Source organism: Anser anser (assembly GCF_964211835.1).
Source record: "Anser anser genome assembly, chromosome: 22".
Classification (NCBI taxonomy): Eukaryota; Metazoa; Chordata; class Aves; order Anseriformes; family Anatidae; genus Anser; species Anser anser.
The window spans coordinates 9,759,531-9,816,775 of record NC_139743.1 but is presented as its reverse complement, the minus strand read 5'-3'; the positions used below and the strand labels follow the sequence as shown (position 1 = coordinate 9,816,775).

Genomic DNA, 57,245 nt, shown 5'->3' with positions numbered 1-57,245 from the left:
AGGCACGCCAGAATCTTCCCACAAAGCATCCCGGCAGCAGCCTACAAAGCATCCCAGTGTGCTCACTGAAATCATCCCAGCATCATCCCCTAAAACATCCTGGTATCCTCCCTTGGTGTATCATAGCATCATCTCCTAAAGCAGCTCAGTGTCAGCTTCTAAAGTACTCCCCTAAAGCATCCCAGTGTGCTCACTGAAAGCATCCTAGCATCACCCCCTAAAGCATCTGGCTCCCCTCCTCTAAAACATCCCAGTATCATCTCCTAAAACATCCTGGTATCATCCCTTGGTGCATCCCAGCATAATTTCCTGGAGTATCTCAGTGTCTTCCCCTAAAGCATCCCAGTGTGCTCAACTAAATCATCCCAGCAGTGTCTTCTAAAGCTTCCTCGCATCGTCCCCTAAAACATCACACCATCCTCCCCTAAAGCATACTGGCATCATCACCTTATGCACACCAGTTTGCCCTCCAAAAACATTCCAGCTTCATGGCCTAAAGCACCCTGGCATCGTCTTCTAAAGCATCTCGGTGTCGCCACCTGAAACATCCCAGTACACTCCTCTAAAGCAACCTACGTCAACCCTAAAGTAACCCCTGAAGTGTTATCCCATAAAGCATCCCTCCAACACTCCTCTAAAGCATCATCTCCTAAAGCCTCCGGGCATTATCCCCTAAAACATGCCATTATCGCCCCTGCAGCATCCCACCGCACTCCCCAGCATCACCCTAAAGCATCCCACCACCATCCCCTAAGACACCCCGCTTTGCTCCTCTCCAGCACCCCGGTGTCACCACCTAAAGCGCCCCGTCCCTTCCCCCTTGCTGCGCCCGGGGCCCTCCTCCCCGGTACGCCGTCCCGTGCCCTGTATAAATATTCAACGCGCCGCATTTCCAGGCAGCCGCGGACACAGGCGATAGCGGGGAACTCCCCGGGGGTATGCTAATAGCCGGGCTGTGAGGGATTTACATCCCCCGCATCGGCATGGGGGCTCCTAGCCGCTCATTTGCCCGTACAAATGCCTCGCCGCTTGTCATCACCCCGCTCCCGCCCGCCCGGCTCCCGCCTTGCGGCTCCGTGCCTCAGTTTCCCCACCCCGATGCCACCCGGCGACGCCGCAGAGGGTTGGGAAAGGCGGGGACGGATACTGCTGAGATAAAGAGGGACGCGGAGGGCGAAGCCTGGGGAGAGCCTCGCCCTTGCCCTAACCTGACGCAAAAATGCCGAGGAGCGATTTTTGGCCACGCCGAACGGCGCCCAAGCCCTGCGCAAACAGCCACTAATCGCCGAATTAAAGGGCAATTAGGCAGCGCGGCGGCGGTGATAAATCTGCTAAGGAGGAGGCGATGCCCCCAGCACCACCCCGCGCTCGCTGTTTGCCCAGCTGATTAACAGGGACAAATCGGGGGATTAGCTGCCGGGACGAGGTGGTTCCTTTGTCTGCTTTCCCCGTCCCAAGAGGAGGTTTTGGGGGCTGGATCTGCGTGTGCCGCCCTCAGGAGCCTCTCTCGCCTGTCTTAGGCCTTGGGTGACCCAGAGCAGGGTTAATGTAGAGGATTTCCAACAAGCCAGGGCTGGGTGCTTTAATCCCCAGGGCTCCCAAAACCCTCGGATTCACATTAAAAACTCTCCTCTCTACAGAGCACTCCATTAAAAGAGGCCCAAAAGCTCTCTGGGGACAGGTAGCTGTGGGATCCCCGGTGCACGGCTTGTCACCGCCTTAGAGGGGTTAACATCCTCCTCTACTCCCTTTCCTGGCCAAGGAGATGCTGGAGGTGCCCTGTCCTCGCTGCTTGGCTTTCGGGGGCACACAGAAACCCGAGGCTTGGGGGGTGGAAGATGCCATGGCATTAAATATGCCAGCACCACTTTCAATTACCAATGCAGAGAATTGTTTGTATAGTAGTTGGATAAACCTGTTATTCTGCAGGTAATTTATTTCCACTTTTTCCTACCGGGAGTCCCTGGACTGCTGAAAGCCCAGCAGGAGAAATGGAAAAGCTTTGTGTTACTATTAAATTAATATTTATTTGCTTTCTCTTCTTGCCCATGAACAAGAGGAGGCATGAATAATGCATGCCCTGCAGATGCCCAGATAGGAGCTCTGTGGTCGCGGCGGTGACTTTCCTGGCTGGGGCTGAAAGAGGCGGAGTGGCTCCCAGGTGTTCACAGATGTGCCAGAGGGCCTCAGGAATCCAGATGTGCACCCAACACACATGCCAGCATGCCACCAGATGTGTGCATGGCCCGTGCCCCTCCAGTTGTGCACGCCTGCACATCTCTGCACCCCTCTAGATGTACACCTGTGGCCCCCAGCACAGCTCCATGTGTGTGCCCGCTCTCCAGAGCCCTCCAGACGTATGGCCAGATGTGAACTCACCCAGATCCTATTCGCACGTCCAGTTGAAAGCACGCTAAACATTGGCATGGCTCCAGGTGCACACAGATTCAAAGTATGCAGCTCTCCAATTGTGTGTGCACTTCAGCACAAAGGTGCCTGCATCTATGTGCACAGCTGTGGCACCAGGGACCCGTCCAGCTGTGGGCACGCACAACGCCCAAGCCTCCCAGCTGTGCACACCAGCTGCACCCCACTTCTGCATCATAAAAGCCTGCTGTCTCCCAGCTGTGCACAAACAATGACCCAAAAAAAGCCTCCAGAGTTGAACCTGTGTTGGAGCACATTCGTACCACAGATGAGCTGAGCCGCACAGGCCCCCTCTCATCTGCAGGTGTGCATCCAGATGTGTGTGCCCGGTGGCTGCTTCTTCCAGCTTTGTGGCAAGGGGGGGTCATAGGCACCTCCAGATGTGCACACAGCTGTCACCCCGCTGTCTCTCCATCACCCGTTCCCCTTCCCAGCCACCTCTTCCCATCCGCCCCGCACACCCCGAGCCCCCTCGCTGCCCCCACCCCGTTGCCAGCCGCAGCTTTGTGCTTTTCCAGCCTGGTCATTAGTGCCACCCTAACGAGCCCCTTATCAGGCCGGGGGGATGCAGCTGGGGGGCCACGCTCAGGCTCCAATTAGCGCCGGGAGCAGCCAGCTCCGAAAAGGTGCATTGCTTCACACGGTAGCCCGTCGCATTAATAAAGCCGCTAATTGCCAGTTATGAATTCGGGAGGCGTTTTGCAAAGGCAGAGCAGGGGGTGATGGCAGAGCTGGGACCCGACATATTGTGGGATCGTCCTGGGCTCCCCAGCAGCCTCTTCCTCCCCTTCATCCTCCTCCTCCTTCCACCCCCCTCGGCTGTGGGGAGTAGCTCAGGACCCTCTGCCCCCCCCCCCGAGTCCCCCCCTTTTCTCTCCGCCCCCCACCTCTGAGCCCCCCCCCCCCGCTTCTCGCTGGCCTCGCCCCCGCTCCCCGCCGGGACCGGGGGGCGGTGCCGTGCCGCGCCGAGCCGTGCCGAGTCCTGCCGTGCCGTTCTGGGTCTGGCAGTGCCGAGCCGAGCCGAGCCGTGCCGTGCCGGATCCGGCCAGGCCGTGCCGGGTCCGGCCGTGCCGAGCCGTGCCAGCATGCTGCGGTACCTGCTGAAGACGCTGCTGCAGATGAACCTGTTCGCGGACTCGCTGGCGGCCGAGATGTCCAACTCCTCCGAGCTGCTGCTCGGCCTCAACGGCAGCATCACCGCGCTCGACCTCCGCAACCTCACCGCCGGCAACGGTACGCGCCCGGCCCCGCCGTCCCGGCCCCGCGGCCCCGCAGCCCCGACCCGGGACCCGAACGGGGACCGGCCCCGCGCCCCCACACGCAGATCCGTCCCGCGTCCCCAGGGCAGCCCCATTTTCCAAAACCTGCTCCTTGTCCTGCGACTGGGGGCGGCTTCACATCCCCCGAGCAAGATCCGTGTTTCCCAAACCGACCCTGCGACCCCGAGCCGGGGGCACCGCATGTTCCCAAATCGTCCCTGTGCCCCAAACCGAGGCCGCTCTCGTGTCCCCAAAGCCACCGCGCTCCCCGAGCCGGGAGGGTCTGCGGGGCAGAGGCGGTACCAGAGGGACGGGGGCGTCCGGCTGCGTTAGGGCACTTCTGGAGCTCTTCCCCTCTCTTTGAGCCCCAAATTTTTGCTCCGTTTGGGTCAGGGCGGGCCGATCAGGGAGGGGGAGCCTTGCTGCAGGAGCCCCCCTGCGGGACCCCCTTGTCCCATCGCAGCCGGCTGGGCTCGGGAAGGGGCCCGGCTCGGACCCCCCGGCTCGTCCCAATTAGCCCCGCGCCCAGCAGCGCCCCCCGGGGTGCCTGGATCCCCGCAGCATCCCGTCCCCACGGCAGCACGTCCCTCTCGCCCGGGGCTCCCCTGTGTCCCGCAGGGGTGACCCCCCCGGCTCCCGGTGCCACTTGCCCGCACGCACCCCCCCCGCCCCATCTGCGTGTGACAGCAGTGACCCTCCGTGCCCGAAGCTCCACCTGCAGCGCCGGCGCTGGGGCACGCCGAAATGGCACTGGGGGACCCGTCGGGACACACCGTTGGTGGCCCTGGGGACACAGCGGGCCGTGCCGCTCGGTCACAGCCTGGAGGAAGCCGGGGCTGGGGCGTCATTAAAGTCTCGCTCTTTAATTAACTCCCGAAGGGCTCACCGAGGGGCTGGGATTTCTTGGCCCGCCCCAGTTTGGGGGGTCTCTGCGTGGCAAACGCTGCTCTGAACTCTGGCTTGGCACAAATACAATGCAGGCACCAGCATTAATGAGCGTTAATTAATTCTCCTGCCTTAACGATAGGGATTTCCCTGGATCCATTGAGAAACAGCCACACAGACTTGATGGGGAGGGGAGGCATTTTATTTTTTTTTTTTAATTAAAACCAAACATTTTCTGCACCTTGATGTCACCAACTCCTGGCGTGCCACATCCCAGGGGAAGCAGGCAACAAAAGTACCAAACGGGGACAAACTGTGCTGCACTGAGCCGTTCCGTACAGCACCGGGCCAGGCCCCTTAATTACTGAGCCCCCCGGCTGCAGCCACCGCCCTGCCCTGCCGGCCCACCATTCCTGGGACAGTGCCTGCACACTGTGGGCCCTGACTACCCTTCTCCTCTCCTCCACTGCCCAGGCTTCCTGGTCCAGCACCCTCCCCAGGCCAGGACACGTGTCCCCCTCCCTGTCCTTGTCCCCATCCCTGTCCTTGTTCCCACCTCCATTCCCATGCCCATCCCCACCCATGTCCCCGTCCTCATCCCTGTCCTAGGCTGCATCCCCCTCCCCATCCTTGCTCCCATTCCCATCCTTGTCCCCATCCTCATCCCTGTTCTTGTCCTTGTCCCCATTCTAGTCCCCATTCCCATGCCCAACCCTGTCCTTGTCCCCGTCCCCATTCCAATCCCTGTCCTGACTCTCCCTCTCTCCCCCTCTCCCTCCTCCTTCTCCCATTTCCATCCTGTCCCTATCCCTATCCGTGTCCCCATCCCCACATCTCCTGCCCTGCACCCTCCTGGCCTTGCTCCCAGCCCACACAGGGGGACCAGGGAGGGGGACGCACAGGAGCGACATGGGGGGGAAGGATGCATGGGAGCCCTCCCCACTGCCAGCTGAGCCCTGGCCACACTTCATCTCACCTCCTGGGGGCTGAGCATCCTCAGGGTATGCAACACACTTCCTCAGGGTCCCACCCACAGCTGGAGGACTCGGCACCCCGCATCGTGGAGCACCCCTCGGACCTGCTGGTGTCCAAGGGTGAGCCGGCCACGCTGAGCTGCAAGGCGGAGGGACGCCCCCCGCCCGCCGTCGAGTGGTACAAGGACGGTGAGCGGGTGGAGACGGACCGTGAAGACCCCCGCTCCCACCGCACGCTGCTGCCCGGCGGCTCCCTCTTCTTCCTCCGCATCATCCATGGTCGCCGTGGCAAACCTGACGAGGGCGTCTATGTCTGTGTGGCCAGGAACTACCTGGGTGAAGCCACCAGCAGGAACGCCTCGCTGGAGGTGGCTGGTGAGCACCCTCCATACTGCCACCCCCCTTTTCCCAGCTGCTGGCTTGGGGCAGAGCTGCTGCCCCGGTCAGCGCTGGAAAACGTCACAGGGAATGGCTCATTTGGAGGGGCATCGGGGGATATCAGGGGTCTTCCAGTCCACCTCTGTTTCCCTGTTGTCACCTCCGATCTGCGCTGCTGCCACCCTATGGGGAAGAGGGGGTGAAACCCCCCCCCTCCCCCAGCCCTGGTGCTGCTAAATGAAAACAAGTGAAAATATTATCCCTGGTGGCATCCCCTGTCTTCCCTTGCTTTGTTGGGTGGCTCGGTGGCACCCTGGGGTCCTGTGGGGCTGAGTGTCAGCCCTGGGAATAAGCCAGGGTTTCGGGGTGATGGGGGACACGAGAGGGGTGGGGGTGGATGCACAATGGGGGGCAGTCTGCACTGGGCTTGGATTAAGCACCAGAATCGCTCCTCGGTCATGCAAACATTAATTGCAGCATCACCGGGTTTTATTGCTGTCCCCTGGGAAATCATTTCCATGCTGGGAAAGGGTGTTTTTTGCCCACAAAAGGGGTTCCCGCTGCAGAAGGAGCATACAGATGGGGAAACTGAGGCAGGGCTGACACCGTGGCATCCCTCCCCTCCCAGTGCTGCGGGATGATTTCCGGCAGCCCCCCGGGGATGTGGTGGTGGCAGTGGGTGAGCCGGCTGTCCTTGAGTGCGTTCCACCCCGTGGCCACCCCGAGCCCACTGTCTCATGGAAGAAGAACGGTGCCCAGCTCAATGACAAGGACGAGCGCATCACGGTGAGGGACAGGGTGGTCCCCAAAAACCAGGGTTGGTGTTTGGGCCCTGGCTGAGCTTGGCTTCCTGGCAGATCCGTGGTGGGAAGCTGATGATGGCCACCACACGCAAGAGTGACGCTGGCATCTACGTCTGCGTGGCCACCAACATGGTGGGGAAGCGGGACAGCGAGCCGGCTGAGCTGGTGGTCTTCGGTGCGTGGGGGCGAGGATGTGCTTTTGGGGGGGCTGGGGGTGGCAGGGCTGTGACAGACAGCAGCTGCCCCACAGAACGCCCCGCGTTCAGCAAGCGGCCACTAAACCAAGCGGTCCTGGTGGATGAGACGGCCGAGTTCCCCTGTGAGGCGCTGGGGGACCCCCGGCCCACAGCCCGCTGGCGCAAGGAGGATGGTGAGCTGCCACCGGGAAGGTAAGTGGTGGGCGAGGGGCTGGCACAGAGGTTGCCACGGCCGGTGCTGGGGTGGGCATCTGTAATGGGGCTGGGTGTGCTGGTACCTCATCCCATGTCCTCACTGCATCCCACATCCCCACCGCATCCTTGTATCCTGTATCTCCACCACACCTACATCCTCATCACATGGTGCCTCCCCTTCACATTCCACGTCCCCAACACAATGGTTCCATACTGCAACCACATCCCTGCTTGCATCCTGCATCTCCCTCCATGTCCCCATCACACCCCACGTCCCCATGGCACCCTCGTGGCACCCCGCTGCCCCGCCGGTGCCGTGGGCTCGGGGGTTCCTCCCCAGGTGGGAGCTGCTGGCTGACAACACCCTGAGGATCAGCCAGGTGCGCGTGGAAGATGAGGGCACCTACACCTGTGTGGCCGAGAATAGCGTGGGCAAGTCGGAGGCCTCAGGCACCCTCATTGTGCGCGGTAAGGGGGGACCCCTAAGGAGCACCCCAGCGTACTTGCAAGTATGCAACCCCCCCTTTTCTTTCTGTCTCCCCCCTGCACCAGTGCCCCCCCAGCTTGTCACCTGGCCCCATGACCAGAGCGTCCCCCCTGGCCGCAGCGTGACCTTCCAGTGTGAGACCACGGGCAATCCACCGCCGGCCGTGTTTTGGCAGAAGGAAGGCAGCCAGGTCTGTCCCCAGCACTGTCCCCAGCCCTCCGACACCCCTGCCCCCACCATACAGCAGAGCCTTGCCTCCCTTCCTCCCCCAGACGCTGCTGTTCCCGGGCCAGCCCCCCCAGACGGCCAGCCGCTTTTCGGTAGCCCCCGGTGGCGCCATGACCATCGCCGCCGTCCAGCCGACCGACGCAGGCTATTACCTGTGCCAGGCCATCAGTGTGGCCGGCAGCGTCCTGGCCAAGGCACTGCTGGAGGTGGAGGCGGGTAGGTGGGCGCCAAGTCAGGCAGAAAATGTGCATTTTCAGCTCACGTGCTGAACCGTGGCAGGGAAGGGGGGGATTCATTTGGATATTTCCCCCACCCTGCAGCGCCCGCCGAGCATGGGCCACCTGTCATCCACTGGGGCCCCGCCAACCGCACGGTGCTGCCAGTGGGGGCCACGGTGTGGCTGCCCTGCTGGGTGGCCGGTGACCCCCAGCCCCACGTGGGGTGGCTGAAGGACGGCCGGGCCATGCCGGGCCCCGAGACCCGCGCCAGCCTGCTGGAGAATGGCACCCTGCAGATCACCAGCCTGCGGGTGAGCTGTCCCGCTGGGGGGAGCCCTGAAGGGCTGGGGGGGGCTGAGATGGGGGCTTGGCTGCAAGGGGTGCTGGGTGCCCAAGGTGCCGGGTGCCCAGGGTGATGGCTGCGCAGGGCAATGGGGCAGGAGCTCTTCCCTTTGCAGGTGACAGACTCGGGGCAGTACGAGTGTGTGGCCACCAGCTCAATGGGTGAGACGCGCTGGAGTGGGACCCTGCAGGTGCAAGGTGAGTCGTGGGGGTGCTGTGGGACCAGGGAAGCCACGGGACTGGGGAAGCAGCTGCCATGAGTCTCGGCGCCTCTCCCCACAGGTGATGGATCTGGACTTTCCCCACTACCCCCGGCACCTGCCATCATCCCTCGGCCACCCTCCACCCCCCTGGTCACCAACGTCACCAAAAGCAGTGTCACCCTGAGCTGGAAAGGGAACGAGCAAAGCGGCGGCACTACTGTCACCTACGTTGTGGAAGCTTTCAGGTATCCCACAGCTGCCCTCTCCAGGTTCAACGGGGACCTGGTGGCCCGGTGCCACCCTGCCATGGGTCACCCCTGTCCCCTGGCAGCGAGGCAGCAGGTGGCCCGTGGCAGACAGTGGCAGCCAACGTGGAGGGCGAGACACACACAGTGAGCGGCCTCGTCCCTGACACCGTCTACCTCTTCCTGGTGCGGGCAGTCAGCGCCCATGGGCTCAGCGACCCCAGCGGAGTCTCGGAGCCCATCCGCACCCAAGGTGAGACCCAGAAGAGGTGCAAAGGGACCCAGAACCCTTTGGTGCATCCCTGTGGCCGTGCACCCAACACCGTCTTGCTTTTTGGCAGATGCCAGCCCCACGCAGCCAGGCCTGAACCCTCAGCAGGTGCCAACGGAGCTGGCGCAAGTGGCCGTGCACCTGCAGGAGCCAGTGGTGCTGCCGCCAGGTGCCGTCCGCCTCTCCTGGACCGTGAGTGCAGGGACACAGCGGGAGGGGAGGGGGACATGATGCTGCACCTCCCACGGCCCCCCCACCCCGCCCCATCCCTTGTGTCCTCAGGTGGAGCCCCCGTCACCCTTTGTGCAGGGCTACCAGGTGCTGTACCGGCGGCGTGGTGGGCGCTGGGAGGCACGGGACGTGCGGGCACCGGGCGAGCGGGGTGCCCTGCTCACTGGGCTGCGCCGCGGCCAGGACTACGAGGTGAAGGTGCGGCCCTACTTCCACCATCTCCACGGTCCCGACAGTGCTGTGCGTGCCCTGCGCACCCCCGAGGCGGGTGAGTGTGGGGACAGGATGCGGGGATGTGGGGCAGCATGGCCATGACACCCCGTGTCGCCCTGCAGCCCCCAGTGCCCCACCACGGGCCGTCAGTGTGGTGGGGAACGGCACCAGCGTCCGCATCTCGTGGCAGCCGCCACCGCTGGCTGAGCAGAATGGTGTCATTCGTGATTACCGGGTAAGTGGGGCCAGCAGGGGCCCACATCCCCATCACATCCCGCATTCTCATCGCATTCTCATTGCATCCCACATCCCCATTGCATCCTACATCTCCAGCCCATCCCACGTCCCCACTGAATCCTGTATCCCCATCACATCCCACATCTCCATCTCGTTCCACATCCTTATCACGCACATTATTCCCATCGCCTCCCAAGCCCCCATTGCATCCCACGTCCCCATCACACCCCACGTTCCCCTCCGGCCCCCTGCCATGAAGATGCATCCCCCCACCAGATCTGGTGCCTGGGCAACGAGAGCCGATTCCACATCAACCAGAGCGTGGAGGGGACGGTGCTGGCAACGGTGCTGCAGGGGCTGGTGCCTGGTGTCCCCTATCGCGCTGAGGTGGCAGCAGCCACCGGGGCGGGTGTGGGTGCTCGCAGTGCACCTGTCCCCATCCGTATCGGTGAGTGCCCCCGCTGCTGTGCAGCACCCATGGGTGGAGGCTACAGGGGTCCTCCCTGGGGTGGGTGCCATGGATGGCTCCTTGGAACCCGCCGGTGTCCCCATCCCCCTCTGCTTGCAGCACCTCCTGTGGAGCAGGAAGCGGGGCCAGTAGGCCGGGGCGGTGTGGCTGAGCACTTGGCGGAGATGGCGAGACGGCCGGCCTTCATCGCTGGCATTGGCGGTGCCTGCTGGCTCGTCCTCGCCGGCTTTGGCGCCTGGCTCTACGGCCGCCGCCGGAGGAGGAAGGAACTGAGCCACTTCACGGGTATGGGTACAGGCACGGCCCTGGGCGCCCCAGATCCACTTGCCCCCAGCGCCCACACAGGGTTCCTCTCCTTGCAGCCTCCTTTGCCTACACGCCCACGGGTGCACCCATGGGTGCTGCAGGGACCTGCCGCGGCCCCACTGCACCCTCGGCCCAGCATCCATCTCTCTCTGCGCTCGCCTTTCTGCACACCCCGGCTCCGGCGCGAGGCAGCCCCAGGTAACAGCACGGCCCCCTGGGACCTGCAGCCCACCCGGGGATGCGCCCTCAGCCTGTGTCCTCACAGGGCTGCTGCTGGCGGTCACCCATGGCTGGTGGACACGTGGTGTGGCGGTGGCACCAGCAGCCTGGACACCGCTGAGAGATACTACAACGGTGAGGGGTCAGCTTGGGGTTGGGGGCTGGCAAGGGGCTGGGGATGGCAGCCAGCTCTGACAGGGCTGGCCGTGCTCTGCAGAGGCCGGCATCTCCCGCTACATCGCCCAGACGGAGCCATTCGGGGCAGGGGCTGCCGAGGGACCCATCTACAGCAGCATCGAGGCGGGCGGCGAGGAGCTGCGCACCTTCCACCGCCCCTGCTCGCAGCACGGCCTCGAGCCGCCGGCCACCCTGTACGCCCACCTGGCCCCCGGCCGCCCCGAGCACGGTAGGGCCATGGCAGTGCCGGGGGGATGCGGGGACGTTGTGGGGCATCCCTGTCTCTGCAGCCCCGCGTCCCTAACCCCAAAGGGAAAAACCTGGGGAAAGCAGTGCAAACGCCCGTGCTGAGCTGGACAGAGCTGCTGCCCCCACCACCCTCGGCCAGCGAGCTCAGCCAATATGCTGAGGAGGAGGAGGGGAAGGAGGAGGAAGGGGAGGAGGAGGAGGTGGAGGAAGGAGAAGAGGAGGGCAGGTAAGTGCATGTGGCCAGGGGGGCTGTGGCACGCTGGCCCCAGTGCCCACCCTGTGCTCCCTGCAGCTTGGGGCTGGAGGACCGGTGTCCCCTCGGGGAGGGCGTCCTTCAGCCCGCCACCTCCTCACCCACCACCCCTGCCGGCTGCTGGTCCCCTGCCGTGCTGGCACCCACACCCCGCGAGGACATCTGCAGCCCCCACCGCTTCGACAGCCCCCGCCTGCCCCGGTAGGAGATGCCGCTTGCTCAGGCTGCCAGGCCCGCCTCAGCCCATGTCCTGCCGTGACACAGCACAGTGGGGACATGGCACCGCGGCCCGGGCGTAACACTGAGGTCCCGCCAGGGCAGCGCCACCCGGCTGTGCTGCCACTGCGCAAGCTGGCTGGGGCTTTGCAACCCAGCTGTGCCGCCAGGACACCAGCACAGCACGGGGGGGCCCACTATGCTCCCCCCACTTCCCCACCCCTTTCAGGCAGCGGCGGTGACCCCCAGCCCCACGTCACCCCCCCCTCTTTCCCAGGAGGCCCCCCCGTGGCACAGGACCGCCACCAAGCCCCCCGCTGAGCCCCCGCAGCCCAGACACAAGCGAGGGCCGCGTGCCCCGAGCCCACCGCCCCCATGGCACAGGTGAGCCCCGGGGTGCCAGTGCAGGGGCTGGGGATGTCTCACCATCGGGGGGGGGTCTGATGCTCCATCACTCCCAGGGAAAACCCGCTCAGAGACCCTGAAAAGTCGCCCGAAGCCCAAAGGAAGCCGCTACCGCCGGGAGCAGCATCTGGGAGGTGAGTGGGTGCCCGGGGGGCGGCGGGGGCCGCCCGTGGCGCTCAGCCCCCGCTCCCTCCCTGCAACAGACCTGCCGCCGCCCCCGCTGCCACCCCCAGGTGAGACCCCCAGCCCCTTGCCCAGCCAGGAGCCGAGCGGTGCCGAGCGCAAGGCTGCCCATCGCCCACCCCGCCAGGGTAAGCCCTCCCAGGGAGCCGATCGCGACGACAAGCGTCAGGGTGGGGGCCGCCACCAGCTGTGTCCCTTCCCCTGCAGGTGACATCGTCCCCTACAGCAAGCCCTCCTTCCTGGCCCGCGGCTGCTCCACCACTGGCAGCGCCTCGTCCCGTGGCTCCACCAGCTCCCGTGGCCACGGCTCGGGGCGCAGCCGCCACCCGGACCCGCTGTCACCCTGCCCGCCGCATGAGGAGCGATGAGGCTGCGTGGGGACAGTGACACAGGGACGGGGACGTTGGGGTAGAAATGGGATGCTCGTTAATTTTTGTCTGAGATGCATAAATAGGTGTGCACAGAGCCAGCGGGGTGGGCAGCAGCTTGAGGGAGGGACAAGGATACTCTGGGTGGGGAAAAGGATGCTAAGGATGCCTGAGGATGCTCGGAAGGGACAAGGATGCTTGGGAGGGATGAGGAGGTTTGGGACAGCCCAGGACAGTCACAGGGGATGAGGGTACCCCAGAAGGATGAGGACCCTGAGGCCAAGGCTTGTTGGGAGGGACGAAGGGAGGAAGAGCAGGAGGGGCACCTGCTGCCCCGGTGCTGCCCATCCTTTGCATGTAGCTTTTTCTAGCAGAGAGCCCCTTTTGGGGGAATCAATGAATAAAGCTGGATTTTAGCCAAGCCAGGCGGGCTCTGGCCTTCCCACCTTCTATACCCTGGGGACCGCTGCGTTCCTGTCCCTCCTGTCCCCGGCAAGGAGCCCGCCCTGCTTGCTGGCCACCCTGGCCCAGGGGCTGCCCGTCCCTGTCCCCAGGGCCACCTCCCCACAGAGAGGGAACGATGCCTGGTGACTCAGGGGGGCAAGGGCTCCATCGGCATCCTCAAGGCTGAAGCAGAGGCTGTCAACAGCCACAGCCAGAGCCCGGGCAAAGCTGGCATCGAGCAGGAAGGAGCCGTCGGAGGAGCTCGCCAGGCTGCAGCGGGTGCTGGGGACGTTTCCCTCCGAGACGGAGCCCCAGCCGTTCAGCAGAGACCCCCCCGGGGAGCCTCCCTGGTCCCACGTGTCTGTCCTCTCTTCCTCCTCATCATCCTCCTCTTCTTCCTCCTCCCCCTCGCCCAGCTCTGAGGCAGGAGGTCCGCAGATGTACCCGTAGGTGTGTGGAGGGGAGAGGGGCCGGGGCACAGGGACACACCGGGGACGTGTTGGGGACACCGCTTGCATCAGGGGATGCTCCATCCCTGGGGTGTCCATGGGGTGGGCGGCCTCCCGTGCCTGCTCCAGGTCCTCGGCCACCTGCTGTGGCGTGAGGACCCCATCGCTGAGCGCCAGTGAAAGGCGGGCAGGGTCTGGGGACACGTCTTCAGGGTGCCTGGTGGCCAGGAGCATGTTCTTGGGGCGTCCAGTGACTGTGGCCGCATCCCTGGGGTGCCTGGTGACCACGGATGTATCCTCAGGGTGCCTGGTGTCTGGGAACACATCCCTGGGATGTCTGGTGACCAGGAACATGTCCCTCGGTCGCTTGGTGTCTGGTGATGTGTCCCTGGGGTGCCCAGCAACTGGGGACTTGTTCTCATGATATGTAGTGAGCAGGGAGTGCCCAGTGGCTGGGGACATGTCCCTGGGGCACTTGGTGACTGGGGACATTTCCTTAGAGTGCCTAATGACTGGGGACATGTCCTCGGGGCACCTGCTGACAGGGGACATATCCCTGGGGCACCCCCTGGCTGGTGACATATCTTTGCCGTGCCTGGTGGCCAGAAACATGTCCCTGCAGCTCCCTGCGACTGGGGACATGTCTGTGGGGCTCCTGGTGACTGGGGACATGTCCCAGGGGTTCCTGGTGACCAGAGATGTATCCTTGGGGTGCCTCATGACCAGGGACACATCCCTGGGGCTCCTCGTGACTGGCGACATGTCCCTGGGCCTCCTGGGGACTGGGGACGTGTCCCTGGGGCTCCTAGTGTCTGAGGACATGTCCCTGGGTCTCCTGGGGCCTGGGGACGTGTCCCTGGGGCTCCCAGTGTCTGGGGACATGTCCCTGGGTTGTCTGCTGACCAGCAAGATGTCCCTCGGTCTCCTGGTGACCGGAGACATGTTCCTGGGACTCCTGGTGACTGGGGACGAGTCTCTTGGGTTTCCAGTAACTGGGGACATGTCCCTTGAGCACCCAGTGGCCGGGAACCTGCAGGCACAAGGGACATGCTGGCTTTTGCCACTGGTCCATCTTGCAGCATGTGGCTGGGGTGCAGGAAGGGGCCACCCCATATCACCCAGGGTATCCGCAGGAGATGCGTAGACTCACCGAGTCCCTGCAGGGTGCCAGGCGCGGGGCTGCCCTAGGGGTGCCACCAGTGTCTCAGTGCCGATGGATGCCAGCAAGGCACTGCCCCGCCGTGCTTTCGGGGAGATGACGGCTGGCAGCCACCATAGGTCCCCTCCTGCCAGCATGGCGTCACTGTCCTGTCCCTTCTGCTGAAGCCACCCAGCCTCCAGGCCAAAACGTGTCCCCCACTCACCACCACTCGCGGGGATGGGGATGGTCCCGAGTCCAGCTGCCTGCACCGGGGTGCTGTGCACTCGGTCCAGCTCTGCGTGGGGACACAGCCACCGTGAACAACCTCCAGGTGTCCCTGCGGCGCACTCCCCCCATCCCGACGCTCTGTCCCCACCTCTCTTGTGGATGTGCTCCCAGGCTGCTGGGCTCAGGGTGCTGAGTTTGGGGTGTCCCCTGCGAAGGTCGCTGCAGTTGGGGGATGTTGCTGGACTGAGGCTTGGAGGCTCCGAGGACAGGGCTGTCAGGGCAAGAGCTGTCAGGGCTGGGCACCCACAGGTGCTGAGCCCCTTGCCCCCTGCACCCCAGGCTCTGTCTGTCCCCGGGTTCCTGCTGCCTGCGGAGAGGGTCTGGTGGCACTGAGGGGGACCAAGGAGGGGGGGTCCTGTGGCATCAGGGGGTCCCATGCATGAAGTGGGGATCTCAGGCACCCTTTGAAGGTCCCTTAACACCCTGTGGGGGTCCCAGGTACTGTTTGAGGGGTCCCATGGCATCACTGGGGGTTCCCGTTGGGCATGGTAGGGTCCCAGGTACCAGATGGGGGATCCATAGCACCTTAGGGGGGGGTGGTGCCAGGTGCTGGGTGGGCATCCCCTGGCACTGGGTGAGGAGTCCCAGGTACTCTATGGGGGTCCTCTAGCACCCGGGGCGGGGGGGGGGGGGGTTCTAGGCATTGGGTGGGGGTCCCATAGCACAGGATGAAGGGTCCCAGGTACTGGGGGGTGGTCCTACAGCAGCGGGGGGGGGGGGGGGTGTTCCCATAGGCATGGGTGAGGTCTCCCGACACGGAGCTCACAGGAGGGCTGGGGGTCCCTGCTGTCGCTGCCCAGGAGCCGGCTGCTGAGGCTGCTGCTGCCACTGAGGTTCTGGGGGACGCAGCTGGGTTTCCAGGGGCTGCTGAGCCATGGTGCGTTGCTGTCCCCCTGTCTGCAGGGCAACAGCATCTGCCATCAGCGTCCTTGTCCCTGCTGTGCCAGGGGACCCTGTTGCCACCCCTCCTCCCCAGGCCACTCACCTGTGGCGTGCCAAGGCATCCTGCCTGGCGCGGCGCTGGCAGAGGAGGAGGAGGAGGGCGAGCAGGGCCAGCCACAGCAGTGAGCCGGCAGCTGCGATGACAGCAGGTTGCCGCAGAGCCCGCACCACCCCAGTGCTCCTTGCCGTCACCTCTGCAAGGGCATGGCTGATGTCACCTCTGTGCCACTGCTGCGTCCCCCCACCATGCCCCGTCATGGTCCCCGTCCCCTACCCAGGACACTGCAGGTGGCATTGCTAGGGACCCCCAGCCCCGCGCCGTTGAATGCGGCCACCTGGATGCAGTATCTGGCCCCGGAGACAGGCAGGGGGGTCTCCAAGCGGTGGGTGCCTCCGTCCACTGTCCTGTTGGTGGGGTGCGACCAGCCCTCGCCCAGGGACCAGACCTGGTTTGGGGGGCCAATAGGTGGTGATCCTGCACTGCCACACTGGCATGTGCATGGGTGCCCCATTGAATAGACTCCCATAGGATGGACTTTTATTGATGGGTCCCTCTCGGATATACCCCTTGGTTGATCCCATAGAGAGATCCCCTTGGTGAAAGCCCCTTGAGGAACCCTTTTGGATTAGGTCCCCTTGGATGACCTCCCTTAATAGACTTCTTGGATGGTTCTCCCTGGATGCAACCCCCCCCCCCCCCCCCCGCCTTGGATGGGTCCTGTTGGATAAACCTCCTTGGATAGTCTCCCTACCTTGGATGGATCCCTCTTGGGCACAACCCCCACCATGAATGAATTCCCCCTTGGATGACCCCCCTTGGATGGAACTCCCTCCATGAATGGATTCCCCCTTGGATGGACGCCCCCTCCAGAACAGACCCCACCTTGAATGGATCCCATTGGATGGACACCCTGCCATGAATGGATTCCGCCTTGGATGGATTCCCCTTTCACAACCCCCCTACCCCCTCAATGAAACCCTCTTAGATGGGCCCCTCAAATGGATCCTCCTTGGCCAGCAACCCCCAGTGCCCCCTGTCCCCCAAACCTGGTAGCCCCGAATGATGCCATTGTGAGCATCAGGGGGAGGTGGTTCCCAGCTCACGACAACGGTGCCATTCCCTGGCTCAGCCTGGCCCACGGTGACATGCTGGGGCGCCGCGCTCGGCACTGCCGGGACAGCAATGCTGAGACCCCCGGGACCTCCATTGCCCCCCACATCCCACCCACCACCCCAGTGTACCTTCCTCAGGGATCCAGAGGTGCCAGCTGTTGCTGTCCAAGCCCCAGGCCCCCCTGGCATAGGGCCGGACCTTGAACTCGTACTGGTAGCCCCGTCGGAGCACAGGGATGACAGCGCTGAGCTCCCTGCCCACGTCCTGCTGGGACCAGGCGGTGCCGACAGGGAGCAGGCAGCGGTACAGCACCACGTAGCCCTCCGGCGCTGGCCCTGGCGTCATCATCTGGAGGGGATGAAAAGGGCTGTAGGGACACAGCCAGGACGTGGGGAGAGGGCCCCATCCCAGCCCACTCTCTTGGGGTGTCCCGGCAGTACACGTACCCGCCAGCGGAGCCAGGCGGCAGCGGTAGTGGGCAGTACAGTGCCGTTGTCCAGCTGCAGCCGCACGGCCAGCAGGTCCTGCGGCGTGGCCTCCCGCCGGCCTGCTGGCAGCTGGTCTGCAGGGAAGGGCGAGTGTAGCGGTGGCACCTCCACCCCAGATAGCCGTGCCTAGGGACCCTGATATCTCTTTGGATGGACCCACTTGAATGGCCCCCTTGGATGGACAGCTCTTGGATGGCCTCCTTGGATGGACCCCATAATAGACTGCTATTGTTGCATCCTTCTTAGATGAACCCTTTGGATGGATCCCTCTTGGCTGGATCCCACTTTAATGTGAGTCCCCCTCAGATGAATCCCTTGGAGGAACTTGCTTGGTTGGATCCTGCTTATACGGACTCAATGGACTCTCTTGGATGGATTCGCCTTTGACAAACCCCCTTGGATGGACACTCCTTAGTCTGACCCTTACTTGAATGATTCCCCTTAGATGGACCTCATCTGGATGGAACCCCTTGGATGTATCCTCTTGTATGGAACCCTTCCGATGGACCTCCTCAGCCAGAGCCCTCCTTTTGGAAGGACCCCCTAGGATGCACTCTCCCTGAATGGACCCCTTGGATGGCCCTTCTTTGATGGACCCCCTTGGATGGACTCCCCTTGGATGACCCACTTGGATGGGCCCCACTAAGATGGTCCCCACAGACGCCCCCCTAGATGACCCTGTGCACTGGCACTGACCCTCCACTTGGACACGGGCGGTGGCGGCGGCGCTGCCCAACTGGCTCTGAGCTGTGCAGGTGTAGGTGCCGGCATCGGCGGCCGTCATGGCGTAGAGGCGCAGCGTGTGCTCCTGGTCCACCTCGTGCCTGCAGGCACCGGTACCCTGTCACCCTTGTCACACACCCTGGGGAGGTGACACCGCCACCCTGCCACCACCTACCTCCCCCAGGGCAGGTCTCCGCTCTCCTTGTGCCACTGCACCCGTGGCGTGGGATCACCCTGCGCACTGCAGCCCAGCTCCACTGTGCCACCAGCCACCACCACGGCGTCACTTGGCCGCCGCACGATGACCGGCTTCTCTGCAGGGAGGGGACATCGGGGAGGTGACATGGCACATTCCCATGTCCCAGGCCCCTCAACCACCACCACTTACCTAGGACAGTGACGTGGGCACCCCGGCTGTGCCGCTCACCTGCCGCGTTGGCCGCCACGCAGACATAGACCCCCGCGTCGGTCCTGCGCACTTGGGCCACCCGCAGCTTCCCGCGGGTGACCTGATGACGTCCCCCAGCTGGGCGTAGGGTGACGCCGTCCTTCCTCCAGGTGACGCGGGGCTCGGGGTGCCCAGCGGGAGGCACGCAGTCCAGCTCCAGCACCTGGCCCGCTGTGGCCACCAGGTCGCCAGGCTGCAGGCGGAAATTGTCCCGCAGCACTGCGGGAAAGGGGACGCCACCCTGGGTGGGGACACATTCAAGGTGTCCCATCCCCCCGCCCATCACTGTCCCCCGTCCCCAGGTTGTCCTTACCAGCTGGGCGCTCCACCATGGTGTGGGGCTCTGCGTCCCCCTCGGGGGGGTGGCAGCCCCCCAGGCACAGCGCAGTGGCCCAGAGCCCCAGCCCCAGTGCCGTGGCCCAGCCGCCCGCCATGGCCTCCCCGTTTCCTCTCAAGATCCGGTCCCTCCCGGCTAGGGTACAATGGCCGGATGCAGGGGACGGGAAGTGCTGGAGGGACGCAAGCAGTTCAGCCGCGGGAGCAGCCACTGGGTTGAAGGGAAGAGTAGGTTAAGAAGAAATGAGCTGTCGGCTTGGGGCTGGGAGGCCTGAAGGGCAGGATGCCATCGGTAGGGACCAGAGTGAACAGCCTCAAGGGGGCACTGCAATCTGAAATCTGGCAGAAATTTCAGGGTTTCCCAAACTGCCCTTGGTGCTGCTTCTCCCCATCGTGAGATCTCCCTGCCAGCCGTCCCCCAGACCTCATTCTTTTTGCAGCCAGGACATGCTCAATAGGTGCACCGAGCCCACCTGTCCTCAGCTGCCACCTACCTCTGCCATGTAGCCCCGACCCCCCAGCACACCAGGCACCCTCAGGCTGAGTAACACATTTAGTTTATTGGTTAGTAGCATCCATGGGTGCTCACACACCCCGAGCACCCCGGGGGGCCCCAGCACCCACCCCGGTGACCCAGCCCTCCAGCTTTGTCCTAAACCTATTCCTGGGGAGGCCTGGGGCAATGCGAACGGGTGTGCCAAAAACTGGGTGATTTTCACAGAAAATCCATAGGCAGCAGCGGGCGGGTCTGGCTGGTGGCTGGGAGAGCAGTGTTCACTTGTGGGGCCTGGGCCCGTGTTTTGGGGACAGCACAGCCAGAGAGCTGGGGGGCTTTCCACCTGTGTGCGTGGGTGTGAGTGCACGTGAGAGCCTGCACGCTAGCTCGCGTGCACAGGGCTGTGGGGGGGGGGGGGGTGCACAGTGCTCTTGCACATGCAAGGTGCATGCGTGCTCTCTTTGCACACCCTGTGCATGCTCCCTGCACACTCGTGCGTACTTCGTTCATGCTCTTCTCACAGGTTCCACGCACGCTCCATCTTCACGCTCCATGTATGCTCTTGCTGAACACTCATGGTCTCTGCACGCTTCAGGCACATGCGAATGCTGACACACTCTTTCTGCAAATGCCATGCACGCTTACCTGCATGCCCCATGCACATACCATGCATGCTTTCTCCACATGCTCCATGAGCACTATCTCCACACAATCCATGCTTTGTGTATGCTCTCTTGACATGCTTTATGCATGGCCTCTTGCATGCTAAATGCGTGATCCCTGCACACTGTACGCATGCTCTGTCTGCACACTCTTGTGCATGCCCTCTTACATCCTTTGTACATGCTCTTTCTGCTTGCTCCAAGCTGCTCTTTCCACATGCTCCTTGCATGCCCTCTTGCATGCTCTGCCTGCATGCTTTCTCCACACATTTCATGTATGCTGTCTCTGCATGCTCTGTGCATGATGTTCCTACACACTCTGCACACACACTCTACATGCACTGCACGTGTCCTTTTGCATGCTCCATGCGTGCTCTTTGCACACTGCATACGTGTTCTCTGCACGCTCCATGCACATCTTCTCTGCACACTCTGTGCACACTCTGCATGCTCTGTGCGCACTCTCTGTGCACACTGCACGAACGATCTCTGTGCTCACTCTTTGCCTGCTCTTTCTGCACAAACTGTGCACACTGTTTCTGAGTGCTCCGTGTTTGCCCGCTTGCACCGTCCGTGCATGCTCTCTTTGCACACTGTGTGCGTGCTCTCCACGCGTGCTCTGCGCGCACACACTCTGCAGACTGTGCGTGGGCTCCCTCTGTGCATGCTCAGTGCACGCTCCCTCTGCACACCCGATGCACGTGCGTGTGTGTTCCCCGTGCACCCCACACCCCGCCCCGCAGCCAGGCCCTTCCAGCAACACCCCAGCACCCCTCGCGGGGCGGCAGGGTGCAGCTCCAGCTGAGATCAATACCAAATTAGTGACTTCCCGCCGTGCCCCACATCACCCCTCAACGCCGGGGGGGGCCGTCCACGTGTTCCCCACCACCGCCGCCAGCTCAGGCACTGATCTCCAAGGCGCTGCCTTCCTCCTGCTCCCGGATGGCGGGGACGCCGGTGGCCCGCAGAAGGCGTGGGGCGGTGCGGGAGCGCGCGGGTGAGCCAGGGGGTGAGCGGGGAGGGCGGGCGGGGGCAGGCGAGCGGTGGTAGCGGCGAGCCCCTCGCCCTGGCGAGCGCCCGGCGGGCGGCGGTGAATCCTCCTGGGGTGCTGGGGTGTCCTGCGGGGAGGGCGTGGGTGTTGACACAGGGGCAATGCTCCAGCGTTTGTCCCGGCATCACCTGGCCCTGCTGCCCACTCACCTGCTCCTTGAGGATGTACAGGGCCAGCGGGGTCTTGCGGTCGTGGTCGGTGCCGCGCGGGATGGTGTCGGCTGCAGGAAAGGTGGGGAAGGGAAGGGATGGGAAGGGAAGGGAGGGGAAGGTGGTGGGTGCCCAGGGCACGGTGCTGCCCGTGCTGCCGGCACCACACTCACCCTCGTGCTTGGGGTGCTCCTCGTCCTGCTCGGTGTAGTCGGGGGGAGGTGGCTCCGCTTGCTGCTTTGGTCTGGGGAGGAAACAGAGGCGGTGATGGTGGTGGGGATGGAATGGGATGGGATGGGATGGGATGGGATGGGATGGGAGGGGATGGGATGGGATGGGATGGGATGGGATGGGATGGGATGGGATGGGACGGGACGGGACGGGAGGGGACGGGAGGGGAGGGGAGGGGGCGGGACATTATGGGGTTGGGGATGGAGATTGGAGATGGAGATGGAGATGGAGATGGAGACAGGATGAGATAGGGTGGGGTGGGATGGGGTGGGATGCGATGAGATGGTGCAGGACAGGGCAAGTCAGGATGAGATGAGATGGGATAAAGGGGGATGAGATGGGACAGGAGAGGATGAGATGGGACAGGATGGGACAAGATTGAACGGGACAGTATCAAATTGGATGGGATAAAACAGGGCAAGAAGTAAGGGGGAAGGGAAGGACAGGACAGGCTGGGATGGGACAGGACAAGAAACCCCGTTGGCTCCCACGTTCCCCTCAGCCATACTTCTTAGATGGTTTCCAGCAGGCACAAACAGTCACCAGGGTTACAAGGAGGAAGATGCCGCCCGTGGAGAGGATGATGTAGAGGGAGCTCCGGCCTAGGAGAGAGCAGCAAGGGGGGAACCCCCCCCAAAATCTTAACCAGGAATACCTGCAAGCAATGGCCAGCCCTGGGGACACATCTTACGGTAGACAGTGAGCTTCACGGGGATGCTGCGGCCGTGGCTGATGGGGTTCTCCACCAGGCAGCTGTAGACATCGTCATCGGCCATGAGGACGCGGGTGATGGTGAGGATCTTCTGGTCGGGGGAGAGGAGAAGGCGGGAGTCGTTGCTCAGCGGCCGCCCATCCTTCAGCCAGGTGTAAGTGGGCTTGGTGCCGTTCTCATGTGAGCAGTTGAGGGTAAAGAACTCGCTGAGCTCCAGCACCGTCGAGGAGGCCACCAGCACTTGCGGCTTTGAGATGGGGACTGTGGATGAGGGGAGCCAAGGTGACACCAACACCCCAAAGGACACGGATGGACCCATGGCACGGAAGGGGAGGACATCAGTGCCCTAGTGGGGACCCGACCTCTCTGCAAGCAAGCCAGAGCCACCTCTCTGTATTGCTGAACTCCCCAGACCACCCCCCTGATGGACAGATTCCTCACAAAACACTGTGGGGAGAGATGTCCCAAGGGGAAAACCAAGCTCGGCTGGGCACCCTTACTGTCCACGGTGAGGTTGATGGTCTTCTCGCCGGTGAAGGTGTCATCGGTGATGGAGACCTCCACCTCGTAGGCACCCTCATCAGCCAGCTGCAGCGGGCTGATGAGCAGCGAGCCATTCTCCAGCACGCGGATGCGGTCACGGTAGTCAGGCCGCAGGTTGCCGATGATCTCGGTGCCGATGGACTGGACGACGGTGACAGGCTTGTCCCGCTTCAGCTGCCACTTCACCACCGGCTTGTCGGGGCTGGCGCTGGCGTAGCGCACCGACAGCAGCGCCGCCTTGCCTGCCGTGCCGCGCACCAGCGCCGACGGGCTGGTGATGTTCACCCCCGCCAGCAGACCTGGGGACGTGGGGGAGACAGCGGGCGCCGCGTCCCGGCCCTCCGAAAAAGGGGAAAACCCCCTCCCGGAGCCGCGACGAGCGTCCCTGAAAATCCCTCTCCTGCAGCACCCCCACTATTTGCACAGAGGTTTGCAAAAATGCATGCATCGCCCCAAAAAAGTGCTTTGGGAGGGGGTTGATACAACCCTTGGAAAGTGCACTGGAGGAGTTGATGGAACACTTTGCAAAGTGTATCGGGGACATTCATGTAACCCTTGCAAAGATACACACACAGGGTTCCCACCCCGAGACCTAGAGGATGCTCTTGTCTGGCCGCCCCCCCATGCCAGTGCACAAACACAACACTGGCGACCGAGCCACCATGTCCCAGTTCCGAGGGGACCTCCCAGTACCCTTCACCCCACAGGGAAATTCAAGCTGTCTGTGCTCAAAGCAAACAGCAAGGCTTAAAAATCTAACTTTTGAGGGAAAACAAAAACCAAGAACATAAAAATAAAATGGGTTTAATCTCCAAAATACCCCTGTCCCCACTAGTTTGAGAGCCTCATCCATGAGCCCCCATCCAGACGCTGTCACCTGAAGTTGACCAAACCCCAGACTGAAAGGGGGGGGAGGTGAAATCAGCTGGGGGGGGGGGGGCGAGGAGGGAGGAGAGCAGAGCAAGAAAGGGTTTAAACAAGCCTGAAAGTCACGGGACCTATTGGTATGCAGCATCCGTCCATCCATCCTCCCCAGCAGCCGCAGAGCTCAGCCCCGAAAAGGCACCGTGGGGTGAAATTTGGGATAAAACCCAGGCACATGGTCAGGATGCGACCCCTGCCCCATCCCCACACCCTCGTGTGTCTGGGAGCCCATTCCTGCCCTGCTTTAACCCCATTGCTTTATATTTTCAAGGTCCTGGGGGGAGGGATGGGAGGGATTTAGGAAGCATCACACAAACATCCCCAAAACACCAATCCTTCCCCCAAAAGACAGTGGTTTCTTCAAGGCCCCCCCCTTCACGCAATAAATTTTGGGGTGCAAAACCAATCCAATTTGCTCTGCACCCTCAACCCGACCCCCCCGTTGCTGCCTTTGTGTGCAAACTTTTGAGAAATTGTGGAGAAGAATTGCAGCTGCCTTCCTGTGCTGGCCCCAAGAGGCGGTGGGTTTGCTCCTTCAGGGGGTGCTGAGTCCCAGAAATCAGTGTGCTGGCGGAGGGGGGCACTTGGGGCGTTAATGCATTCGGGTGAGATGCAGCGGGATGGGGGAACAGGAGAGAAGCGGGGTGAGAAAGGGGCTTTTGAGGGAAGATGAAGACTGAGCAAGAAAAGGGTTTGGGGAAGCCAAAATCTGTTGTCTGAGCCTGGGGTTCACCCCCCACTCCTCCCCAGCAGGACCGGCTTTCCTCCCACAGAGCTTTTTTCCTCGCTTCTGGGCCCTTTTTTTCCTCCTTTCCACCCCTCTGCCACCGGAGGGGCTGCTCGGCGGCAGCGTGTATCCCCGCCTTGTACCCAAGCCTCCCCCCAACCCCCCAATTTAACGAGAGCCACCGGCCTCCTCCACTCCTGCCCCATTTGGGTTAAAACAAACAAACAAACAAAAAAATACAGAAAAAGGGGGGAAAAAGAGAGGAGGCTGGCTGCCCCCCTACCTGCGTGCAGCGCCAGGAGCCAGGCAGCGGGCAGCAGGCACGGGGCGGCCGCTGCTCCCCACATTTCGGGCAGGCTGCAGGGGCCCCGCTCTGCGACACTTCCCCGCTCTGGGCACGTCCCTCTGTGCTGCTGGCCTGCAGCCCGGCCAATTTTTTTTTTTCCTTTTTCTTCTTTTTTTTTTTTTTATTTGTCCCTTGCTCTCTCAATAGAGCCCTGTGTGTTTCGCCTCCCCAGCGGCCTGAGCTGACATTTGTTTGGGGAGAAATCACCCAGATTCGCGATTTTTCCCCCTGCCTGGCTGCACGGGGACGCTCAGCATCCCATGGGATCTGGGGACCAGGGCGTTGCGTCCTGCTTTCTGTTTGTCGTTACTTTTTAAGGGGACGTTTGGGAGGTTATTTCACAAAGCTCCCCCTCCCCCCCCAATCCCCACAAGCCAAGCGTTCCTTTTGCTTTTTCCAGGCTGATGCTTTAAAACGAAGCCGTGGCTGCCCGCGGGCCCCGCTCCAGCTCCGGTGCCAATTAGCAGCGGTTCCCGGCGGCTGAATGGGGCAGCGGGAGCGGGGCAGGGTGCCCGGAGCCGCTTCCCACAGAGCTCTGCCAAGCTCCTCGCACGGGCGATGCTCGGCTCCCCCCAGAGCAGCCTCCCCAGCCCTGGGGTGCAGTGGAGGATGCTCGGACCTTCTTAGGGAGGTGCTCGGGGGAGATTTTTGGGGGGGACGCTCTTGGGAGATGCTGGGGAGGGCGTTATGGGGAGATGCTGGGGGGGGCGTTATGGGGAGATGCTGGGGGGGGCGTTATGGGGAGATGCTGGGGGGGGCGTTATGGGGAGATGCTGGCGGGGGCGTTACGGGGAGATGCTATAGGGAGGCGCTTTGGGAAGTTGGACCGATGCAATGGGGAGATGCTGGGGGGGGCGTTGGAGGGGAACACCACGGGGAGAAGCTCCAGGGGGCTCTATGGGGTTATTCTGGGGGGGCCTTCAGGGGGGTGTTCTGGTGGGGTGCTCTGGGGATGCTCCGGGGACGCTCTGGGGAAGGCTTCAGAGGGATGCTCTGGGGTGTTTGGGGGGATGCTGTAGTGTTCTCAGGATGCTCTGTGGGGTGCTGTTGGGATGCACCGGGGGATGTTTCTGAGATGCTCTGAGAACGTATGGGGCCGACACGCCAGGGGTGTTCTCAGGATGTCGGGGGATGTCGGGGGATGTCGGGGGGATGTCAGGGGTTTGTCAGGGGGATGTCGGGGGGATGTCGGGAGATGTCGGGGGATGTCGGAGGTTTGTCAGGGGGATGTCAGGGGGATGTCGGGGGATGTCGGGGGGATGCTCCGAGAGGATGCTTGGGGGAGATGCCCCGGAGCGTTCCAAGGACGCCGAGGGCGATGTTTCAGGGGTGCTCAGGGGGGCGTTCCAAGGGGACGCTCCCGGGGGCACGCAGGGCGGGCAGCTCCCCCCCACCCCCCCACCCCCCCACCCCCGTCCTCCGGCGGCGGGACGCGAACCCGGGCCCCAGCAGCCGGGGGCGGGGCGGGGCGGGCGGGGCCGGCGGGCGGAAGCGGCGCCGGGATTCAAACGGGCGGCGGAGGCGGAAGCGGCGGTCGGTGGGGCCGGGGTGGGGGCGCCCGAGGGAGCGGGGGCCGGCGGGGCGCACTCACGCTCTGTTTCCTTCCGCAGGCCCGGGCTCGGCGCCGCGATGCCGCCGTCCTGCAGGGAGCGGCCGGCGGGGGCCCCCCGGCGGGTGCTGGCCGCGAGGAGCCCCCGCGTGGCCCCCGTGGGCGCCTGGGTGGAGAGCGGCCCCCCGGGGCCGCGGCACGGCCTGGCCTTCGTGAGTGCTGCGGGGCTCCCGGGCCGCCCCCCGGCACCCCCAAGGGGCAGGAGCGGACGGAGCCCGGCCTCGGGCCGGGGGCAGCCGGCAGCGTTCGTCTCGGTGACTGTGGGGCGGGGGCGGCGAGGCAGCGCGCTGCCCGCCCAGCCTGGCTTCCCTTTACATAAGCCCTGGTTTGGTTCCCCTTGAATAAGCCGTTTGTCCTTTTTTTTTTTTTGGGAGAAATGCATTGATTTAAAAATCCGTTGGGTGGAGAATCTGGTTTGTCTCTAGAAAGCGGCAGTTGACTGCTTAATTATTTGCACCCCGCGCTGTAATTTTAGCTGGAGCTTTGTATTTTCAGCTTGTTACTAGGAACTGACTTCCATCATAGGTAACGCAGCTAAAATCGTCAGGTTTGTGCCCGCTGTGTGCGTTTTTCCTCATATTGGTGCTCCTCACCTTGTTTGCTGCCTCCCCGTTCGTCTATAAAGGATGTCTGTGAGCCAGAGCTGTATTCCATGTTGATGATTTGAAAATAGGAATGTTAAATGTTCCAGGCCGTAGAGCCGATACCTGCAGTACCCCATTAGAAACACTTAAGAAAATCTTCGTTGATGCTTTTCTCGGGGATTCCTGCTTTGAGGGTTATTATAAGAAGACTAAAGGTGCATTAAATATAGGATGATGAGTTCAGTCCCCTGTAATTAATGCCTAAACGTTACAGAAGCTCCTGTGCTTCTGAGATGATTTATTTCCATATTGTAATTTAAATTCCGAAAGGTTGAGATAATATATGGAAATGAATTGTCTCCGTATTCGCACAGCTTCCACTGCCAAACTTTGGGGGGAGCTGAAGCCTTCTTGGGCGCTCCTGGTCCTCTGCATTTCAACACGACTGGGAGCTGCTGGTCCTTGCTGGGAGGGCTGAGCCTTGGCTTTGCGCCGGAGCATTGCCTTGGTTTGTCTTGGCACAAATCCTCATCCTCTGCTGGGGAGAGGCGTCCTCACCCTGCGTGTTTGCCATGCTCAGCTGCGCTCCTTACCTCCCCCTAGCCCTTGTGCTATCAGGTGTGGCCAAAGGTGCGCAGGGTTATCAGAACTTACTTAATGCGCTTTTATAAACCAATGGGTCATACTAAAAAAAAAATAATAATAATAATGCCTCCTCAATCAGAATTGCTAATGAAATTGCCAGCAGGGAGCGTGGCAGGTTGTTGATGGCATCTTCAGCATTTTTCTGTGTAGCTCTGGCTTGCTTTCCCTGTTAATAGTGCAGATTTCTGTCTTCATGCTTTGGCTGTGCTAATGGGGCCCTGCTGCTGTTCGTATTCCTGACAGCGAGGTATGTGGGGTGCAGACAGCCCTGTGATTTGGGGTTGTAAAAGTGTCTATCAGGAGATATGATGCAATCAGCCACACGGCCTGTCAGCTTCTTACCAGCAGCTCTGCTCATTTCCCTTCGTTCTCTTCCTCACTGCTGTGTTTAATGTAAAGCTGAATAAAACTAAGCATGTAAATAAGTAAAACTGAATCAGCTTGCAGCAGGTGACAGCCTGCCTCTGCAGGTCTCGCTGGCCACCTCTTTTCAGGATTCTGCACAGTTATTTACTGATTTGACAGCCAGGGAAGTGATACTGGTTTTCTTTAAACCTTGGTAGCGCAAGCAGAATTGCCTGGCATGGCTTCAAGTGGGAACCATGGAAAACCTGATTTTTAGGTCATTGCTTTTAATCTTTCACTTCGGATGGTAAAATCATTGTCAGAGCAGTAGCCCTGCCTGTACCGTGGTCAGCAAACTGCTTGATGCACTTCCAGCATGGCTTTTGTGAGACACTTGTCTGAAAAATGGACGTGGGATCTTGTACAGAGTGTTAATGTGACGGAGGTTAGCTTGCTTCTTTGGGTCTAGACTTAGAATTTCTGAGTGTTCGTGGGAACGGTGACCAGGAGTCACTGTGTTAGGTTACTTTTTTTTCCCTTTCTCTGCATGTTGCAGAGTCAAAGGAAGAAGCGTGTGTGCTCAGTAGCAGCACCTAGCTAGCTAGATTCAATTCAAGCTAGTAGCAATTCAATAGGCATTGTCCAAGCTGGTGTCGTGCAGTTTATGAAACAAAATGTCATTATTAACTGCTCTGGGTGCTGCTTGCCTGGCCTGTAGATGCAGGTTTTGGACGGGGAAGCAGGAATATGGGCTGCTGTAATGCTGCAACGTAGCAAAAGTCTTGTGGAATCTTCTTTCACCTCTCTCAGGCTTCAGCATTTCGAGTTGAGGAGGAGCTGAAGGAGCAGCAAAGGGAGAAGGCAGCAAGCCTGAGACGCTTCCAGGGAGAAGTAAAGCAGCGAGTGAACCAGCAAGTCAGGATGAGGAGAAAGCAGCAGCTGCAGAAGTCCTGCGAAGCGGTAAGCATCCCTCTTCTCCCTGCCTCACAGACTTCCAAAACCAACGTGTCCCTCTAAGCTGGGGAAAAAAAACAACACTGCAAACCCTAAGTCAAGATGTTAATACGAAAAAGGAAACTTGTGGCTACAGCAGGCCCTGTGGCTGCAAATAGCAAACCCGTGAGTGAGGCCAGCATGAGACCTTGGCTAGCTCTGATGCCAGAGGTGCATTAAGCCTTTTGCCTCCCCATGGAAGGGTCGATGGCTCCCTGGAGCAGTAGCCAGAGAACAGTGTCCTTGGTGCCCTCTCAGATCTCCACAGTGTTAAAAAATAGCCAGGCCCGAGTTGTGAATGGTGTGAATGTCTCCTGGTCGCATTGTAGCGAAGCAGCTTGTCCTCTCCCAGGGCAGCTTGCAAGCAACACTTCCACACCTTGTCCATGTTCCCATTTTCTCCCAAGGGCTTGTTTTAGCCTGTGAATACATTTAATCCTTTCTACTTTCAAACAACCTTCAGTAATACTTGCCAGAAACTCACTGTGCAGCGAGAAGGGGAAGTACCGAAATATCAACAGTTTTGGACACACCCCTAGGGTGTTTGGGCTGTTTCCAAAGATGAGAAGGCATGGTCGAGTGGGTATGTCCTCATGTAACTCTGCTAGCAGCATTCAGAACAGCAGCAAAACTGCTTGTGTTTTCTCATGGTGCCCACTAACGAGTGTTGCTTTAGTGTCTTGTTTTTTTTTTTTTACCTCAGAAGGGTGAAATCCTAGAAGCTGAGCATGAGCTGCTGCAGGGACATGTGCCTGCCAAGGGGGAGATGATCACTTGAGATTTACGTGTTGTTTTTTTTTTCTTTTTTACATCGGGGGCTGTGTCCTGGCAGGCAGAGAAGGAGACCTGCCTTGCCATGCAGTACTCGGACTCGGTGCTGCACTTGACTCCCAAGAAGAACACGTGTGTGTTTCGGAGCCACCCTGCACCCGTCATCTGCAGCCCCAGTGCCCGCACCATCCTGGCACAGTGGCAGGAGCAGGGGGTGCCCAGCGAACCCTTCCAGCAGCAGGCCACCAAGGTGTGTAGGTTCCCTCCTGCGCTCATCTTTTCCATCCCTGCTCTGTCGTGCTGTGTGCTTGTTGTTTGAAACAGAAGACGGGCAATATTTGTTTTCTACCTGTTTTTACAATGGATCCCTAATATTTATACTGAATGAAGCATTGGCTTACATTTTTATTCTGGCTTACAAAATGTTGGTATACCACTCCATGGGATGCTGTGCTTGTATTTTCTCCACTGCTTGTAGACACAGTGAATTTACAGTAAAACCCACGGGGAAACCTGCACAGTGACCTGTTACTGCGCTGGGATGTCATGTTGGAGAGTAGACACTAGATGGTGCCACCTCATTGAAGCTTGTGTCCTGCAAACCAGGAGTGTGTGATTGTGAAATCTTGGAAAATGTGATCTAGGGACTTCTTTAATAGAGATGCTGACGCTGCATTTGGCATCTTATAAGGCATTTGCGTTCACCTAGGAATTGTTGTTGTTCTAGTTGGGGCACTGTTTCCCCTGGGATGTGTAACAATTTCTGGCTGGGCACTGGGGATCTGGCACTTCTAACATCTCAGCAAAGTGATTTGGGAATGGATGAGCTGTAACCATGTCCTTTACCATGGCTGGATCAGGGTTTCAGTGCATTTGGGCAGCTCTGAAAGATGCATTGGTGGCAGATTACCCCAATCACGTGTTACACCTGTTGGTGAAGCTAACTGAAAGTTGACCCACACTCCCTCGATAAAGCACTGAAGCTCTCCTTGTTTTGAGCAGGGTGCGTTGCGACATCTCTTCTACGTAATTAGACTTCTTGGCGTGGCCCTCGCAGAAAGCATCTACTGACCTGTTGTTTTGCCTGTCCTTATGTCCCCTCTTACGGCAGCTCAGCAAAACCATGAGGCAAGTTCGTCGCAGGCTGGCATCCTGCCAGACTGTGCCTGAAGGAACGGGGCCCCCTGAGCTCCCCGGTGGCACCTGGAGCCTCAACAGGAGGCATGAGGTGAGTGAGGGCAGCTGGGGCAGGCTAAGGTGAGTTACCTGTGAAGCTGTGGGCAGGTCTGATGCTAATTGGCAAATCCGAAGCATCACTCAGGGAGTCTGTTCAGCAAAAACTGTTTTTGAAACCCAGATGATGATTCACCCATGGATGAATGGGGCTTGAGGGCTCTGTCCCATGCATGACACTTCCACCTTTGTTCTTCTAGGCATCTTTCAGAGAAGGCGGAAGGGTAAAGTGGTGAAAACAGAAAACACTTCTGTTTGCAGAGACTAATGAAAGATAAACTAGGAAATACAAGTTCAAAAAAGGTTTAAGAGGCTTAGATTGTGCTCTGGGTATCTGGGAGGAATGTAGTGATCGACTCTCCCCTTATGCGCCTTTATTTCTTCAGCAAACCTCAAGAATTGTTTCCATTGCATCAGTCTCTGTTGTGTGCGTGGCTAAGATCTGGAGGGTATTCCTCATCCAGGACTGGCTTCTGGCAGGCATGTAGTTGTTGGCATGCATCTCCTTTTCTCAAAGCGTTAAGTACATAGTAGCCACGTAACAAGATTAGTCCCAAGTGCCTGACCTTTTGTGCTGTTCAATTTCATCCTGTTTTTGTTACTCAAAATCAGCTTTATGCTACAGCTGTTGGCATAGCTGTGTTGTGCTTTCTATGCCAAGACCTTTCTTAAACTGATGTACTTTGCCCACCCACCAGTCCTGGAGAATACCAGCAGCAACCCAAGCTGGTATTTGGTCTTACTGCCTTCACTGGAGCCAGCTTCCTGCCCGTCTTGCAGTTCTTCATTCCCTTCTCTTTTCGGGTTCATCAAGGGTGAAGTACATCTTGGCTAGTTGTTATCTAGAAAATGCCTTTTATGTAAGGGCTGGTCTGGGTCTTCCTACTCCGTGTATTGTTGGATGTCTGTTCAATAAAGTCAGCTTTGAGAACAAGAGTTACAGAAACACTGTAATTATGGGCTCAGAAAACTTGTATCTATTTCAAACACTGCGCATACCTTCTGTTTAAGTCCTCAATGCCTTCAGAATGCTCAGCAAGATGGACCGATAACATTACTTGGCTATTAGCAGTGTTAAAGCCTCACATAAATAATACAGTCTCTGCCCAAGCAAGCCAGACGGTTACAGAAGACAGAGAGCACTTGTGGGATGTGTGGTGTGGGAGTCCTGTGACAAGTCATCCACAGCAGTGAGAAACAAGGCTGGGAGGAATTCTGGGCCACTCCATCCGTCCTCCTACCCGAGCCATAGTGTAGGTACTGTTGCAGAAATATGCTAATCTCCACTCTCTTAAAACTTCTGGCAAGAAGGCTCTAATAGCTTCCCTAGGCAACTTTTGCCAAGAGGGATATGTTGATTTATTGCATTACTCTGTTTTATTACTCCAAGATGGTAGAGAATAAGAGTTCTTATTTTAATGTGACTCTTTCTTCCTATATGAATGCCTTGTTTTCCATATTCACAATTAGACAACAGCTTATTCCCTCCTTTTCGGATGCAAAAGGTTGCCACAGACATCACACCTTGATAATTGCTGCTTGCCCTTTGTGTTTGTTCATGTTGACCTTCCTTGTGTTGTCTTTCCCAGCAGATTTCTGTGATTTGAATTCAGGCGTTTTAACCTGTTCTCAAATATTTCTGCGACTTCGTGTAGCCTGGTGGGTTCTTTCTTCTGTCAGTCTGGCCAATGATGAAATTATCAAGCAGAGTCCACCTAGTTCTTCTTCTCTATCTCAGCAAGCTACCTTGACTGAATCCAGATAGCGTTTTTTAGTCAGTATTGCACCTCCCTTGTACTGGTTTCACTTAATGAGTATTTTCCTTACCAAAGTGTTGCATCAGGCCGTGTCAAAAGCAAGGCTAAAATTGAGATGTCTTCTGCTATGGTCTTGCCTGAGGCTTCTTCTGTAGTAGGATAAATTCATACCATCTAGACACTACTTTCTCCTGACAAATTTGTGTTGGTGGCTGCTTATCTTGTTTTCTAGCAGCTTACAGGCAATTTGCAAGGTGATTTCTTTTCATTTCTCCAGAATTCAGGCAATTAAAAGCTTTTGAGGCTGAAATTCCTGTAGTTTTCTCTTTAGTATTTCCTTTTCCCCTCCTTAATTTAAAGGCTATTTAAACACTGCGTGTCCTTTCCCAATAACCTGGACCTCCATGCATTTCTGCATTTCCAAGGGGGTTGTTAGCAGCTTGTCTGCCAGTCCTGGAGGTAACCCAGGGCAGGTTCTGCCCACTTAAAAAACAAACAAACAAAAACAAACAAACAAAAAAAAAAACCCTCAGTTTCTAGGAATAATCTGAATTTTTCTTCCCAGTTCTAGTCCAAGATTTGTCTTGCTTCTGTTACTAGCTCAGGACAACTCTTTGGCTGAAAGCCAATGCACAGAAGCATAAAATCCAGTTTTTCTTGGTGTCCTCTGATAATTTTCCCTCTCCCTGTGTAATGAGTCCTCTTTTGTCCCTCTTACCAAAAGCCTGATTTCTTGTTACCTTGATGTCTCTTGTTTTACTTGGAGCCTTGGCCTTTCTGGCACTTGTTTTATGCCCCTGCATGCTTGTGTTGTCTCCTACATGATTCTTTCAGTAGTCTGACCCATGCTTCATTTCCTCTGTGCTCACATTGATCACAGGCACAAGAAGAGCTTGGGACTAAGCCAGATTTGTCTCACACTATGCATCACGTCTTTCCACTCCAGCAAGGTAGCTTGTTCTTGTTCAGTTAGCATTGTTTAAAGATCTGCTGCTTCTTTGGTTCTGTTTTCCTTTTTCTATTTTTTCTTCTTCCCTGTAAGGAGTCGCATTCTCTGCAATTGTTAAACAAGAAGTCTGTTCCTGAAACCATTGCTGTTCCTCACTTCCGGAGATTTCTTTTCAGGTCAGAAACTGTTTAAAGATCCTGCTGGTCTGTTCCCTGCTGCAATTCTTTCCCAAACAGATACCTAGATTGTAATCCAGTGGAAATTATCTGTCCTGTGTTTCAGGTGATCTTGTTCACCAAGTCTTCATCTGCTTTGCGGAAGGGTTTGTAGGTCTTCAGCATGACAGCACCCAAATTCTTTTCCCCAGCTGACCATTCCCCAGAGATTTTTTTCCCAGCAGTTTCATTTCCTTCTGCCTTCAGGGCTTCAGAGCGTCCTTAGAAAGCAATAACCGTCACTCTCTGCTTCCTTGTCCTAACTGAAGAAGCTCCTCTGTGTTGTATTTTTGTCATTACAACGTTGATAGAGTAATTCCTATGCCTATCAAATAATTTCTTGTGCAGACTGGCTCCAGGCTATCCTCCATGCCTCGTATATTGCAGCACAACCATCTTGAGCAAACCCTGGCTTGACCTGTGCTCCTCCTGTTGATCCACCCTCACACTCTATGAACAATCCCACTCTTTCCCACCTGTCTCCATTCCTAGCCTGCTGAAGGGACAGCAAGGAGGAAAAAAAAATGGCTCAGAGCTTGCTTCTGGCATTTTGATTTCTAGTTTGTAGGAAACAATCTGCTGCCTCTCAAAATATTGTTAATATCCTTTCAGGAGCCTGCCCACTTACCATCTGAACAACTACAGAATGAGTGTCACTCAAGAGATCCCACCTACCCCAAATCCTCACAGTTGTGAAATAGTGCCTGGAGAGGTCTTTCCCTTCTCTTTGCTTCACCCCACACACATACATCTGTCCCTCACTTTCTACAGTTGGTTGTAGTCACGAGCTACCCTGTTAATTTAGACTTTCTGGCTCTCGTGCCCTGCAGTGATGCTTGAATACGTTGTGTTGCTGCTTGCCAGGTCTCAACTGACTTCACAGAACAAGTACCCTGAGGTTAAAGCTACTTCTAACCCTTGAGCAAGTATATTGCCTTTGCTCTCTGCACCAAAGCAGTCACATATGAACTTTGCATTCACACCTGTCTCCTCCAGGAACCAGTGCCTCATGCCACAGTGCCCACAGAAGATGAGAGTGAGGAACGTCTAGTAGGACATCATGATCTTCCAGCTGAACTACAAGACCAGGCAACAGCCCCACATCAGGCTGAACAAGAAGATGGCTTCTATATCAAAGTGGAATTTGAAAAAGTAATACTCATATGAGGTTGGGCCAGTTAGTCTGAAGAAGCTCAAATCTTTGGGAGTTGGGTTTGTTTAAGCAGGGATGGTGAAGCTGCTGTTGTAATCAGTTTCAGTTATTCCTTCAGGCCTGGCTAACTCTTATGCCTACTCTCAGCTTTGGTCAAAACAGGCCAGAGAGCAGTGTGAAAGCCAGGTGAGATTGGCTTGGAGAAGGGTCTCTGGCACAGCACACACGGTCTTGAGGGACACCTTTGCGAGAAAGTGCCTGTGAACTTACGTGTGTCTTGATCTGTGGGCATAAGGTCACCATTTTTAAATACACAAAGCCTGTTAGTGGGTAAGTGTATTGGGAGCTCTGACTGTTGTGCTCTCTTAGAATAGCCGCGCCGTTTCGACATTACTGTTGTACTGCTTTAATCTTACCGCTGTGGCTTCAAAAGTGGTTTATATGTGCTTGCCTCGTCATGCCAATTGGCTGGTGCTCAGCAGAAATCTGAGACTGCGCGTGCAATTGCATCGTGCGCTTAATCTAGTTTCAGGAGGACCTGTGGCTGCCCCTTGTCCTGTGCTGGGGAGGGAGAGCAGTGGGTGCATCACACCAGACAGAAGCCTCCAATAAAATGGAAAAAAAAAGTTTTTCATCAGAGGAATGAACTGGCATCCCTCACCCTTGCCTCAGGGCCGGCAGCTGGTGGGGATGGTACAAAACACCTCCCTTAGAGGCAGCATTTATGTGCCTGCTGCTGGGAATCCGGCTAAGGTATTTACTGATTCTTTGTTTTCAGTCAGAGTTTTGTTAAGCATCTGAGGTGTGGAAATGTTTTGCCCTTTGGATTACTTGGAGTAGTTAGCAAATACTTTATGGATATAGCAACACGTGCCCAACCTTATCTGGTGATTCGTCCAGCTAGGGAGCAGAAATACTGGCTTGGCAAATATTGTGAGTGGAGTGAAGAAGGTGAAGGTTTGCACTGAGGTTTTGGGAGACGTTGACTGTTGAACTTCCCTGACACTTCCTTTGTTACTATTACTTTCTTGCACTTCATGAAGTTCAGAATCAAAGTCTGGGAGGTGAGGTGGTAATATGAATCCCTATTTAAACTAATACAGAAAACTCCTCGAAGGATGCCTTTAGAAGTGTTTTGTCAAAGCATTGGTGCTCATGCTCCTATATGGAGATGTAGAACGTGTCTTCTGTCTGGTGATAGGGAGGGGAGGCCAAACGTAGTGGTGCTTTAACACCGATAGGTAGCTAAGCTCCGCCATGCTGCTCTGTCACTCCCTCTCCTCAACAGAACAGGGGGAGAAAAAAACTTGAGGTAAGAATAGGGAGATCACTCACCAGTTACCATCCCAGGAGAAACAGGCTCAGCCAAAGGGAGACTAATTGCCTATTGCTCACAGACAAGAGCAGTGAGGACTAAAAGCACCTTTCCCCCATCCACCCTCTTCTGCCTGCTCCACCTGAGCAGCACAGGGGCAATGGGGGCTGCGGTCAGTCCCTGAGGCTTCGTCTCCGCCGCTCCTCGGTCCCTCTCTGCCCCTGCTCCCCGTGGGGTCCCTCCCACGGGATGCCGTCCTTCCCGAACTGAGCCTGGGGGGCTGCCCACAGGCGGCAGCTCTTCAGGAACTGCTCCTTACCACAGGGTCTGTCAGGAGCAAACTGCTCCAGCACAGGTCCCCCACGGGCAGCAGCCCCCGCAGATCCCCTGCTCTTGGGTGGGCTCCTCCCCGGGCTGCAGCGTGGGGATCTGCTCCGTGGTGCCCGTGGGCTGCAGGGGGACAGCCTGCTGCACCGGGGGCCTCTACGGGGGAACTTCTGCCCCAGCGCCTGGAGCACCTCCTGCCCTCCTGCCGCACTGCCCTTGGTGGCTGCAGGGTTCTTTCTCTCGCACTTCTCGCTCCCCTCTCCCAGCTGCAGTTTTTTAGCACAGCAGTTTTCCTCCCCTTCCCCTCCCCCTCCTTAATTCTCCTCTCCCAGAGGCCCAACCAGCATTGCTCATGGCTCAGCTCTGGCCAGTGGCGGGTCCTTCTTGGAGCTGGCTGGAGCTGGCTCTGCTCTGACATGGGGCAGCTGCTGGGCTCTGCTCACAGAGGCCACCCCTGTAGCCCCCCCCCCCCAATAAAACCTTACCGTGTACGCCTAATGCACACATCCTGGAAACGTGCAGCTTGTGTTAGGTGGGTTACCCTGGTGAGGACTGACTCACCTCCAGCTTGGAGGACTTTGCTGAGGGAAGGTGAGAAACTTGGCTGTGGAGATGCTGATGCTGCTCTCTTGTACTGTCTTTCAGTTCTGTGATGGATCAGTGAAGGACTTGAGCCTGCCCAAGTCTCCCCAGAGACTGAACCCCACTTGTCGAGCTCCCCTTGTACTCTGGGCTGGCATAGACCAAGAGGAAACCAAGAAGCAGGTTTGTCTGCTACAGCCAAGCTCACTGTTTTGTCTCCATTTCGGGAGTGAAAGGTATTGAGCCTAGGGAATGCTGCTGGCTCAGATAAGCCTTGGGAGCAGCATCTGCTGGGTTTGTAAGTGCTGATGGTCTCCTGGGTTTTCAGCAAACCTACACAGTAGGTAGAAACCTACACAGTATCTGAGATCCAAATTAACACTGAAGTGTTTTAGAAGAAAAGAGCTTGGTTCATTTTGCCTTGCAAAACAAAAGCTGAAAGGTGTTGTGATTTGTTCTCTGTAGTTGCACGGGGAGAGGGCGGAAGACCTGCCAAAAATGTTATTTAAAAAATACGCTGGGGGGGAAAAAAAAGAAAAGAAAAAGAACAAAACCCTACTTTATCTTGTTTGGATATAAGGCTGGAATATAAAGGTTCCTACCATATCAGTACCTAGCAGGAGGGATAATGGCTTTCAGGCACAGACTGCAAGCCTGACACTTGCAGAAGCTTGGCTGTGCTCTCAGCTTGAGCCGCTCCATTTGGTCAGTGCAAGGCATGAAGTTACGTCCCTCTTGGCTGGCTCATGGGCCCTTTACTTGAGCACAGTAACTTTGCCTAACTTGATTCAGGAGTGGTCTAAGCTTGCTGGGGTTTATTTGTGTTGTTAATGGGGTTTCGTATCTTACTGTAGCACGCTGAGGGTCTGATTTAATCACAGGGGCCAATCAGTCTGTGTCCAACAGTTTGGCTCATGCTAATGCAGGAGATGCAAAGGGATTGTTTCTCTGGGATGCCTAAAGAAAGTGGCTTCTTTTTTTCCTGCTTCTTTCTGACTTGAACATTTCTCTCATCTTTTGTCAGCTTCCTTGCAGTCTACAGCATAAAACTTGAAAGGACTTTGAACAAATTGTTTTTGTTCTTTATGTGCGTTTTTCTAACAAACTGATCCAAAAATCCGGTTGTGGTTTCTAGAAGGCATGACAGCAGCTGGGGCTTGTCAGGCTGTTGCTTCCCCCATCAGTTCCCTCTGCCCCTTGCTTTGTATCTCCTTGGCTCTGATCCACCTTGAGATAACTGGGTTTGCAGCAGGCTCTTCCGTATGGTTTTTTTCCACCCAGCTTTCTACACTTTCAGCCTGCCAATCTCTCCTGCGCCTTTATCTCCAGCTGTGCAAGGCTGTTTCCAGTGAACAGGACAGACACATTCAGCCCAGAGCTCTTGGTATTGATGAGAAAATCCATGCCTTCCACTTTCTGGCATCGTGGAGCTCGAATAAACTGAATGCTGACTGTTCCCCATTCAGGTGGCAGGATCAGATGTGAGATTGAGCCAGGAGGTTTCCCCACCCTCGCTGCATCTTCGGGTTTAAGCTGAAGCCCAAACACTGAACCTCTCCGTGTGGTCCAGCTGTGTGAGAGCTGTGTTCCATGTGGGGCTCTCGGGTTTGTCTCAGCAATGAGTTTGCCGCCTCTGCAGTTCTGCATGTGATGGGTTCAGCTTGATGTCGTGCATTATTTATTGATTGATTTCTTTTGGAGATAACAGGATTTTGTGTAAGGCCTGCAAGTGGACCGTGGTGGATAGAAATTCATGCACTGTTGCTTGTAGCACTCTCCTCTATTGGAATGAAGTGGGGGGAGCTGTTTTTTTTTTCTCGCCAGGAAAGTAAGAATTTAGGAATTTGTCAGGTGTCCCGTATCCATAAGAGATTCAGTCAAAGGGTGCTGGTACTAAGCTCTGTGATGCTCTGAGATGCCTTGGACTCCCTTCATCTCTCCAGCTTCTCCTTAGTCCTGGGATATTAAGGGACTTTTAAGGATCGTTTGGGGAAGGAGTGAGGCTTCTATCCAGACAACTATGAGCTCCAAAAGTCAAGCCGAGCATTGATATTACCTGACATTAGATAAGTCTCCTACAAGACATCCTTCTTAAAGTTGCATCTTCATTCCTACAGCGTCAGAATGAGTACCTGAGGTGCAAGCGCCTCTTCATGAATGTTGAGCGAGAGCAAGTGAAGGAGCAGCGGAGGCAGAAAGAGCAGCAGAAGAGGATTGCTAAGTGAGTACGTGCAGATGAGCAACACGCTCTCACTTTCCTTTTGCAGCCCAGTAAACAAAACACAAAGGCTTTGAGAAGACTGTCTTGATAGGAGGAAAAAAAAAAAATGTGATGAGTCACATTCTGACTCCTTTGCCACTTTATCTACTTTAAAAAAAATTGATTTTTTTTTTAATTAGGCAGTAAGAAATGGGAGTTAGAAATGTCAGGCTGAGAGAGGTATGGTTTACCAAACCACAGCCCTCTGGGGCACTGAACCCAAGACCCTGTGCCCATGTTCAGAAACTTTGGGGTGAGATCACGTTCTCGTTAAACTACTTTTCTCTGGGATGTTTATGTCAGACCCTTTACCCTCATAACTATAAACATATATATGGCATAATAAAAAGATTTCTTAGCACTTGTTCCAGAGTTGAAAACTCCTTATCTATGTAAAAAAAAAAAATAAAAATCCTTATCTATGTAAAAGTACCTGTTCGCGTTTTGGTTGTTTCGTCTCCACTTAAGGAGGAGCTCTGCAATTTCAGACCAAAAGAAGAAAGATGCTCTATGCTTTTGTCTTTGACTCGCTATGCAAGAGCATCTAAAAATTGCATCTAAAATGATCCAATTCCACACCGTAATCACCTTGTTTTCTGACACTGGGTTTGCAGTGAGCAGGCTCTGTGGGAGCAGCACCGGTTTGTGAGGGCAGGATTTGGACCTCCCGTTTGATTTGATTGAAGTGCCATTTCAAAAAAGCAGCGTAACCCAGATGCCACCTGCAACCAGCTCCAGCCGATCCAAGTGGACAAACCAGCAAGTAGAATAAATGAGTGAGCCTTTAAATGAAGGGCTCAGCCTGCTGTGATGCATTGTTCCTGGGGCACAAGATCCTGGTGGTTGGTTTTTTTGTGGCCATTTTTCAGAGAGAAATTGCAAATCTGAGGAAATTCTTCAGCCACATTCCTGAAACTTAAATTGGCGCTCAGAGCTTTGGAGACCCTTTCCTGCCCTGCAAGTGCTGGCGAGACACCAGGGACTTTCTAGTTAGTGATATCTTCTCCCCCCCTCGCCCCTTCCAGTCCCAGGGTCTCTGCTAGACTTGCAAGCTGCTCAGAGCATGTGCAAAAAAAAGCTGGTTTTGCAATTACTTAGTGTAAAGCTAAGTTGGCCTTGGCCTTAGCTTCTACAGTAGAAGATTTATGGTGGTGTAGTTAAGGCTCTATTACCACTTCATTTAAAAGATGTTTTGGAGTTTATAACTTGACGAGAAGTTTGGCTTCGGTACTTTCCTTCTCAATGTGTGAGTATTTCATTCTCATATCTGACCCACCAAATGGAGTAACATCCTAAAAGTCCCATTCTATTACGCTTTCTTTCCCTGGCTTCTACCCAGCCTTGACTTTTATGAATGCCTTTTGGCAGTGATCAGTGTGTAACATATTATTGCATTTGTTACTCATCAGCAGGAATAAAATGGCAGATGCTTCGGTTTAAAGTCTTTGTGTTTTGTAATTGCCACTTGTCAAGGGAATGTGCTTTGCATTTTTGTGAATTATACAGTCCAGATTCCATGGAAGGGCTGGAGTGCCATTTAGGTGCAATGGAAATTGAGGCAATGGAGGAAGATTTGGTTAAAAAAATAAAAAAAATAAATTAAAAAAATCACCTCTTCAAGTCTATTTAGAGTAGACATGGGATCCTTGGAGTTTTTCTGCTGTACCCTGCACTCTTCTGCAGTCCTGTTAAGTTCCTTGTCATGGAAATTTTGCAAGGACAGCTTATGGTAGGATCCAAGCTGCCCTATAATCAGAAGATATCACAAGTGGGGTGGCTGGGTAGTTGGCCCCATGGACTGTTGCCCTTTGGGTGGATATAAAAGAGCCCAGGCACCGTTCTTGGTTTCAAAAGAATGGAAGAGAGCATCTCAGGAGCTTTTTTGGAGCAGTGGAGGTGCCACTTCAGAACAGGAACATGTAAATGTGGTGGGTGTAAATGTGGTCCAGCACATGTCAGGAAATGGGGCTCACGTGGGGAAGCTCCTTCCTCCTCTAAGGAAGCCCAGTGACAGTTGTCTGTGCCTGCAGGATTAAGAGCAAGAAGGAGAACCAGCGCCAAGTGGAAGAGCAAAAGATGCAGGAGATGGCTGAGCAGCAAGAACCCTGCTTGGGGGAAAGTGTCTGTGAAATCCTGGCCCACCTTGAACTGGAGGAGAGAAGGCTGAAGAAGATTAAGGAAAAGCAGCAGCGAAATAAGGAGTACATGAGGTGAGCTGCCAACAACTGAGTCCTGGCTCCTTGTACAGAGCAAAAGTGAATGCTTTGTCCCTTGCAGGTATGTAGAAGCTCTAAGAGCTCAGGTGAAGGAGAAGATGAAGCTGTACAACATCGAATTGCCTCCCTTGTGCTCCTGCAGCTCTGATTTCTGGGAGTCCCACCCAGATACCTGTGCCAACAACTGTGTCTTCTACAAAAACCACAAAGGTAGGAGCTCCTGCTCTTCAAGAGGACTTAGCACAGACCTAGCAGAGGGCGTATGTCTGACTGCACTGGGAGAAATCAATCCTGGCCAGAAGTTCCTGTTGGTCCTGGGCTACTGTTTGCTGATACTGTGCAGAAAAGCTCATGGCTGCCAGGACTGCAAGCATACTCCAAAAAGAAAAGGGCCCTGCTGCTGGTAGACTCAACATTGTGTTTAACTAGATCTTTCTGTGCTGCAGGTACATCTTGTAATACTGCGCAGATGTGCCCAGCTGCTAGCTTGCATAGTGTAAGACTAGGGCAACTCAAACATGTTGCTCAGGGAAAAATCAGGTGTTCAGCTGCTCATTTCTAATCCCCTCTTCCTTTCTCTCTCCAGGGAGCTTAGTGGCATCCTCAGCAAAATGCCAGCCTCTGTGTCAAAGTGTTGAAAAATGCTGCTGTAAATATGTAGATGTGTTGACAGGGGGAGAGCCACGAGGAAAATACTGCAGAACGGGCTTGTTAAGGGCATGGGAAACCAGTGGCTTTTGGAGCTCTTTGCTTAAATGCTAGATCTGCACTTGGGGAGGTTGGTTGCAAAAAGGTGATAGAAATCATTATCTTTACACGAAAAGTGCTCTGATCTAGGAAAAATACCTGCCTGAGTAATTGGGAGTTATCTTCTAGGTGGCTTTGCAAAGTGGAGAAATGGAGGCCTTAAAAAAATCTCTGGGTTTCCTGCTTTGGCTGACGTACCACTCTGTAATTGGGAGTGTACAGACTGCCATACAGCCTGCAGGGTGCAAAAAAAGAATGTGGAAAACTACAGGCATGTTGATTAATCTTAAAAAACAGGTCTTCTCTCTTTGCTTTGCAGTAAAAGACAGAAGCTGCCCCCAGCTTTGGGCCATAGGTGAAACTCTCATCTCCTAACGCTGCTTCTCGGTTCTTTCCCTACTCAGCCTACAGCCGTGCTCTGCAGTCTGTTGTCCTGTCCTGTGACCCCACAGATGGAAGGATTAAACTGCCCATCCGTGACCTCGCTGCTCTCTGCACACACCCTGTGAAGCACCAGTGAAGAGGGTGGCTGTGTGCCCCTGTGGCTCAGGGACTGGCGTAAGTAGGCATCGTGTCCCAGCATGAGAGCCGTGCCGTGCCAGAGCACTTGCTGCTCCTTGTGCTCAGGTTTAAGTCATGCATTTTTGGTTTTGCTCCCTTGGTGCGGTTGGCCAGACCAGGAGCACAGGGCGGCTGGCAAGTGTGAAGGGGCTGATTGTTCTTGTGGGCTTGTTTAGAGGCAAGCATTTGAATTTTGGTGTTCAGCTGCTCAATAAACTTTGCAGCATGTGTGATGCTCTGTAGTCTTGTCTGCAGTGAGAAATGAGGAGAAACAAGGTGCCCAGGGTTGAGTATCGCATCGCCTCATCCATCGCTTTAAGCCACACTTCTGGGATCACTTGCAGAGTGTTTTGGCGTGGGTGCTTGGCCCCAGCTCCTGGCAAAGGGTGCGCATGCCTGCCGCCAAACCTTTGCCCGCCCTGATCGGTTCACAGAGGAGTGATCTTGGGCATGCGGCCAGCCCGTGCTGCAGGCACTAGCAGTGCTTGGGAAGCACTATGTGTGATCCAGCTGCTTTGAATGAAACCCTCCCGATCCTGAACTTCTTCCTTCCCGCTCCCTTCTATAGATTTCCGTATCATGCACTCTGGCCCCTGCTTCTCAGGTCACGGGGCAGAGTAAGGTATGTATTGCTCATTTGCTTTCTTCCTGGAGAGGACCTAATTGCCCCCACCCAGAGTAGCACCCAATCCACGCTCCCGTGGCCTGTTTTCCTCTGGAAAGGAGCTTTGCCCTGGGAAAAGTCTGTTTAAACTCTTGGTGAGCATAGTGCTTTTCTGGGTGCTGCTGTTCTTGGGATGCTGGGATGGATTTGCTTTGACAAGGAGTCTAGTCATGGGGATGCTGCTCTGTGGTACCAGCATCGCAGGCTGCTCCTGTTGCTTCACTGGGGTTCTGAGCATCCCAAAACCCAGAGCATCCCAAAGAGAAACCTCGTGCCTGGGTGCTGTCAAAGCCACTGGTGCCCCTGGCACCTTCTGCTTGGTATCCTGCAGCCAGTGGGGAACATTCAGGTGCCAGGATGCAGGTGGGTGACCCCATCCGTCTCCACACAGTGCAGAGGAGCCACGGCCGAGCCCAACACTGCCAGACCCACTGATGGCACTGTTTTTCTCCTTTTCTTTGAAATCCAATTCACAGCCCAATTCCCAGGCAAAACCTCCACTATCTTCCTGTGATACTGTGAGTGCGATACTGTCCTGGACAGAGGTTGCACCATAACCTATCATTAATGCTTACTGCTTGCCACATGGGTGCTGGCTGACGGGATGCCAGGGTCATCGCAGCGTGGCCACCGCTGGGCACCCTCCTGCCACCTCTCCAATATTAACCCAGGCAGGAAGGGCAGGCGACCGAGCGCGCAGCCCTGCTTCCACGCTCTTCTCCCCAGGATTTCTGCTTCCGAGCATAACCCTGCACTGGTCAGGCATGCAACAAACCCACGACCCCAAACCATGGTCCGGAGGTGGCTCATCAGCTTGGGGCTGGTGCTATTTATTAACCATGATTTGCGTCATGGGGAAGATGCCGGAGACATATGGGGCACTGAGAGTGGTTTAATGGGGTGCCAGTGCCTGGAGGGGACTTGTTGCCCTCGGCCGCCCCTGGAGCTGGGCTGGGGACATCACCAGCCCCTTCCTTGCGCCCTGGGGATGGGGAGAGGAAAAGGGACCCCCCATTTTCACCCCTCTGATGGGGTGCAGGGCCCCTGGCCAGGTGCAGGCTGCACTGGGGCTGAACTCAAGGGGATTGAGGTTAAATAAAGCTATCAGTGCAGCATCCTCGTGATCTGCCCCTTCTATCACGCCAGCTGATGCTGAGTGGTTCCACTTGCACCCCCACTGCTGTGAGTGGGAGTCTGGAAATCCCTGCAAATAAACTCAAAGCCAGCCAAGGGCAGGGCTGTAGGGGCCAAAATCAGGCCAGGGAAAGCCTTGCCCCCACAGCCACTTGCAGCCACGTGCTTTCTGGGCAGGATGGAAAGGCAAGTGGAAAAGTTGAAACCAGCATTTTCTGCTGGAAAAATCGCATCCAAGGGAAACTTTCCAGGTGCCTACCCACTGGGGAAAGACTCTGGCCCTAAAACAGCTCTTTGGGGAGCCAGTGGGGCAGCTCATCCTAAAAGGCTGCGAGTGATTCAGCTTCTGAGGGGTCGGGGCTTGGCTCCAGCAGCTTTCCTCGTCCCACGATGCCCAATTCACTTCTCCCTCTTTCCAGCTGCTCCAGCTGCCTGCGGGGCTTGAAGCTGATTTTTTTTTTCCTTTGTTGCCAGAAGTTGGGTGGGAGCAGCCGCTGCTTTTGGTATCACCTCCTGCAGCTCCTTGTCGTGGGCATCGCACCCATCCCAGCTGCTGCTTCCAAGCTGAGGCTCCATTGGACATGGGAAAGGGATCTGAAAACCCCAGTGCCTGGGGGCTGGCTCCTCTGCTGTGGACAGTGACTTTTCTTGGGTTTTTCCTTTGGCCTTTTTTGGTTGTCCTTTTTTTATTTTTTGTCCTTTTTTTGTCCTTTCCCCTCTTACTTTTTTTTTCCCCCTCTTCCATCCTTTTTATCCCATTTCATCCTTTTTTGCCCTTATTTCTCTTTCTTGCCCCTTTTTTTTAATCGTTTTTTCTTTCTTTTCTTGTCCTTTCTCTTTTTCCCTCTTTCATCCTTATTTTAGTCCTTTTTTTTTCCATTTTCCTTTCCGACCCTTGTCCTCTTTTTCCTTTCTCGCCCTTCTGGCCTGTCTTCTTTCTCACCCTTTGTCCTTTACTTTTCTTTCTCGCCCTTTTGTTCTTTTTCCTTCTTTTTTTTCTTCCCTTTTCGTCCTTTTTTTTTTTTTCCCCTTTTTCCCCCTCCTTTTTTCCTCCTCCCCCCTCCCTTCCCCCCCCCCCCCCAGTCCCTCAGCCATTTCCCAGCCCTTCAGCCGCCCTGGGGCTGCCCTCTCGGGCCAGGCTCCGAGCGGCCGGCTCCTCGCCTCCCCTTCGCGATGCGCCCGCGGCTGCCGCAGGGCCCCGGGGGCACCGGGGGCAGGCGCGGGGCGGGCGGGGCAGGCCCGGGGGGGCGGCGCCGGGGCGGTGCCGGGCGGGGAGCGGCGGCCCCGGGGGCCGTAAAGCCGCGGGCGCGGGGCCGGGGCAGCTCCGCCGCCGCTCGCCATGAGGGCAGCGCTCGCCCCCGGCGTCCGCCTGCTGCGCGCCCTGCCCCGAGACAGCCGGTGAGCGATGGGGGCTGCGGGGCACCGGGGGACCGGGGCCCGTCGCGCCTCGCCTCGCGCTGCCCGCGGCACGTGCCGGGAGGGGACCGGGACGGGGGCCGGGGGGGCTTGGCCGGGGGCAGGGGGAGCCGCCCCCCGGGGAGCCGCCGCCTCCGGGATGCTGATTTCGTTCCCGGCGTGGACGTGCTCAGCCCTCGCAGCCGTCCCGCCGGTGCCGCGCCGTGCCGCGCCGTGCCGTGCCTGGCCCCGGTCTGGCTCCGTGCCGGGAGCTGCCCCCGCCGCGGCTCTGCCGCCCCCCGTCCCCCCCCCGCCTCGCTCAGCTGCGGGAGCCGGGACGTGCGCGGAAAGTTTCCCTTCCCCTTTTTCTGCGGCCGCCGGCAGCGCCCCGATTGGCCTTGCGGTGCTGCCCTGCGATTTTTATTCTATTTAGGAGCAATATTATTATTAAGCTATTTTTTTTTTTTATTTTTGGGGGGTGGGAAACAGCGATTTCTCTGCGTTCACAACCGCCGCCGGCCCCCCAGAGCAGCGCTGTGCCCCGGCCCTGCGGGGCCGCTGCGTGCTTCTGATTCCTGCCGCCGGCGCTCGGAAGAAGAAGCGAAACTGCGAGGAGGAGCAGCACCAGCAAAAGACCCCCCCAAAAAGCTTTTAGCTGGTTGTTTTTGGGTTTTCCTCTGGGGCTGGAGTGAGCCATAACGCTCCTTGGGCTGGGATCTCCCAGCCGAACCACTTGTTTCCGTTGGCTCTGCTTGGCGCAGCATCCTCCAGAGACCCCCCCGTCTCCGCGTTCACCTGCACACCGGCGCACAAGCCCCGTGTTTCCCCGTTTTCTTACATTTAATTGGAGCAAACAGGAGGGATCAAAACGGGCAGTTCCCCCCCCGGCCCCGCTTCCCCCTTCTTTTTTCCATCTCAGCTTCAACAAACGCCGCCAGCAGCAATGTGAGTCAGCCGCTGCTTCCACCCGTGCCCCCGCGTGACACCGGCAGCACTGCCTCACCCCGCGGTGCTGGGGGGAGGCACCAGCCCCAACCCAGGCAGTCGCTGGCGATTAGCTGTAATCCCACTGTTATCTTTAATCCTGATGAAAATCCCAGGGACGGGCTTGGCCATGGGACCGGGTGCTGCTCTACCCTGGGAAATACCTGTTGTGGAGCACAGCCAGTTCAGCTCACCCATCCTGCGTGAAAGCTCCCACCATCCTTGTGTGGTTCGGGGGGCGGGGGTGGATTGAGGGGGAACTGAGCGGAAAGGACCCTGCTTTTCTTCTTTTCTGTGCATTTCAAAGGAAGACCCCCAGGTCTCCAGTATGGGTTAAATAAGAGCAGCGTGCATATATCCAAAAATTGCATTCACCTGATAGGATTCATCCTGGCACCTCAGTGGTCCAGGTGGCTCTCATCCCCCTCATGTCATGTTTTCTCCAAAACGCATGAGATTTTTTATATTTTTTTTTGGAGGGGAGGGGAAGCTGGGTTTTGTCAGCTGGGACAGTTCTGGTGTCCCCTGTCCCCATCCCACCAGCCCTGACCCCTCTGCTCGCTCTCTCCTGCAGTTACCGGGGGCTGACGCTGGTGCTGACCTTCCTCTGCTACACCAGCTATCACCTCTCCCGAAAACCCATCAGTATCGTCAAGGTGAGTGATGCGGCATACCTGCCCCCCCAAACCCAGCCATGGCAGGGCTGATCTCGCTCCACTTGCTCTGTGTCCCCCCTCGTAGAGCCAGCTGCATCCCAACTGCTCGGCGCTGGGCACGAACCCCCACAACGGCTCCAACAGCACCACGTGGTGCAGCTGGGCACCCTTTGGTAAGACTTGGCCTCCCTAATCCCCCAAATGCACCTGCGTCTCACTGTGCCCCCCCCCCCCCACACTGGCTCTGTCCCTGAAGCCGGGGGTTGTTTTGGTCATTACTGCGTTGGGCTGGGCGGGCAGGGGGGTGCTCATTAAGCTGGTGGCAATCAAGTGGTGTGCTCATGCCCAGTGCCCTGGGCCAAAGGGCAGGAGCAGTGTAGTGGATGTTGAAATCGGGACTGGACTGGGACCATTCCCCTGTTCCCAGCCCTACTGTGAGACCCCCAGGGAAGAGGATTTGGGGGTGAGGACAAGGACGGGGATGTGCCTGAGCCCTAACATCGTCTCTTTTCCAGACCAGGACAACTACAAGGAGCTTTTTGGTGCACTGGACAATGCCTTCTTGGTGGCCTACGCCATTGGGATGTTTATCAGGTACCCGGGGGTCAGCTCAGCTCCTCTGACTCAGCCCAGTGCCCACCAGTTTGCACCAGTCTGCTTGGAAAGCTGTTTCCCATTGGGATGGAGGTGTGCAAAGAAGAAACCAGCTCTTCCCTCTCTCCACAGTGGCATTTTCGGAGAGCGGCTGCCCCTACGGTACTACCTGTCAGGGGGAATGGTGCTGAGCGGGCTCTTCACGGCGCTCTTTGGCCTTGGCTATTTCTGGGACATCCACGTCCTCTGGTACTTCATCATCGTGCAGGTGTGTCCCAGCCTTGTCTCACTTCAGGAGTGGGAAGCACCCAGGCATTTCCTCCCCGCTCAGCGTAGGCGCCGAAACTGCCGGCCCGGTTTGGTGAGCGCCAGGCACGCCTGGCCACCACTCCCAAATCTGCTCCGGGAAGGATGCAAACGCCCCCAGGATTGTCCCACTGCCTCCTTTGGCCACGGCACAGGGAGAAAAAAACACCCAAACCCGCGTGTTTGCTCTCTCCCTGCCAGGTCTGCAATGGGCTGGTGCAGACGACTGGCTGGCCATCCGTCGTGGCTTGTGTTGGGAACTGGTTTGGGAAGGGAAAGTGAGTGTTTGTCCCTGTCCCTGTCCTCGCTTGCACCCGCTCGGCGCTGCTGACCCCACCGCCTTGTCCCCACCAGGAGGGGTTTGATCATGGGCATCTGGAACTCACACACCTCTGTGGGCAACATCCTGGGCTCACTCATCGCGGGCGTCTGGGTCTCCTCCGAATGGGGCTTGTCCTTCATCGTGCCCGGCATCATCATCGCTGCTGTGGGCATCGCCTGCTTCTTCTTCCTCGTGGAGCGTGAGTGGTGGCAACGCGCGGACACCCAGCACAGTGCTGAGATCAGTGGCACCGCAGTTTCTGTCTTTGTCTGTCTCCGAGGGTTTTGGTGACCCCAAACAGCGATTTCCCATTGGTGACAAGCAGGGATATATCCTTGCTTCAGCACTAAAAGTGGAGCAAGCACCACAGGGATGCTCAGCATCCTTTGGGGTCACAGCCTGGCCGCCTCAGTGCCATTCGCTCCTCATAGCCTGCCCAGCTCAGAAACATGAAGGAGGACCCCATGCCTTTTACCGGGCTGTTTTGCTGCCAGGGATGCGGGTACCTGGGGGTGCAGCCCAGCACAGGCAAGCAGCTGGTGCAGGGCTGCTCCAGCGCTCCCAGGGATGCCCTTTTCTTCCGGCAGATCCTGAGGACGTCGGCTGCAGCCCACCTCTGCATCACGTGAGTCAAATCGCTTCCAGCCTGCCCTGTCCTGGGCTGGGGGGGTTGGTGGTTCACAGCAAACAGTGCCAGGGAAGTAGGCTCTCGCTGGCCACCAGCTCTGTCATCCAAGCTTGTAAACCCCTTGGTGTTATGTCAGAAATCTGAGCGATGTTTGACTGCCGGGGAGGATGCTCATTGCATTGGTGCAGGCATCCTATGGGCCAGTTCTCGGCCTGAGCCGTTCACATCCCAGCAGCAAATCTTAAGGTTTCAGCCCTGTGCAGCGACCAGAGCTGCATCTGCTTGCTTTTAGGTGCTGTCAGATGAGAAGGACCCTGAAGGGGTGACCTCTGATGATGGGCCACTGGGTGCCTCAGGCCACAGCAGCGCTGAGAGCTCGGAGAGCCCCAAAGAGCCGCCTGAGGAGCCCGAAGCCATCAGCTTCCTTGGGGCGCTCCGGATCCCTGTAAGTCCCTTGCTCCATACCCTGGTGGCAAAAAATTGGGGGAAAAAAAAGCTCTCCTGATGTCTTCTTCTCTCCTCCCAGGGCGTGGTGGAGTTCTCCCTTTGCCTGCTGTTTGCTAAGCTGGTGAGCTACACCTTCCTCTACTGGCTGCCCCTCTACATCGTGAATGTCGGTGAGGTTTGGGAGGTGCTGCAACAGAGCCAGGTGGAGGGAAGCCCTTCTCTGCACCCGGCCCCTCACCCAGCTCCTCTTTCTGCAGCGCATTTCGGTGCCAAGGAAGCCGGGGACCTGTCCACCCTCTTTGACGTCGGGGGCATTTTAGGTTTGTGGTATGGCTGGGCAGAGGAGGGTTGGATGGGGATGGGCTGGGGACAGTCCTGCCTTTCCAGGGGCCTGATGGAAAGTCCCCTTCATAGGAGCACCGCAGCGAGGTCTATTCCCTGCCTGTAGCACTCAGTGGGTACAAAACACCCCTGGCTTTAATTTTGTCACCCAAGTGACCATTGCAACACCTTTCCCTGGGTCTCTCTTGCTCAGGCTTGCCTTTTCCTTAAATGAAAAATACATTTCGCAAGCATGGAGGAGAGCTGAGCTGAGTGCGGGGAAACCCTCGGCAGGGAGAAAGAGGCTGTTCATGGATAAAGCAAAGCTCTTCACTCTGATGTTCAGATATTTAACGTTGGGGGATCCCACTCAGAAGATGGGACAAAAGAGCATCCTGACACAGCAACCCATTTGATTTTGGGCTAGCCCAGTGTGCAGCTTTCCGCTGTTTTGCCCTTGGGACTGATGCCAATGACTCCTTTTTCACAGGAGGGATCTTCGCTGGGCTCATCTCCGACTACAGCGGTGGCAGGGCCACCACGTGCTGCGTGATGCTGGTGGTGGCTGCTCCCATGGTTTGTGTCATGTTGGGGACAAAGCCCGGCCACGAGGGCCCCAGGCAGCTCCTCTCCTCTGGCCCCATTGTGTCAGAGCCACTTTTCCCCTTCCTGGCACTGGTCATGCATTTGGCTGGGATTGATCAGTGATTCCCGGGGTGCACATCCAGACCTGGGAGTTGTAGAGTCCTGAACAGCTGGAAAAACATCCTAAAGGGATCTTTTTCCTCCATCCTGCTATAACTGCGCTCTGTCTTAAAGCCCAGGCAATGCTGTGGCAAAGCCTTGGGAGCCAGCTGAGCCAGTCCAGCTTCTGTCGCTTTGCTTTGCACCCCAGAAGCCCGCAAACGCAGCTCCCATGCTGAGAACCAGAGCACCTGCACAGAGCTCACTTGGCTTTGCCTCTGCAAAACGCAGCTCATCAGCTGTAACCGCAGCCCAGCTGGCTCGGGGCTGGGGGCCTGCTCCTTCCCACAGCCCCTCCAAAGCTGGCATGTGCCGAAACACGGCGCAGCCGTGGGACACGATAGCACCAGTGGGGCAGGTCAGCAGCTGGCGAGCCATACCAGGCCATGAATTGCAACAGACCCTCTGTCTAGTGTTCTGTCTGGCAGGCAGACAGCGGGACACGGAGCCAAGCCTGCATCTCTCCGCCCCCACCCCAGCTGATGCTCGCCCCTTCCCACCCCATGTGGCAGGGGGCTGCAAGCTTGGCACGGGGCACAGCCATGATTCTGGTGCCCGGTGGGCTCCTGCCTTCTCCATCCCATGCCCTGGGTGCTGCTCCAGTGAAAACACTCGGGAAAGTGGCTGGGATATTCAGGAGGGGTTTGTCCTGTGTCTGTCTTCCAGCTGTTCCTGTACAACCGCATCGGACAGACCGGCATCGGCACGTCCGTAGGTAGGAAGCTCCTTGGTGCAGTGGCTCCCATCACTGACAGGCAATGGGGCAAGAAGCTGAGGACCCTCCTGGCTTTATTTCTCCCCTGGGGATGGGATTTGGAGAAGGAGGTCCTGGATGGTTGTTTGCTACCATTTGGGGTACCGCTTTGCTACTTCACTGGGGAAAACATGATATAGCGAGCACCGTGTCCGTGCACAGACCAGGGACCGCTGGGGACAATGCGCCCAGTGTCCTGGTGCTCCCTGCACGCAGACTGAGAGCATGCAAAGGCTCAACTTCTCTCCATGTGCCCTGGCTCTCGGCCTGACCCTGGGGCTGTCTTGTTCCTCACAGCGATGCTGATTGTCTGCGGCGCCCTTGTGAATGGCCCCTACGCTCTCATCACAACGGCGGTGTCAGCAGATTTGGTGAGAGTCACAGGATTTTTGCATTTTTAGCTGTGTTCCCCAATGCTTCCGACTCACGGCAAGGAAGAGCAGGGCTGTCGTGCCATGAGATTTTTTTCCCTTCAGTTCCTCACCTCCTCTGCCACATGACTCCACTCCTGTCCCCTTGCACATCCGTCAAGCACAAACCCAGTGGAAATATTTACTCGTAAATCATCTGGGAGTGCTGCAACACTGCTCGTGCCAGGAGTCAGCATTCAGTCATCCCGTCCAATGCTGGAAATTGCCAGCACGAACGGCACTCGATCTGCTTTTCTTCCTTATGCCTTGCTCCTCTCTCCCCACAGGGAACCCATGAGTCCCTCAAAGGAAACGCGAAAGCCCTGTCCACCGTCACAGCCATCATCGACGGCACGGGATCCGTGGGTCCGTGTGGCTGAGGGGTGCTGAGTGCCTGTTTCTCCGGGCGCTGTGAGGGGGTCCTTGTCCCCTCTTGCCCTTGTTGGGGGCATCCCCTAATGTGCCTTGTGCCCCCTGGCAGGTGCTGCACTGGGCCCACTGCTGGCGGGGCTTATCTCCCCCACAGGCTGGAACAATGTCTTCTACATGCTGATTGCAGCTGATGGCCTGGCTTGCCTGGTAGGTCCTTCCGAGAAGGTGCTGCAGGGGTCCAGTGCAGGCTTCAGCCCTGCAAACAGGACTTTTCCCAAGGAAAAGCCTTAAAATGCATCTGCCGGTGATGGCACCTCACTTTTCCTCTTGCAGCTTCTTGCTCGTGTGGTGGTCAAAGAGGTACGCGGGTGGTGCGGCTACATGGCAAGGAAGAGAGGGTACGTACGGCAGAGCCTGGCGCCTGCGCTGCTCCGGACAGACGTTTGCTACCCCTTGCTGTCGCTGCTGCACCTCCATGCGGGTGCCGTGCCCCAAACAATTCCCAGGGCCATGTCCCATTCCTGTGGGGACAAAGACATTGTGGGGGCATCATGGGGGAACTGCAGCCGGCCGTGTCTCACAAGGCGCTGAGCGCACCCTACTTGTGTCGTTGTAGCTCTAGCGTGCAGCTAACAGAGTCAGTGCTGGATGGGAAGTAGCTTGGTGTGAGTATCTCCAGCCGCCCCCCGCTTAAGCCCCCAGAATTAAATGCAAATGCGAGCCTGATTTGTCCTGATGTCTAGTTTGGCTCAGTGGGGTCACGAACAGCTGCTCTACTGACAGCTTTACAGCCGAGGAGGCAAAGGATCACACTGCAATGGCCAGGGAAGGGAGTGTGGGTGGGCATGCAGCAGGTCCCCATCTCCAGATGACTTGTGACACATTAGCCCAGATGCCTGATTAGCAAAACATTGATTAATGCACTTGAAATGACCGATTGATAGGCCAGCATGCCCACCTATGCTAATGAGCTAGGTTATGCAGATTCTGAGCCTGCTAATCAAATCTGTGGCCAAACCACTGTGGGGAGGGTGCACACAATCTCCAAATCAGCACCGGCCATCTCTAATTGCCACCAAAACCTGTTTGTGAGCACCAATGAGGAAGGGGCCCAGGCCCCGCGAATGTTCGGTCCTTTATGTCTTGTGTTTGCAGGTGAAAGAGCAATAGGCTGGGCCATGTGCTACGGTAAGTGTGGCCCAAATCTCCTGCTCCAGCCTCTGGTGGAGGGCTGTCAGGCTGGTGCCAAGGCTGGTCAGGGTGAGGCCAGTCCCAGCCATGCTGGAGCCATCCCTGCCTGCACCGCAGCCCTGCTGTTTCATGCTTCAGGAGCAGCCAGCTCGGCTTGCAGCAACTCTGCAATGCCTTCTGGCCTTTGGAGAGCGCGTTGCCTCCAGAGCAGCTTGCAGATGTGCAAATGCTGGGTGGTTTTTGGGCCACTTGCACTTTGGCTGGAGACAAAATGGTGGCTGGATGCCCTCCTTGTGCCTGCTGCTCCTGGTGGTGCGGACGGGGCAGGGGTTCCCCAGCAGAGCTGCTTTTCCCTTCCTTCTCTCCTGATGCCGCGGATGGTGGAGGATGCCTCGGTACCCGGCGAGCAAGGCCAGGCACCACGCTCAGCCACTTGCTTCTCTCCCGCAGGTTCGAGCAGTTTTGATGTGCCCCCGCCAGCAGCTCTGTGCTGACAGAGGGAGGAGAAGCCGGGGCAGGCCGGCAGCGCGCCATTGCCACCACCACGCTGGCCCTGGGCCCGTGCCGCCGCCATTTTGCCTCAGAGGGAGGAGCCAGCCGGCCGCTTTTCTGGGCCAACTCTGCGCCATCGGCCATTTTATCAATAAAGAGGTGCGAAGCCTGTGTTTGCTGCTCCATGCCCTTTCCACCCCATGGCAAGGCTTGGCCAGATCTGCCTGGAGCCTGGGGTGGATCACATGTACCAGCGCTCGGTATTTCAGTATGTCGGACCAGGAGGATGGCACCCCAGCACCTAGAGCCCCGCCTCACCGACAGTGCCTCTTATTCTTCATAAAGGACATTCCTAGGTTGTTTGCTGAGCCCACATTAAGCTGGTTTTGCTCCGTGCTGCTCAAACAATTCACAAAAACAACCACAACAAAAAAAAGCATTTTTCTCAATTCTGCCATTTAGCTGACAAAAAGGGACCGGGTAGCCAGGCATCAGGCTCCGAAGGGTGGCTCCCCTTGTGCTCTGTGGCTGCTCTCCCTTGCTGCAGTGCAGGAGGCTGTCGGTCTTTGTTAGCCACCTCCTAATTAGAGGAGAAGTGCAATGGGCGCAGGCCTCTGTGTGGAGGCAGGTCCAGGAGGCCTCATCAGTGCTGCCTAATTAGCGCAGGGCCAGCTGTGCTGCCAGCTGTGTGCTCGGGGGGGCTCCACCTTTGGTACACGAGGGGCGATGGCAACCGGCATCTGCCATGGGCTGACGTTTGCGTGCAGCTGGCGGCTGAACTCCGGTCAACTTCACCTCCTCGGATCTCAACCCAAGGAGAAAACATCTGGGCCCGGTGTTTTTTTATTAAGTGCTGATTTCATCAGCAGAGGGGAAAAAAATGGATAAAAGACGAAAAAAGACCTGCGGGCCAGTTGGACTGGCTCCCCGTAAATCCCTGGTGTGGGAAGCGGCAGCCGGACAGCCATGGCCATCGCTACGCACTGGGCCCCGGGCAGCCGCGCTCACTGCTGGGGCTCTGAATGTTCCCCCCCAATGGAGAAAATGGGGACGAAAAGTGCTGGGGCTCACAGAGAAAAGCGAAGATGCTGCCGAGCCGGGCCAAGAACAGTTGTTTCAGTACACATGGGACTACGCTTTTCCTTAACAGCCAGCCACATTGTGGAGGAGGACAGGGAGGCTCAAAATACAAGCTTTAAACAAGCAAAAATCCCACAAGCAATTCCACAAGCTCTGACATACACAGGGGGGCTATTGCAAAAGCAAGTTTTTTTTCCTTTCTTTTTTTTTTCCTTTTTTTTTTTTTTTTTTCCCACCTTCTGCCCTTTCTTGCAGCAGCCTGTAGTTTTTCTGGGATGAATTTAAGTTGGGCTGCGTCCCTCTCCAGCTGGGTTTGGAAAATTTGAGCAGCCTTGGCTGCGGCTCTGGCAGCGCTGCTGAGAGTGAGACGAGAGGGCGGACAGCCTGATGCAGTTTTCAACAGCATTCGTAGAAAACGGAGCCAAATGCCAAAAATAAAACAGATTTCAAAGACCAAGGGGTGGGTGGGAAGCCAGGGGCATCCCCTGGGTTTGTCCTGGCCAAAGCCAATTTCAGCATCACAGCCAGGGCTGTGCAAGCCTGCTGCCATCCTGCAGCTGGGAGGAAATACTGTGCTGCAAGTGAGCTCATTCAGAACCTCCCCGCACCCCCCCTTTCTGCTTTCGACCTGGGAAAAGCAGGATTTTATGGCATGAAGGCTCTCTGATGGCGACGTGCTTCAGGCACATGTGGGGAGCAGTCACCATGTGCCCTTCCACAGCTGTCCCCATCCCCGTGTGCTTTCTGTCCGTGCTGCCAGCGTCCCGTGGCGATGCGGAGAGGTGTGCCGGGATGGGGCCACGCGTGCTTCGGAGGGACACCGGCTGCAAAGGTGAGGAGGTGGCTTGGGCAAGGTCCGTAATTACCCATCCAAGGAGCAGCCAGCAGGCGCTGAAGGGCTTTTTAATTAGCAGCCAAAGGCAAAGCGGGATTCAGCAGCAGGAAGCTGAAGTCAGCAAAGTCAAGGTGGAAATAAGAGGCCAGTTTTTACCAGTGAGGGTAATTAAATGCTGGCAGAGCGCAGCACGAGGCATGAGGAATTGCCATCACTCAAGGACCTTAAATCAAGAAGAGCAGATTCTCCAGCAGACACTTGTGCTCCCTTTGGCCTCGTTTGCCGCCCAGCAAGGAGGGAGCAGCCACCCTGAGGATGCCCCTCGGCTCACATGAGCCCATGGCAGCCAGCTGGGTACCAGCATCCCCATGGCAGAGCATCCCTGCTCATTTCTAATGAGCTGGGCAGACAATTCAGTGGAGGAAAGGGCTGTTTTCCCACCTGACCTGCAAGCAGCTTGGCAGCCCTCCTCTGTGCGCACAGAATCTAATGCAAACATCCTATTTGGCATGGAGGGAGGGCTTCTCTTGGTGGGATTTAGCATGATTCTCCTAGATGGGGCTGGCTCCTGGAACACGGAGCACCCAGTGTAATCAGCCTGCAAGAGGAAAGCCGGGAGCATTTGCTTGCGGTCATGGGAGAAAGCTGGGCTGGAGCAGGGCTTCTTGACTGTAACATCTTCCAGACTCCCAACGTCTTCGCCAACGACTGAGAGGTTAGGATTTAAGCCAAAACCACCCTCCTGCTGCACTCTTAATTACAAAATAAATAAATAAGTACATAAATGAGGGTGCTAGACAGA

At 57.2% G+C, this 57,245-nt stretch overlaps 5 protein-coding genes across 18 annotated transcripts; 3 read left to right on the top strand and 2 right to left on the bottom strand.

The window, feature by feature from the left end:
- The first annotated feature begins 1,800 nt into the window (after positions 1–1,800).
- ROBO3 (roundabout guidance receptor 3) lies at positions 1,801–12,640 on the top strand. Its single transcript, XM_083808208.1, has 26 exons — positions 1,801–1,929; positions 2,058–3,660; positions 5,594–5,920; positions 6,552–6,709; positions 6,781–6,901; positions 6,977–7,115; positions 7,459–7,586; positions 7,671–7,795; positions 7,878–8,049; positions 8,154–8,362; positions 8,510–8,591; positions 8,676–8,841; positions 8,928–9,094; positions 9,183–9,304; positions 9,395–9,611; positions 9,679–9,791; positions 10,070–10,241; positions 10,362–10,547; positions 10,625–10,766; positions 10,834–10,922; positions 11,005–11,193; positions 11,277–11,439; positions 11,506–11,667; positions 11,960–12,066; positions 12,144–12,398; positions 12,478–12,640. Exons 2-26 carry the CDS (start codon positions 3,513–3,515, stop codon positions 12,636–12,638), a joined length of 4,020 nt encoding a protein of 1,339 aa, XP_083664334.1. The 5' UTR covers positions 1,801–1,929; positions 2,058–3,512; the 3' UTR covers positions 12,639–12,640.
- A 36-nt stretch (positions 12,641–12,676) lies between these two features.
- Positions 12,677–19,415, bottom strand: ROBO4 (roundabout guidance receptor 4). Of its 6 annotated transcripts, none has more exons than XM_083808211.1 (14): positions 18,989–19,415; positions 18,616–18,894; positions 18,403–18,541; positions 18,201–18,328; positions 17,463–17,578; positions 17,145–17,364; positions 16,950–17,071; positions 16,177–16,348; positions 15,946–16,096; positions 15,727–15,857; positions 15,049–15,171; positions 14,896–14,967; positions 14,682–14,817; positions 12,677–14,561 (listed from the first exon to the last, which is right to left on the bottom strand). In XM_083808211.1, the coding sequence occupies exons 1-14, from the start codon at positions 19,107–19,109 to the stop codon at positions 13,088–13,090; spliced, it is 3,384 nt and encodes a 1,127-aa protein (XP_083664337.1). In that variant the 5' UTR covers positions 19,110–19,415; the 3' UTR covers positions 12,677–13,087. The 6 variants fall into 6 exon arrangements, with proteins under 6 accessions (XP_083664337.1, XP_083664338.1, XP_083664335.1 ...); XM_083808212.1 differs by having other exon boundaries at positions 14,682–14,715; XM_083808209.1 differs by having other exon boundaries at positions 14,682–14,967.
- A 137-nt stretch (positions 19,416–19,552) lies between these two features.
- Positions 19,553–25,482, bottom strand: HEPACAM (hepatic and glial cell adhesion molecule). Of its 3 annotated transcripts, XM_083808240.1 has the most exons (7): positions 24,790–25,482; positions 22,813–23,154; positions 22,292–22,573; positions 22,109–22,202; positions 21,543–21,613; positions 21,370–21,440; positions 19,553–21,287 (listed from the first exon to the last, which is right to left on the bottom strand). In XM_083808240.1, exons 1-7 carry the CDS (start codon positions 24,851–24,853, stop codon positions 21,069–21,071), a joined length of 1,143 nt encoding a protein of 380 aa, XP_083664366.1. In that variant the 5' UTR covers positions 24,854–25,482; the 3' UTR covers positions 19,553–21,068. The 3 variants fall into 3 exon arrangements, with proteins under 3 accessions (XP_083664366.1, XP_083664365.1, XP_083664364.1); XM_083808239.1 differs by having other exon boundaries at positions 21,370–21,613; XM_083808238.1 differs by lacking the exon at positions 24,790–25,482 and adding an exon at positions 23,854–24,508 and having other exon boundaries at positions 21,370–21,613.
- Positions 25,483–26,324: 842 nt separating this feature from the next.
- Positions 26,325–43,347, top strand: CCDC15 (coiled-coil domain containing 15). Its single transcript, XM_083808237.1, has 11 exons — positions 26,325–26,385; positions 26,463–26,613; positions 28,846–28,995; positions 29,861–30,049; positions 30,911–31,027; positions 34,950–35,105; positions 37,394–37,513; positions 39,448–39,551; positions 41,621–41,800; positions 41,868–42,016; positions 42,958–43,347. The coding sequence occupies exons 2-11, from the start codon at positions 26,482–26,484 to the stop codon at positions 43,071–43,073; spliced, it is 1,413 nt and encodes a 470-aa protein (XP_083664363.1). The 5' UTR covers positions 26,325–26,385; positions 26,463–26,481; the 3' UTR covers positions 43,074–43,347.
- A 2,803-nt stretch (positions 43,348–46,150) lies between these two features.
- Positions 46,151–54,699, top strand: SLC37A2 (solute carrier family 37 member 2). 7 transcript variants are annotated; one of them, XM_083808215.1, is made up of 20 exons: positions 46,151–46,310; positions 47,866–47,947; positions 48,033–48,120; positions 48,463–48,541; positions 48,674–48,809; positions 49,049–49,125; positions 49,202–49,368; positions 49,757–49,794; positions 50,090–50,242; positions 50,324–50,414; positions 50,502–50,564; positions 51,056–51,141; positions 51,976–52,024; positions 52,361–52,434; positions 52,761–52,839; positions 52,955–53,052; positions 53,179–53,243; positions 53,462–53,510; positions 54,001–54,033; positions 54,487–54,699. In XM_083808215.1, exons 1-18 carry the CDS (start codon positions 46,252–46,254, stop codon positions 53,502–53,504), a joined length of 1,527 nt encoding a protein of 508 aa, XP_083664341.1. In that variant the 5' UTR covers positions 46,151–46,251; the 3' UTR covers positions 53,505–53,510; positions 54,001–54,033; positions 54,487–54,699. The 7 variants fall into 7 exon arrangements, with proteins under 7 accessions (XP_083664341.1, XP_083664347.1, XP_083664342.1 ...); XM_083808221.1 differs by lacking the exon at positions 53,462–53,510; XM_083808216.1 differs by lacking the exon at positions 54,001–54,033.
- Positions 54,700–57,245: the final 2,546 nt, after the last annotated feature.

Coding starts and splice junctions, on each gene's coding strand:
- ROBO4 (XM_083808209.1), bottom strand. CDS start 19,109: ATGGCGGGCGGCTGGGCCACGGCACTGGGGCTGGGGCTCTGGGCCACT. Junction 16,097..16,176: donor TGCCACCTGCAGTGTCCTGG/GTAGGGGACGGG, acceptor ATGCCCTTGCAG/AGGTGACGGCAAGGAGCACT. Junction 15,858..15,945: donor GATGCCTTGGCACGCCACAG/GTGAGTGGCCTG, acceptor GTTGCCCTGCAG/ACAGGGGGACAGCAACGCAC.
- ROBO3 (XM_083808208.1), top strand. CDS start 3,513: ATGCTGCGGTACCTGCTGAAGACGCTGCTGCAGATGAACCTGTTCGCG. Junction 6,710..6,780: donor ACAAGGACGAGCGCATCACG/GTGAGGGACAGG, acceptor GCTTCCTGGCAG/ATCCGTGGTGGGAAGCTGAT. Junction 10,923..11,004: donor CGCTGAGAGATACTACAACG/GTGAGGGGTCAG, acceptor CGTGCTCTGCAG/AGGCCGGCATCTCCCGCTAC.
- SLC37A2 (XM_083808216.1), top strand. CDS start 46,252: ATGAGGGCAGCGCTCGCCCCCGGCGTCCGCCTGCTGCGCGCCCTGCCC. Junction 48,121..48,462: donor GTGCAGCTGGGCACCCTTTG/GTAAGACTTGGC, acceptor TCTCTTTTCCAG/ACCAGGACAACTACAAGGAG. Junction 52,840..52,954: donor CGACGGCACGGGATCCGTGG/GTCCGTGTGGCT, acceptor GCCCCCTGGCAG/GTGCTGCACTGGGCCCACTG.
- HEPACAM (XM_083808238.1), bottom strand. CDS start 23,956: ATGTGCCTGGGTTTTATCCCAAATTTCACCCCACGGTGCCTTTTCGGG. Junction 23,155..23,853: donor CGGATGCTGCATACCAATAG/GTCCCGTGACTT, acceptor CCACGTCCCCAG/GTCTGCTGGCGGGGGTGAAC. Junction 21,288..21,369: donor TGTACATCCTCAAGGAGCAG/GTGAGTGGGCAG, acceptor CCCTCCCCGCAG/GACACCCCAGCACCCCAGGA.
- CCDC15 (XM_083808237.1), top strand. CDS start 26,482: ATGCCGCCGTCCTGCAGGGAGCGGCCGGCGGGGGCCCCCCGGCGGGTG. Junction 30,050..30,910: donor TCCAGCAGCAGGCCACCAAG/GTGTGTAGGTTC, acceptor CTCTTACGGCAG/CTCAGCAAAACCATGAGGCA. Junction 39,552..41,620: donor CAGCAGAAGAGGATTGCTAA/GTGAGTACGTGC, acceptor CTGTGCCTGCAG/GATTAAGAGCAAGAAGGAGA.